The sequence below is a fragment of the Carassius auratus genome, chromosome 18, assembly GCF_003368295.1.
Source record: "Carassius auratus strain Wakin chromosome 18, ASM336829v1, whole genome shotgun sequence".
Lineage (NCBI taxonomy): Eukaryota > Metazoa > Chordata > Actinopteri > Cypriniformes > Cyprinidae > Carassius > Carassius auratus.
Window position 1 is genome coordinate 16,277,919 of NC_039260.1, and position 72,089 is coordinate 16,350,007.

Consider the following 72,089-nt stretch of genomic DNA (forward strand, 5'->3'; position numbering starts at 1 on the left):
CTATGGGGTTCGGGTCAGGAGAGTTGGCAGGCCAATTGAGCACAAACCATTTACCAGTAGTTTTGGCACTGTGAGCAGGTGCCAGGTCATGCTGAAAAACGAAATCTTCCTCTCCATAAAGCTTTTCAGCAGATGGAAGCATGAAGTGCTCCAAAATCTCCTGATAGCTAGCTGCATTGACCCTGCCCTTGATAAAACATAGTGGACCAACACCAGCAGCTTAATTGGCACCCCATGCCATCACTGACTGTGGGTACTTGACATTGGACTTCAGGCATTTTGGCATTTCCTTCTCCCCAGTCTTCCTCCAGACTCTGGCACCATGATTTCCGAATGACATGCAAAATTTGCTTTCATCCGAAAAAAACTACTTTGGACCACTGAGCAACAGTCCAGTGCTGCTTCTCTGTAGCCCAGGTCAGGCGCTTCTGCCGCTGTTTCTGGTTCAAAAGTGGCTTGTCCTGGGGAATGCGGCACCTGTAGCCCTTTTCCTGCACACGCCTGTGCACGGTGGCTCTGGATGTTTCTACTCCAGACTCAGTCCACAATCTTCCTCAGGATCCGGTCACCTCTTCTCGTTGTGCAGCGTTTTTTGCCACACTTTTTCCTTCCCACAGAATTCCCACTGAGGTGCCTTGATACAGCACTCTGGGAACAGCCTATTCGTTCAGAAATTTCTTTCTGTGTCTTACCCTCTCGCTTGAGGGTGTTAATGATGTCCTTCTGGACAGCAGTCAGGTCGGCAGTCTTACCCATGATCGGTTTTGAGTAATGAACCAGGCTGGGAGTTTTTAAAAGCCTCAGGAATCTTTTGCAGGTGTTTAGAGTTAATTAGTTGATTCAGATGATTAGGTTAATAGCTCGTTTAGAGAAACTTTTCATGATATGCAAATTTTTTGAGATAGGAATTTTGGGTTTTCATGAGCTGTATGCCAAAATCATCAGTATTAAACAATAAAAGACCTGAAATATTTCAGTTGGTAGGCAATGAATCTAAAATATATGAAAGTTTAATTTTTATCATTACATTATGGAAAATAATGAACTTTATCACAATATGCTATTTTTTTAGAAGGACCTGTATATCTATTCCCCTGCTTTAACACATGAGTCAGATTTGGTGAACTGTTACTACCATGCTCTACACACAAATCCCTACAATTCTCAGTGCTTACACCATGTGGTCATTTAGAAAGCACTATCATTCAATATTGTTCACTCAAGTCTGCACAGTTTAAACTCAGCTAGCACACAATTACCCATGTGGAAACACTAAGAGTAAAAATGTATCACACACCAGTCAGAACCTTCAATAGATAGATAAAAGAGCTCTCAGTTCGTTCAGTTTTGGAACAATGGATCCAGAGAGACGTGATTGGTGTCCCCGACCTTTTCAGAGAGGTGGAAGAGGATGAGCAAGAGCAGTAATGAGTGGAGGAAGAGGAGAAGGAAGAGGACAAGGATGAGGATAAGGGTCAAGGAGACAAGGATTCTAAAATGAAATTTTTGCCATTGGTAGACCATGTGCTTGTCCATGGTTTGACTATGAGGGAGGCTGGGCAATGAGTCCAGCCAAACTGTAAGTTGCTTCACCGTCCCCTTGATCATAGAAACATTCAGGGAGGAAAACAGGTAGGTGTACCTCAGTGTACTCTACTGTAACTTTTGAAAGCTTTCCTCTGTTACAACACATTCATCAAATTGCCTCAAATGTAGAGAGTTTCTGTCGGAAACTTTAAAGCAAAGGCAAGTCACCAATGATCATCCTGAGTCAAGTCAAGTCACCGTTGATCTTCCTGAACGAAGTCAAGCCACAGTTGATCTTCCTGAACCCAGTCAAATCACCACGGATGTACCAGAGCCTCTTCATGTCTCTGCTGAACTACCAGAGCCTCTTCACATCTCTGCTGAACTACCAGAGCCTCTTCACATCTCTGCAGAACTTCCAGAGCCTCGTCACATCTCCGCCGAACTTCCTGAGTGCTCGTCCTATCCTTTCATGGCCATGGAGACCATCCAGGAACTCTCCGCCTGCCCTGTCATGGTCATGGAGACCATCTATCATTTCATCAGGGCCACGGAGGCCACCCTTAACCTGTTCATGTTCTCTATGTCAGACTTACATAACCAGACTTGCTCTCCTGTGCCATCGATCCCACTGTGGTGGTCCTCTGCACCGCCCTGGTGTGCCTCCTGACTCGACCGCACGGCTGTAGTGGTCGCACGGCTGTAGTGGTCTTCTGCGCCGCCCTGGTGATCTTCTGTCTTGACTGCATGGCTGTGGTGGTCCTCTGCGCTACCCTGGTGGGCTTCTGTCTTGACCGCACGGCTGTGGTGGTCTTCTGCGCCGCCCTGGTGGGCTTCTGTCTTGTCTGCTCGGCTGTGGTGGTTCTCTGCGCCGCCCTGGTGGGCCTCTGTCTCGAACACAAGGTGGTGGTGGTTCTCTGCACCACCCTGGTGGGCGTCAGTCCCATCTGCTCAGGCTGTGGTGGGCTCCAGTTCCACCTGTGCCATGCCGGTGTGCTCCAGTTCCACCTGCTCCACCCTGGGTTCCTGCCCTATCGGCTCTGCCCTGGGCCCCGAACTTTTCGCTCCCTCCTGGCATCTTTGTTTTGTTGTTGTTGTTGTTGTTTGTTTTTTTCACTACGGGTCTCTGTTTCCCTCTATGGACCTGGCCCTCCGTCCCTCCCCTTTATCATCCACCAGTCCACCTCCCTCCTGATCTCTGTGTTCCTTGGTTTGTTCTTGTGTTCGGTGGAGCATCTGGTAGCTGCTCCTTAGAGTGGGGGTAACCTCACAGTATCTGGTCTGTGTTTCCCTGGGTGTCCACTAGTGGTCTCACTTCCCCATAGTCACCCCACTGCAGGCACTACACTACACTGTTAATTGCACTCAGCTGTCTCTACTTTTCACCTATCTGTTTCTATCTGTTTCATGGAGTCCTTGTTTTCCGTCACCCGGCTTTCTCGTGTTCCCTTGTGTTTTTCACGTTTCTTGTTTTATGGACTAGTCTTCTGCTATTGACCTTTTGCCTGTTGGATTTAGATTTTTGGATTACCCAATTAAAACACTGCAATTGAATCCCTCGTTTTGTGTGTGCATTCGTAACACAATTGGTGGTGGCACTCCGCAAATTCATTTTCTGCCAGCAGGACACACTAAGAGCTGGAAAGGTAGAGGTGACGACTGCAAAGTGATGCTGAGCTCACAAATGCTGCCAAATTGGGTTGTTTTCAACCCAGCAGTTTTTAGTTTTTTTTTTTGTTGTTGTTGTTGTTTTTTTTTTTTAGTTTAGAGATTTATTGATCCCTGTGGGGTAATTAATTTAAGCTTACATGGTAACTCACATAAAACACTTGACATATACAATTACAACACATAAAACAAAAGAAGAAGATAGAAAAAAATAAAAAAAATAAAAAATAAAAAATAAAATAAAGTCACCTATGTGTGTTACATAACCGTATTGCTTCAGGCACAAAAGTAAATTTATAGCACTCAGCGGGTGAGTACTATCTCCTAATATTGTGTGTGCCATCATCATTACCTGCTGTTCAAAATAGGAAGTAAGGCTTCTTAAGGGGACACCCATGATTTTAGAGCACGTGCTAACAATACAATGCAACCGATTTTTGTTTTTTATAGACAATGAAGAAAACCAACAAATAAAAGAAAAGGACAAAATACTTTCAACAAATGAATTATAAAAAGACTTAAGAACAACTCTCTGTACATCAAAATAATTGAGTTTTCTCAGCACAAACAATCTTTGATGTGACTTTTTGATGATTACCTCAGAATTCTGATCAAACTTTAACTTGTTGTCAAAAACCGTACCCAGGTACTTATATTGTTCTACTTCTTCTACATGTGTGCCATTAATGACATTAATGTCCTCCTGCTAAAATTAATAATCATCTCTTTAGTTTTTGAGACATTCAGATTTAGTTTCATATTATCTGAATGTGAAAGCAAGGAGAGCAACACAGTATCATCTGCACATTTTAGAAAGTAACTATTAGCTTGCAAACTGTGACAGTCATTTGTATATAATATAAACAAAATAGGAGAGAGCACACACCCTTGTGGGGTACCTGTGGAGATATTTACAACATCTGATAACACCTCATTAATCCTAACCCTTTGTTGTCTGTCTGATAGAAAGTTCATAATCCATAAAACTAATCCATGATTAAAATTAAACTGACTGATAAGTTTTTGCCCCAAAGTTACAGGTTGCAAAAGATTAAATGCAGATTAAAAATCTACAAACAAAAGCCGCGCAAAAGCTCAGCTGTTTTCCAGATGAAGACTAAGAGTATTTATCAAGAACAGTTTTGCATCACCTACGCCTCTTCCAGCACGATATGCAAACTGCATCAGATCTAAAGGTTTAGTTTAGTTTTTTTAGTTATCGGTACAATAATTGAACTTTTCCACAAATCAGGTACCAACCCTTCTATCTAATGACGATTGAAAAAGTAACTGGAGAACTTCACTGAGATGGTCAGCGCAGTATTTCAGTGTTCTACTACATATACCATCTGGACCTGTGGCCTTGTTAAGCGGTGTGGCCTTCAGCTGTCTTGATATATTAGATAAATCAATTTTAAAATTATTAGAAATACTCAAGGTCTTTTTAAAAATGGTTATCTCATCAATGAACGAGGATGTATCCAAATGAGAAAAAAAAGTCATTGAAGTCATTAGATAGAATTAAATCATTGTCAATATTTCCACTTTGAATGTGGATCTTTGGTACTAATGTACTCACTGCAGCCATACTTTTAATTCCTTTCCAGGCAGCTTTAAGATTTCCTTGCATGAACACATCCTCAATCTTATTTTTATAATTATTTTTTTGTGATTTTAATTGCTCTTTTTACTTCCCTATTTATCTGTTTTTTCTCCTCATTGGTCCCCCCCAAAAAATATTATCTTCTTCTCGTTCAATATGCATTTTAACTCCTTCGTGATCCAAGGTTTATTATTAGGATACAGAGTGATCTTTTTCGTAGGTATAACAGAATCAACACAGAAAGTGATATATTTAAAATGGTAACCACCTGATGGTTCAAATCAGAAGATGTATTCAAAAACATATTCCAATCGGTGCAATCTAAACACCCCATTCTTTCATTCTTTCCACATGTGTCCATTCTTTCACATATCGTATTTCTTTCTTCACTTCTTGCTTCACAATGGGAATGTATCCAGAAGTCAGTAAAATCATATTGTGGTCAGCTGAACCAAGAGGAGGTAAAGACAGAGACCGATACGCTCCCGGGATGGGACCGTAACATCTATCCAAGACTTTATCATTGCGAGTAGCGCAGGCAACATATTGATGATAGCCTTTTAGATGTTTGTCCGTAATACAATTGTTAAGATCCCCTAAAACAAATTTGGGAGCATCTGGGGATAAATTATCAAGTTTCTCTAGGGTATTTTTATTTGTTTAAAAGCCACATCAAAGTTGGTGCGTGGGTGAGTATATACCACAATAAAAAACAGCTGAGGGAACTCACGAGGGAGATAAAAAGGACGTACAGATATTGCAATGAGTTCGATATTTGAATTACAAATTTTAAAACGCACCATTGCTGTTTTACACTAGATTTTCTATTTTTTTCTAGATTTTCAGATTTTCGAATAGGTGTTCCAAAACCTTCAATCTTTAAAGTACTATTGTCAACTGAATCATCCAACCAAGTTTCGGTGAATACCATCATGTGACTGTTTCTGTATTCGTGCATAAAACTCACATTGGCTTGTAGTTCATCAAGTTTATAGTGAAGCGAGCGTACATTGCTTAGGAGTATTCCAGGCAACAGGATGAATCTTTGAGCTCTCTTTAGTCTGCTTCGAACTCCAACTCGCTTCCCGCGTTTCCTCCTAGTTTTTTTTATTTTTTTTTCGATTCCTGAGTGTTTGCAGAAGACTGGAGAATTTCTTCGGGAACCTCCCAGGCAGGGTCGACAAAGCCAGCATTAAAACGCAGACCCATCAGGAACTCCCTAGTCAACACTAGCACGCTCTCCACCGAAACTCCGCCATTCACCAAGACGGTTGCATTTCCCCAGTTGATCAGCAGTACCTTACGGAGCACCAACTTCCACAGACTTATAATTTTCTTAGAAAGTGAAAAGAATGTATTAAGAACGATAAAAAAGATTTAAAACAAGACAGAAACCAACGTACACAATTGAGGCACACATGCAGCCCAGCCAGTTGCCACAAGTACAGTGCCCGGATGTCCGTGAGTGTGGGTTTGTCTATATTTACCTACTGCTGGGTTGTATTTAAGCCAGAATTTTTAGAGTGTACAGATGCTGGAATGTGCCCGGATTCCTGCTCACCTGTTTGAACATTCTATAGTCCTGCTGCAGGAGGACTGCAGATGTGGCCAGTGCAATAGACTGCAATGCCTCTAATGTAAGAGGCCTAAAGCTGGGCTCACAATGTGCTATTTTAAAATGTCCTTTAGGATTGTACTTGTCAGACTGTATGGACATAATGATTATGTCACACTGTGGGATCTCAGTTGTCATTAATATCAGTCTATATCAGTCTGACAGTCAAGTGCATAAAAAAAGTGCGCACAAAAAATGTTCAACATTATCAACTCATACATGTTCAGTGACTGCGAGCTCTATTGCATGCAGTGCTGTATATGAATGGTAGCGATACCAGCAAATTTAAGAAGAATTGTGCAAGGAGCTCTACACACCCACATGAAAACAGTGGTGCAACTGGTGTTTATCATATTAAAGGCAAAGTATCATATAAATTCTGTGAGCGGAGGACGGGAGCACCGGAGTAAAAGCGGTTAGCAGAAATCTCTAGCAATAATTCTGATCATTGCTTGTCTTGAAAAACAAAGACAGTTTGGCGTTTGTTGTATGAGAAGTCACATTGCAGGACTATGCTTCAAATCTTCTGTCACTGCCAGAATTTGAGGTAAAATATGATTGCAACAGCACTTAATCGGCTGTCTGTGAACATGTTAAACCAGCGATCAAAGACTACCGATTTTAGCCTAGGAATATAGGAATCTTATAGGATTTTCAAAATGTGTCACAGTCAACCAAACTGTGGCCAGAATTGCACTGTGTGAGCCGGGCTTAGGACAGTGCTATAGGGAGACATGAAGATCATCTTTGCAGTGACAAACCATGTATCCCCCAGACATAAGGATGAGATTAACTGTAGTATTCAAAGCAGTTGGTGGCCAGCCACAGCTCCTAAGTCCTTTAGTTTACTTACTTTTGTTTTTCTTTTATACATTTTGATCCTTTGTTGTTTAAATAAAGTAAAATAAAATAAAATAAAACCTGCATTATTATTATAATAATAATATAATTGTGTGCAGACTTGTGCTGAATTTAGGCCCTGATTCATGGCTTATAATTTAACCTGAGAAATTTTACTACAGATCACAAAATAATGAAGCCGGACTTATTTATTTATTTATGTTTGTTTGTTTGTTTGTTTAGTAAGATTAGTACAGAATTCCCATTTCCTAAAGCCTGACACTATTCTGCATTTCTTTTTAATAAAATTACATTTTCGCCCAGATGGAGGCAGCATTTCATCACAGCCATGTGGCAGGGCCTGACTGAATTCAGCATAAGGCTGCACAATGTAGGTTTCATTATAGAATGTGGGTTTTCAAAGGCAAAGGACACACACACACACACACACACAATGTAGATCCAAATCTGGGCCCAACGCAAAAAGGATTAAACTGAGCAAATCAAAAAAATAATGAGGAAATCATAACTTAACAAACATAACACCCCAAATAAGCCACAAAGAAAACTTACAAAAAGGACTAGTCCATTACAGATACACAGGCAGTAACACAAAACATAATATTTTGACATACAATAGTTGATTGCCTTCGGAAACGTTTTATTTTATTTTATATTTTTTATGCTTGTTGAAAGTCTCTTCACATTCTAATAGCAATCATTAAGGTAAGCGATATAAATGTATTTATATGTATTTATATATTCTGTTGAAGGTGTAAGACTAATAATTGTTTGTTCAATCAAAATCATATCTCCTAACATTATGACAACATGATACGTCAACCTTCATGTAGAATGGTAGTCAAACATCAGCAACCTGGCCTTCCTTTCCTGGCATCATAATACTGTTACTAACTGTACTATAAGGTTTTCTCACTGAGGAATGGCGTATGATGTACTATAGTAATGTTGTCTGTGGTCTTTTGATCTGTGCACATTCATGCGTTGGACGGCAAATTGCAGGGTGAGTGGGATGTATGCTTTCAGTGCTATCAGGCTAAAGTTAGCATTTTCCAAGATGGTGCTGGTGATTAGTACTCAGGGGAGTGTGAGCGTTGATGATTGGCTGGGATTGGGTCTGCCTGGTCCCTGACCCTACCAACACCCCCCCCCCCTCCAGGGTCTACGCCAGCGGGCCTTACTCTCCGGCGTTGTGGGGGTCTGCCTCGAGGTCGTGGAGCGGGTTTCTCTGGATGCTGGGCATGAAATTCTGTGAGCAGACTTGAGTCAAGAATGTCTTGGCGAGGCACCCAAGGCACCCGTCGCTTCTGGTCCGTAATTTTCCCAGTCTATTAAGTACTCCAACCGCCCTCCACAATGCCGGGATTACATGATCTCCTTAACTGTGTTAATGGGTTCCGTGTTGATGGGCGACAATGGGGGTTTGTCGTCAGGGACCGGGTCTAAAGAGGGAACAGAAACAGGTAAGTGATGGGGTTTCAACAGGGAGACGTAAAAGGTAGGATGGATCCGGTACTGAGCTGGAAGTTGGAGTCAGTAGGTGACAGGGTTAATTTGTCGTTCAATTGGGATTGGTCCAATGTACTTCAGGCTTAATTTCTTACTTGGTTCCCATAACCTGATGTCCCAGGTGGACAACCATACCAGTTGGCCAGGCTGGTAGAGAGGGGTTTCTTTAAGGTGGAAATCTGCAAAGTGTTGATAGTGATTGACCGCTTGTTGAAGTTGGCAGTGTGCTTGGTTCCAGACCCGTTCACTCTCACGGAACTAGTCGTTTACAGCCAGAACGTTAGGGGGCTTTCCAGACCATGGAAACAGAGGAGGTTGGTAACCAAGAATGCATTGAAACAGAGTTAAATTAGTTTATGTTTGTCGGAGGAAATTTTGAGCATATTCAGCACAGACTTGGTACCTGTTCCATAGGTTCTGGTTTCGGTGGAAGAAGGTCCTGAAGAAGCGTCTGATGTCCTGGATCTTGCGTTCTGTTTGCCTCGTTTGCCTGAGGATGGTAACCAGAAGCAAGACTGACTGTTACGTTGCGCAGTGCAAGGAAGGACTTCCAGACCCTTGAAATGAATTGAGGTCCCCTGTCGGAAACAATGTCTTCAGGAATGCCAAAATTAAGAAATACATGATTGAACAGAAGTTCTGCAGTCTCAAAGGCTGTGGGTAGGCCTTTCAGTGGAATAAGTTTATATGCCTTGGATAATCTATCTACGGCCACAAGGACACAGGTATTACCATCAGACGCTGAGAGATCGGTGACAAAGTAAACCCCAAAGTGGGACCAGGGGCGCTGAGGAATCGGTAAGGGAAGGAGCTTTGCGGTAGGTAGCTTTCCGGTAGGTAGAGTGCACATCCTTGAATGAACTCCGTGACATCCTCCCACATCCTTGGCCACCAGTACTTTCTTTGAAGAGTTGACAGTCTTTTATTTACTCCTGGATGACCGGTTCCCACAGAGGAATGAGCATCAGAGATGAGGGGCACACGGTAATCCTCCGATAAGTAGATCTTTACCACAGGACACATTGGCTGAATGGTTTTTTGGGCTTGTTCATGGAGTAGTTCATCAAGGTCCCACTGAATTGAGTTAACAAATAGTTTGGTGGGCAAGATGGTTTCTGCTACTTCTGGGATTTCCTCTAAAGTGTGTAGGCGAGATAAGTTGTTGGCTCTTGTGTTCTTGGAACCAGGACATTAGGATATTAGGAAATGGAACCGGATAAAGAATAGCGCCCACCTAGCTTGGCGAGGGTTGAGTCTTTTTGCTTTGTGTAGGTACTGGAGGTTCTTGTGATCCATGAGTACAAGGAAAGGCTGCCGGGCTCCGTCGTACAAGGAAAGGCTGCCGGGCTCCGTCTAACCAGTGCCTCCATTCCTTTAGGGTCAGCTTCACTGCCAGTAACTCTAGATTGCCAATGTCATAGTTTCTTTCGGCAGAGAATAGTTTCTTAGAAAAGAAAGCACAGGGCATTGGTCATTCAGCTTGCTCAGAATATTGAGATAGGATGGCTCCCACCCCTGTAGTGGAGGCGTCCACTTCCACAATGAACTTCTTCTCCGGGTCTGGGTGCTGTAGTAAAGGGACTCTTGTGAAGGTGGTCTTTAGTGCCTGGAAGGCTTGTTCTGCTTTCTAAGTCCACTGGAGTCTTGGGCTTACCTTTTAATAATGATGTTAATGGGGTGGTGATTATACTGTACTGATCAATGAACCGAAGATAGAAGTTTGAGAAGCCCAAGAACCTCTGGAGTTCCTTTACTGACTTGGGTGTAGGCCAGGAAGTGATAGTGATATCCATCTTTACCCCTCTGGCACTGATCTGATATCCTAGGAATTCCATGGAAGTCTGGTGAAAGATACATTTCTCTGCCTTCACAAACAAGGATAATTCTCAGAGTTGCTGGAGTACCTGGGTAATGTGCTGTTGATGTTCCCTTTCATTGTGAGAGTAGATGAGTATGTCGTCGATGTAAACAAAGGTGAACTGGTTTCAAGAACTCTCAAAGGACCTCATCCATGAAGCTCTGAAAAACAGAAGGGGGCGTTAACAAGACCATATGGCATCACCAGGTATTCGCAGTGTTCAGCTGGAGTGATGAAAGCCCTTTTCCATTCGTCTCCCTCTCATATTCTGATCAGATTGTACGTGCTCCTGAGATCTAACTTGGTGAAGATGCGAGCTTCACGGAGTTGTTCCAGGGAGGATGGAATCAAGGGAAGTGGGTAGCTAAATTTCACAGTGATTTTATTTAAGGCCCTGTAATCAATGCAAGGTCATAACCCAACATCTTTCTTGGGGACAAAGAAGAAGCTCGCTGTAGCTGGTGAGGTAGATGGTCTAATGTATCCCTGTATCAAGGTCTCTTCAACATACTCATGCATCGCTGTCTGTTCTGGAATGGACAGGGAGTATATTCTACCCTTAGGAATGGGCTCTCCAGGTATGAGGTCTATAGCACAGTCCCAAGGTCAATGCGGGGGTAGCTTGGCTGCTGTGGTCGGATTAAAAACATCTGAAAAGGAGGCATAGCATGAAGGGACACTGGTGGATACATTTTCCAATGGATTTTCAATAGATGTAGAGTTAATAACCATGGAATCAGGTTTGTCACAAGGAGAATGTACATGATTTACATGGATCAGCCATGGACGTCCTAAGATAATATCAGTCTGACTTTTTTCAAGAACAAATGGGGTGAAAGACTCGTGATGGGTATTTTGTACACTGAGAGTGATGGGTGCAATTTGTGAGGTCATATACCCTTGATGGATCATATCGCATGTCACTGCATAGATGGAGTATTGTTTCTGGGTTCTGATCGTTCGGAGATCGTGGGTTTTGGGGAGTTTTCCTGAGAGTTGCCAGCCGATCCGGAGTCCACGATGGTCGTGGCTGAAATGACGGTATCTCTAATTCTCAGAGTCACACAGATAGTTAATGGGGAGGACACAGAGGGTTTAGGAAAGACTGATCTCAGCATTAGACGTGGGGGACGAGATGGGCAAATGTGTATGAAGTGATTTTCATTCCCACAGTAAAGGCATAATCTATTTTCTCTTCTGTGATTTAGTTCAGCAGGAGTCAGTCTCTTGGTATCCACCTGCATCCATTCTGGCTGTGATTCAGAAATTTTCTCAGAAGCAGGCTGATGGTTAACAGAAGCTGGGGCATGTGTGTCTTGATAACATGATTTGGATCTTGAGTGAACTCGCTGGGCTTGCTGCATTAATTTTTCTAACCCCATATTGTCATTGTGGGTGGCAAGCTGTAGCCGTGGTGCGGGATTCAGCTCTTGCTGGAACACCGTCAGTAAGGCTTTCTTGTTCCATCCGCTGTCTGCGGCCAGGGTTCGAAATTTAAGAGAATACTCAGACACTGATTTCTTTCCTTGAGGTAAATGCAATAATTGTTCACTGACATTTCTTTGAAATGGTTAATTAAATTCTGAAACGATGAAGTGACCGCTGTTTCCTGGAACCATAGTGCTTCTGCCCATCTCAGCGCAGCCCTGGATTACTGCTGAATAATGAATGATATCTTGGACCAATCCATGGGGTACTGGTGTGCATGTTATTCCAGTGCGAGAGAGCATTGTACCAGAAATACATTCCAGTCCTCCTCCTGGCCGGAGAAGGGCGCTGGTTGAGTGATTGTGGGAGCAATGTAAACCAGTGTGGGAGCGGGGTTTGCGGAAGTGCTGTCCTCAGGTTGTGTCGAATTAATCGGTGTTGGTCAAGCCTTCTGTAAGGATAGTACTCGGGAGACAGAGGTAACTGAATTCAACACAAAGTCTTTATTTAGACAAGGGTTCGTGAGAGGTAAGTAAGTGTAATCTTTGGTGCGGGTTCTGTGGAGTTCGTGTCCGTGGAAGCCAGGTGATTTAATTTCTGGGGAAGCCAGGTGAGTTCGTTACGTGTTGAGATGTCAAAGCCACACAATATGTGAATATCAATACTTTTCTCTTCTCTTTGCAGTGGGAGAACAATGATCAAAGAATCACATGGGCACTCAGGAGATATCAAGGTATGTAGGATAATTCAGATCACGGATAGCGCCATGAGCATTCTGGAGACAGGAGAACAAAGACACACACGTTAGCTTCACAAATGTAAGTATACGTTACTGCTGGTGTTGCCGTGAAGACAATGTAAGTTGGAGACAAGATTGTGAGGTCAATTCCTGTTGGAGGCTTGACAGTGAACTGGTGCATGGGAAAGTGTTATGTAGTGTCAGGGTAATGGAGATCAGGTGCTGGTGATTAGTACTCAGGGGAGTGTGAGTGTTAATGATTGGCTTGGACCAGGTCTGCCCGGTCCCTGACACCTTGAGAAACAATTACAGTATGAATCGGGCTTAAGACTTTCCTGAAGTTCATATTGTAGAACATTATATTTGCAGTCAAAACTAACGTCCAGTTGCTTTCAAGAATATACCAATCTGGTCTGTTTATAGCTATATAAAGATTAAATATGTTGATTAAATAATCCCTTCGTGTTCTAATTTCAGAGTTGCTGTGATATTAGAGCCTTGTGTCACATGTGTAATTCAAGTTTTGAGAGTTAAAACACATATTTAGGCATTATAATCACTCAAAGAGTTCATACATTTAAATTAGATCTGATATTGCACTAAAATCCTGTCACTCATGAATCACAAGGTCTGTCTGCAGATCCCTAGTGATTGGCTAAAAGTACAACAACAACGTCCACATCAGCATCAGCATCTCTACACTGCAGTGTGCCTGTGTTTATAATGTTGTGATTACTGGGAACCCGCCCAATCTGGCAACACTGTTTATAGTAACTGACCCCCACTGAGACACAGAACATTAATCCCAAACAGTGCCCAAACTCCATTCTCCTCCAACAGGTAACTTAAAATAACTAAAAAAAAAAAAATGTTAACAGTGAAGAATATTCCACTAAGTGTACACCCAAACTAGTCAAATGTAGTATACAAGAAATGCAAACTGAAAACAAATTGATGGAAACAAAGCAAAGCATTTCATTATGAATGAGCAAATAAAGCCTCATTAAGCACTGAGGCTTTCCCTGTTTGTCCCAGGGAAAGATTTGAGAGTGTCGAAAAACATCTGTTGATATTAGTAAAAGAAAAAAAAAAAGACAAAAAAAGAAAAGAAAGAAAAAGCAGCCAAAAGTCAGTGAAAGAAGCTCCGTCAGTCAAAGCACCCACCCCATAGATAGTTTCATGTTACATGCACAAATAAAATATGAAACAGTCTACACATAATGTACATATATGAATGGCATAAGGCAAATATTTTATTCTCAGGAATAATTTATATTCTTCTTTTTACTTGTATCACTGGTTATTAACAAATTTAACTGAATAAGTCTGATTGAAAACTTACTTGTAAAGTAAGATCTAGGTATTTGTGCATACACAAGTGAATTGCACACAAGATTGGACAAAAACTGAGGCTTCTTTTGTCATATATACGCAAGGCCGAGCGTGATTTCAACAAGTACAACATGTTCCTGGATCAACATCCTTGATGATCCTGCAACAATAGTCCAATCAACCAATCAGAATTGAGATGTAACTTTTAAGAAAATATCTGTTTTAGGCTTACAATCAGGGTTAGGTGCTTTATTAATGTAAATTATATAATACACTTTTATATTAATGGTAAGGTACTTTACAATCAGAATTGATTGGAAAGCAGCTGCAGTTACTTCTGTTTAATGCGGTATTGATTGCAATTGGTTTATGTTTTTAATAAAAAGCAACCTATCTACAATGAACAGAGAGAGAGAGAGAGAGTTAGATACAAAATATGCTGGGGAAGCAATGTAAAAAAGTGCACCAAGCCTCTCATCAGAGGAACTTGAAGATTTGCTGGACCTTGCCACCAGGTCAGATATCACTCCCCTATGGTCCACTTAATAAACTGCACGTTTATGGCCGCGTCTCCCTTTCGCGATAAGTAGCCTACACCTGATCAATCACTGATGAATTGGCGATAGGGATGAGTGCCATCCACCAGGATGTAATCCCCGGCATGGCGCAGAAGGGCGTTGGTGACAGTGTGGACGCACCTCCACACAGAGGTCTTGATTAGGCCGTATCCCTCTCCCACGACCTCGATGAATCTCTCTGTAGCAAAAAAAAAAAAAAAGAAAAAGAAAAAAAAAGAAAGACAGAAAAATAAAAGTAGCGCTGGGCTTCAGGGCTTTAAGCAAAATTCAGCCGCGTTAGCCTGGCAAGCGCAGGTCTGAGAAGGTCCAGCAGCTCCATAATGATCCAGCTGTCTTGGGAGGCGATTATTTTTTTATATAGCCACGTCAGGCAAAATGTCAAAAGGGCTTAAGTTTTGCTGAATAAAAAAATTGACATGGGATAAACGGCTCCGTGTCCGGCTCGGTCTTTGATTCAATACAAGGACACGTTAGATCGCTGCTATAGTTGGTCTCTTACTGGACACCCCCATGCTTACCCATTTATAGATCTTAGCCATTTAGAGCTAAATTGTTTGCCAGATTTTAATTATCAAATAATGTATTATCAATTCACTTTAATTATATTACGAAAAAGCCTAGGCTAATTACCACCACATAAAGTCAACTTCATAAATAGGCCTGTATCCATTGCGAACATAATTTATTATGAGTCTTAAAAATAACATAAAATCATTGTTGAGCCAAAACATTGTCAACATACCATAGTTGGACTTGTACTTCGCTGCGCTGATTTCTAAAGACTGCTTTACAGCAGCGTCTTGAGCTCAAACAATGCTAAGAGAGAGCTTACGAATGTTCCAGACCAACCTTACGAAAGTATGACTTACAGAAGAAATACTTAGCGTACGAACCTGTCCGGAATCATGCCATAAGGTTAAGAGAGAGGTTAAGGAATAGGTTAAGAACTACTTAGCGATAAGAACGTTTTGGGGAACCGGGCCTTGGTCTGTAGTGGCTTCACGAAAAACAGCTATCGGAGACATACTGTATATCATTGATTCATGTTTCAACTTAAGGAGAAACTCAGTTGACCACCCCCCACTGACCATCGACAGCTCAATTGAGAGAGTGAGCAGCACTAAATTCCTGGGGGTGCACAACACAGGATCTCATCTGGATCCTCAATACCATGTCACTCTCCAAGAGGGCACAACAGCGCCTACACTTTTTCCGACGGCTGAAAAGAGCAAGTCTCCCTCCACCCATCCTCACCACATTCTACAGGGGAACCATTGAGAGCATGCTGATCAGATGCATCAATGTCTGGTACAGTAACTGTAGTGCAGGAGAGCACAAGACTCTCCAGCAGACAGTAAACACAGCTGCAAAGATCATCAGTGCCCCATCAAAGCCAACAGCATCATGAAAGACCCCACCCATCCCTCCCACAGTCTCTTCTTGCTCCTACCACCAGGAAGACAGTACTGGAGCATCAGAGTTCAGTCCACCAGGCTCCTCAAAAGCTTTTCCCCCAGGCTGTGAGAGCCCTGAACTAAAATCACCCAGCCCTCCTTTGAAAACCCACACAAACCCCCTACCTCCTGAAACATGGACCATCTCACCTTCTTCGCCCCCCAAACACCCCACAACATAACCACATTGGAGAAAAACTGTCTGAAATGCACTGCTCTCTGCCCCTCCACCCCTATGGCTGCAGTAGATTCATCCTTTCCTTTTGCATCACCTCTGTACTCACTCTAGCTCCACCTCTGATGCTTGTCACCACATCATTACCTAGGTCTCCATTGCCAGAATTCAACAGCTTTTAATCTCCACAAGGGTTTCCATCTGCTCCTTCTCCCCAGTTGCTGTCAGTCATCACTGCATCATCTTGACTCCTCTTCTCCTCGACTCTGCCATGGATGTGTATATATATATATATATATATATATATATATATATATATATATATATATATATATATATATATATATATATTTTTTTTTTTTTTAGAATACAATTTTGATTTGATTTCATTGACATTTTATTGAAGTTTGTAAGCTGCTGATGGAGGAATTATATTTGGATAGTTATTACAACAGCACTGATCCAATTTAAAAACTAATTTACTTTAATTTTAAAATAGTTGTTAAAGCTATTTACTATTATGCTGATGTGCTTTTTCCTATGTTTACATTGTAAAGCACTTTAGGCAACTTAATTATATTTGTACAGTGCTATATAAAGAAAGAAAGAAAGAAAGAAATAATTGTATGCTAAGTCTTCCGAGTTCATATGTAGGCATGCGTCTATTTGTCCTCATTTACAATGAAGTAGTGTGTAGATATTGTAAACTGATCAATCAATCAATCAATCAATTACTGGTATCAGCAGATACTAAACGTTGTATCAAACAAAAATATGTATAAGTCATTACTAGTTTCTATACAGTGTTTAGAGAAACTCCACATTTGCGGGTGTTCCTATAGTATCACCCAGTGACATATCTTGTTCCCTTTTCAGAGAGCCAAGGTTATATAAGCAACAGACACATTTATTGTTAATTTAAGTCATTTTAATATTGCATCATTCATTTGTTCCTGTGTATTCAGGATGGAACAGGAATTAGTGTTACTGGTTTATCTTATAATGCATGATTTAAATATAGCAAACATGTTTTACTACAGTGTTTTTCAAAGGGCCTGTTCATATCATGAAAGAGTTTATTGGTCATTTCAAAACCCATTTTCCCTGCCATATATATATATATATTAGTACAGACCAAAATTTGGACACCCCTTCTCATTCAAAGAGTTTTCTATATTTTCATGACTATGAAAATTATAGATTCACAATGAAGGCATCAAAACTATGAATTAGCACATGTAGAATAATATGGAATTACTGTATATGCATAACAAAAAAGTGTGAAACAACTGAAAATATGTCATATTCTAGGTTCTTCAAAGTAGCCACCTTTTGCTTTGATTACTGCTTTGCACACTCTTGATGAGCTCCAAGAGGTAGTCACCTGAAATGGTCTTCCAACAGTCTTTAAGTGAAGTGAAGTGAAGTGACATTCAGCCAAGTATGGTGACCCATACTCAGAATTTGTGCTCTGCATTTAACCCATCCGAAATGCACACACACAGAGCAGTGAACACACACACACTGTGAGCACACACCCGGAGCAGTGGGCAGCCATTTATGCTGCGGCGCCCAGGGAAAGGAGTTCCCCGAGAGATGCTTAGCACTTGTTGGCCCTTTTGCCTTCTGTCTGCGGTCCAGCTCACCCCTAAACCATCTCGATTTGGTTCAGGTCCGGTGACTTTGGAGGCCAGGTCATCTGGCGCAGCACCCCATCACTCTCCTTCTTGGTCAAATAGCCCCTTGAGTGTGACTCTACAATTTTCATAGTCATGAAAATAAAGAAAACTCTTTGAATGAGAAGGTGTGTCTGTACTGTATATATATATATATATATATATATATATATATATATATATATATATATATTATTCATTAAAAGTAAAAGTAACATCAGGAAACTCAAATCAACTCATCAATTTGAAATTTCAGCATTGGAATTACCTAAAGACAGACAAACAACAACAACTACAATAATGATAATAATAATAATAATAATAATAATAATAATAATAATAATAATAATAATAATTTCCAATGTTAAAAGCCCATGGTCAGTCATTTCCAGCATTTCCAGATGATGCCCTGAATAATATGTTTGGGGCTTCTCCTGACTGATGTGGTTAATGCTGCAGTGCTGGCAGTTTATGGTGTTACTGGCAATAAGCACTGCTTTGTTTTGCTAAGAATGGTTAAATTGAAGAAGCAATTAATCAGTTTTTAGACCCAACCTTCTCCAGTCTGTCTGAGTCTCTGGCCAGGTTGGGGGTGATGCCCCTGAAGCTTCCATAAGACTGCTGTGGTGTCCCACACAGAGCTGGTGGGGTCCCTGTGTCCATAGGGCAGATATAATCTGCTGATTCTTCCACTCTGAGCTTTCTTAGTTGTCGGAAATGAGTGAAACCAAGCTTCTTTGGCTAAAACAGAGAAATTATTAACAATACAGAAATGAGACTTGGAATTTATGTGTAGCATAAAATAGATTATTTTGTATTTTGTCATACCCTGACTTTGGCAGTGGTGGTAAGGGGTGCATGCCCATTGGCATTGTTAAACTCCTGTTTCTCCTGCTGGGCCTGAGGCCCAACCAGTGAGTTAAAGTTAGTGGCGAGGTGGCGTCTGAGGAGGGTTTTCTGTGGAGGGATGTTGAGCAGCATGGCCAAGGTCTCTGACTGAAAGCGAGGCTCCAAGATCTGATATGGAAATACAAACTACTTAAAGGGATATTTCAGCCCCAAAATTCATGATATTTATTGTAACGTTACAGCTTAAATAAAATCAGTTTAAAATGATCAACTTAAAACAGATAAACAATTTAAAATAGATATAATACCATACATAAAATATTGCTACTACAGGTGCATCTCAATAAATTTGAATGTTGTGGAAAAGTTAATTTATTTCAGTAATGCGACTCAAATTGTGAAACTCATGTATTAAATAAATTCAGTGCACACAGACTGAAGTAGTTTAAGTCTTTGGTTTTTTTAATTGTGATGTTTTGTCCACACATTTAACAAAATCCCGTCAATTCACTCAATTCATCTCAACAAATTACAATATGGTGACATGCCAATCAGCTAATCAACTCAAAACACCTTCAAAATGGTCTCTCAGTCTGGTTCACTAGGCTACACAATCATGGGGAAGACTGCTGATCTGACAGTTGTCCAGAAGACAAGCATTGACACCCTTCACAAGGAGGGTAAGCCACAAACATTCATTGCAAACAAAGCTGGCCATTCACAGAGTGCTGTATCCAAGCATGTTAACAGAAAGTTGAGTGGAAGGGAAAGGTATGGAAGAAAAAGATGCACATCCAACCAAGAGAACCACAGTCATATGAGGATTGTCATGCAAAATTGATCCAAGAATTTGAGTGAACTTCACAAAGGAATTGACTGAGGCTGGGGTCAAGGAATCAAGAACCACCGAACACAGACATGTCAAGGAATTTGCTGAACCACAGACAACGTCAGAGGTATCTTACCTGGTCTAAGGAGAATAAGAACTGGACTGTTGCCCAGTGGTCCAAAGTTCTCTTTTCAGATGAGAGCAAGTTTTGCATTTCATTTGGAAACCAAGGTCCAAGAGTCTGGAGGAAGGGAGGAGCTCATAGCCCAAGTTGCTTGAAGTCCAGTGTTAAGTTTCCATAGTTTATGACAATTTGGAGTGCAAAAGTCACTGCACCCATTTACCAAGAGATTTTGGAGCACTTCATGCTTCCTTCTGCTGAGCAGCCTTTTGAAGATGCTGATTTCTTTTTCCAGCAGGATTTGGCACCTGCCCTCACTGCCAAAAGCACCAAAACCTGGTTAAATGACCATGGTGATGGTGTGCTTGACTGGCCAGCAAACTCACCAGACCTAAACCCCACAGAAAATCTTTGGTGTATTTTAAAGAGGAAAATAAGAAACAAGAGACCAAAAAATTGCAGATGAGCTGAAGCCCATGGTCAAAGAAACCGGGCTTCCATACCACCTCAGCAGTGCCACAAACTGATCACCTCCATCCCACGCTGAATTGAGGCAGTAATTAAAGGAAAAGGAGCCCCTAACAAGTATTGAGTACATGTACAGTAAATTAACATACTTTCCAGAAGGCCAACAATTTCCTATTTGTATTTTTTATTTTTATGGGTCTTATGAAGTATTCTAATTTGTTGAGATGATGGGTTTTTGCTAAATGTAAGCTAAAATCATAATTAAAATAACCAAATTCGTATACTACTTTAGTCTGTGTGCATTTAACTTACACAAGTTTCACAATTTGAGATTAATTACTGAAATAAATTACATTTTCCATGACCTTCCAATTTATTGAGACTCACCTGTATTTGGGACTGAAATAAGCATCCTAAAAAAAAAAAAAAAAAAAAAAAAAAACATTTGTAAATATCATAAAGGAGTCGAGGAGCAGCCTTTTGGCAGAAAATTAGCCAATCAAAAGTGTTTTCATCCTATGAGTAATACTGTGTATTTGTCTTCAGCTCTGTCCTGCAGTAATGTGCCTGCATGTGTTTCTGGGTCTAGAAATGGAGCAGACCACGCAAATCCACCAACTGTAGTTCTAAACTATGTGCATTTGCTTTCAGACCTCTCAGTAATGCACAGACAAATGTTATCAGAAACAATCCTGTGCCGGGGCACACAAACCCTAAGCATTACAAGAGTGCTAATATACTGTAATTTTCCATCAGCCTTGAGATTTCTCAGTGTGTCATTTCGATTGTCTGTGTTAGCATGTTCAAAAAAAAAAAAAAAAAAACTGTGTCTGTTGTCTGTGCATTAGTAACAATGATTTTTCAGTGACTTTTCTGTAGGTTACAAAATTAAAGTTGAAGGTGACTGTGTTACAGCAACACTATGCAACAATTGCTCACTGTTCCCCCGTAAGGTTCATATGCACAATTGTCTCTTACCAGTGTCATAATTGCTATATAAGCTTCCCCGTAGGGCAGTGCAATACATGTGAATTTGTTGACTAAGCTAACGGAACCTGTCATGTAACCATAATGTCTATAATATCCTATACATTGGACATTGTCATATGTTTATAAGGCTGTAAAGTAACATAGCCTCTATATTTAAATAACCGCTCGGATGTGAAATAGACTGGGGAATTAGTGGATCTTGGGTGTCAAAACAGCCATTGTCCAAAAACTATTAACTATTTAGCTTCATCTGGCAAAACCGTCTTTGTTTCTTTGCTGGCTCTGCCATGGCGTTGGTTTTGAAATTTGCATATTAGATTATGTTTTGGCTTATAGTTAGCTGTTGGCTAACTCCATTCAGGCTACAAGTAAAGCTGGTCACACAATTCCACTGGCAAGGAAATTGGCGGGGCTGTGTCTATCGACCCGAACAAGAAAATTACATAGTGTGCTTGTAGCCGGTAGAAGGCTGCTCAGGTACAGTAGCAACGGCATTAGAATTTGCCTATTTAAAAGTTATTCTACCATTAAATATTTTTAGATATATTATTTTAAGGTTGAAAAACTGAACAGTGTTGGTTTAATAAGCAAGTCATTAAATCATCTGGCTAACTGATTCATTCATTAACACAGATTCATTCCAAAAAACAGAACCAATTAACTATAAAATTTGGAGCAACAAAACAAACTACCTCAACCCTCTGGGGTTTTTCATTTAGGAGTCACACTCAAGACCTTTGTCCTGTCAATGTAATATATATTTATGTAATATTTTTCCTTGAATATTGAATTTTGAGAAAATTTTATGGTAATAATTAATATTTATGCAATAAGTATGATCTATTTTTCCCCATTGAAAATAATTAAAAAATATATTTATTTACATATAATTTTCATTTCATTTAATTATTATTATTAATGCTGTATTGCAGGTTAAAATAGAGACCAGGCTTTTAAAATCCCTTTTTTTAAGTCAGATTGGTGCCACCTGGTGGGAGTAGTGAGCAATAATTTCATGCAATACCATATTTAACCACTAGATTGATGTACAGCTCTCTATAGAAAGGCTTGTGAATTCCCTAGTTGTTTTTGCACATAATTTCTCCTTTTTTTAGGTTGTTGATTTGAATATATATTTTGTGATTCTCAAAGACTACTTTTGTTATTTTTTTTTTGTTTGGTTGGTTGGTTTAAATTGAATAAAAATGCAATTCATTCATCATAAAAAAAAAGTAGTGGCCTAATGGTTAGAGGGTTGGACTCCCAATCGAAGGGTTGCGGGTTCTAGTCTCGGGACGGACGGAATTGTGGGTGGGGGGAGTGCATGTACAGTTCTCTCTCCACCTTCAATACCACGACTTAGGTGCCCTTGAGCAAGGCATCGAACCCCCAACTGCTCCCTGGGCGCCGCAGCATAAATGGCTGCCCACTGCTCCGGGTGTGTGCTCACAGTGTGTGTGTGTGTGTGTTCACTGTTCTGTGTGTGTGCATTTCGGATGGGTTAAATGCAGAGCACAAATTCTGAGTATGCACTGTTAAAAATATTCCGTAAAATATACAGTAAAAAACCGGCAGCTGTGGTTGCCAGAATTATACCGTAAAAAATACGGTAAAACCGTTTATTGGTTTAACGGTTTTATACCGTAAAAAATATAGTTACGCTGTTGTAGGCTTAACGGCTTTACTTTATATTTACAAACTTATTAAAGTTCTGAAGTCTGTTTTATACCTTTGTATTACACTGGTAACCACCAAAAGCAGTTGGTGATGAGAAAGTCATGTGGTGAAACAAAGCCCATCACAAGCAGCTTTTAAATTATAAGATACATAGAAGGTGCACGGTGTCATTCACACAAGCACTAAACACCATCATGGTGAGACTCATTAAACTGAAATATGCAATAAACATTAATTTAACAACATTTTATGTAACATACAAACCTAATAAACATAACAGATGAGAAAAAAATTAAGAAGAAACATAGTTATTTCAAAGAAAAAACATCAAATTCAAACAAAATTTGAAATGCAACGCAGATAATTCTGGGAACGTAAGTTTATGGTTTTTCCCTGTAAAGTTTACAGGAAATTACCGTTAACCAGTAAACAGGTTTGTACTGTAGCATTTTCACAGTTCTTTACCTTTAAAATCATTTTTTACAGTGTGGGTCACCATACTTGGCTGAATGTCACTTCACTATTATCACTATTATCACTATTAAATTACAAACCTTTTACATTAAACATTTTAATTAAATCAGTTTTTTGTATTCAAAAGGCAACATCAATTATGAACAAAAAACTAAAATAACAGAAAAAGTATAATCATTATAAAACAGTTAATGGAGAATAGAAAAAAAAAAATAAGTAAGTGTTTTAAATATCATCCTAACTATATATACATATTATCTGCATATTTAAATACTAACTGTAATTAGTGTTTGTTGCACGTCACAGATCACAACTGAGTGTCTCTTGCAAATTGCATGATTGCACTTTGTGCAAATGATGCTCGTTTTCACATGCCTCTGCAAGCACCTTTGGCATCTTTTTATTTTGGCTGTGTGTGCGTGTGTGTGAGAGAGAAAGAGAAAGAGAGTGTGTGTGAGTGTTCAAGAGAAAGACACATTTCTCAATGTTCTCTGTTACAGTCTTACCAGCAGTGGTGTCAAAAGTACTGGCATTCATTACTCAAGTAGAAGTATAGATACTAGGGTTTAAAAAGACTTTTGTAGAAGTTCAAGTATCAACTCAAGCTTTTTACTCAAGTAAAAGTGTAAAAGTACTGGTTTAAAAAACTACTTAAAGTATAAAAGTAAAAGTAATGTAAGGGGAAAAAAATGCCATTAAGAACAAAAGCTTAGGCCGCACCACAGGGGCCTATTGTGTACTACCCCACCGCCTCAAAAAACATTTTTCTAAAGGCCATAGGCCATAATGACTATAATGTTCATGTTGAAAAATTTGGGATGCACTAGGCTTCCTGTTTCAGCCGCATATATAAAAATACAAAAATGGTGTGCACATCCCAAACATCCAATTAGGACACAGGTGCAAGACAACTAAATGATATAGACAAATAAAGAAGTGAAGTCTGAACACTGAAAACTACTGCTCCAGAGGAATTTAATTAAGCAACGTTTCGACCTTCAGGTCTTCCTCAGCCGCATATATGCCCATTTAAAATGAACGCACTTTAGTACAATGCAAATACATTAAAGGACTAGAGATATGATGACTAGTTGCCAATAAGTATTGTTATAGTGCAAAAAGTCAAACTTCAGAGGCTTGTCATCAATAACTTTTAATGGAATGTTTATGTACATCCATGATTAGCTGCAGGAATCTGTGAGGGCAATGGACAAGAACATTGGTGCAGGCTTAGTAACAATTACACTTGTATGGTGGTCTATTTACAGTTAACATTATAGTGCTGTCAAAATGAATGATTAATCCAAGTGATTGATCAAAAACTAAAACTGAAAAAGAAATCATAATCCTGATACTTTCTTGATTGATAGCTTCTTGTATTTGGTACATACGTCTGCTATGTCCAGTGTTCGGGGGGTAACGAGTTACAAAGTTGGTATAGCCTACTTATCACAACATTGTCAATCGCATCGTCAATCGAAAACGCTAATTTATTAAAACATCTCGCTACCGAACTACCTACAGTAGCTTAATTTGTGGAGGACGAAGAAAAAGCACTCATTTGGTAAATGAGCCAGTGAGAAATAATAACTTTTAAATAGGGTCCAGTGCCTTTTCGATACTTTTAAAATGGTACCGGCTCCTAAACGGTGCCTGAACCGATACTTTAAAAAAAAGAAACACAAAAAAACTATGGATAACTTTAAAGAACATTACAAATATTTAAAATAAATCCATAGCTTGTTGTGCAAGTTGTGCTTCCCTTAATCTAAGGCTAATAAATGTATTTCACAATCTGGGTCATTATTTAATACAAAAGCACACATAATGTTTCTACTGTATCTCTGTCACTCACTCTGATATAAAAGTTAACATGAGTGCTGTCTGTCACTGTTTTAAATCAGTTCTGTGAATTACTGTATGGTCATTCTTTATAAAGTAGCAACAATGTCGTTTTTAAAATACAGTACTGTGCAAAAGTCTTATGGAAAAATTAGTATTTTCTCCCCAAAAAGGGTTTTAAGCCAGTTATTTATATCTTTTGCTGTAGTGTGTCAGTAGGAAATACCAGTTGGTCATTAATTTTAGTAATAATCTAGTGCGATTCTGAATGCACAAGCAGTCTGACAACGGGAAAATTAATGTTTGGAAATGTAAACTGATATTTTATACTGACATACTACAGCAAAATATATAAATAACTGTCCGAACACCATTCTTTTAAGTGAAAATACTAAAGTGTCTAAGACTTTTGCACAGTAGTGTATGTATAAAGTACGTATGATTAAATTAAGTATATTTTAGTAAGTGTAATTAAAGTATGTGTTCGTTCATATGTGTTAAGGGCTAGATTTTCGCTGGAGGAAACGGCTGTGGTGTGATGAGCGAAAACTTTACAGATGAGAAACCGACTGCTACCTCGTGACTTTTTGTAAACTGTATTTATGACAAAGAACTGCACAGATATGGATATTCTAACAATCTATCGATAAACACATACCTTGTGTCCTCTGTTTGTTTAAGTGCGCATGCGCTGCTCCGTTCGCGGTCTGCGCCTCTGCGGATTGAAGAGCGCGCTGAAAGACGGGAGGAGACCGGTCTGACGCTGGTTTCATGTGAAATTTAAGCGGACTGACTCTGAGGCGATCGGATACCGGTTCCATACCCAACCCTACTTTTAAGAAATATATATTTTGATAAACGAACCCAAAACTGTCCTGGCTGGACTGTGATGTGATTTGTGTCACGTGCAGGTGCGATGGATCGCGTAAAGACCAATAGGGTGTCGGAATGGTATCTGTTTATACTTCTCATCCAACCACAATCAAATTCACTCCATCCGGATGGCGCGATTTATCTGGATAGGTTTTTTTTTTTTTTTTTAATGATGACAAGCCGGAATGAAAACAAGCCGAAATGAAATAGCAGTAACGAAGCTATTTTTAAAATGTAAGGAGTAGAAAGTACAGATACTTGCCTGAAAATGTAAGGAGTAGAAGTAAAAAGTCTGCTGAAAAATAATCACTCAAGTAAAGTATAGATACCCCAAATTTCTACTTAAGTACAGTAACGAAGTATTTGTACTTCGTTACTTGACACCTCTGCTTACCAGCCTCACAGCTCTCTCTCTCTCTCTCTCTCTCTCTCTGTGTGTTTGTGTGTTTACATGTGTTCAAGAGAGAGACGGTGTGTGGCTTTTGCATTTTGGACCCAATGTCTCCCCTTTATTTGATCCATTGATTTCATTTCACATATTCTCAATTTTCTCTGTTACAGTGTCAGATTACTCTATGTGTGTGTGTGTGTGTGTGTGTGTGTGTGTGTGCATGCACACACGGTTGTGTATTCAACAGAGAAACACAGTGTGAAACTTTTGCATTTTGGACCCAATGTCTCCCCATTTTTTTATTTGTGGAACACATTTGTGTGTGTGTGCGTGTGTGTGTGTGTGTGTGTGTGTGTGTGCTTATGTTTATGTGTGTCACTCAGTTTTCTGTGGCAAAAAAAAAAAAAAAAAGTGTATTTTATTAGTAAATTTGAAATTCCACTGAATGTACTAATTATTCTGCAGTTACTTCTGGCAGCAAAGATAACTAAATATAATTAATTGTAATTATGTAAATACATTTCCCTTTTGAGCTAATTCACTACATAGCCCAGTTCTAAATGTTGTTAATTTTAATAGGACAAGTATCTGAGTGCTAAATAATGTGACCCCTCAGTTTTTGACCAATAAATGCCTATAAAAAAGTGGTAGCCATCAATATAGAGACTGCAGTGTATTAGAAATGGTTTCACTTGCTGGATTGGACAATCCTGCCATCTCCATGACATCTATAGTATATTTAATGTATGGGAATATTTAAACCTCATTAGCTTTAGTACTTTAATAACCAGTGAAAGCTAACTCACAATTAGGCCTCCATGAACACCGCTGCCTCTAAGGTTTGGAGCATATTCAGCCAAATCCACTGACCTCAACCACTCCATCACACAATGGTTGGACCATTGCACTACCTCGGATGGAGATGTCTTATTCTGAAAAAAAAAAAAAAATCCCAAGTTTTGTCCTTTGTGGCAATGTATCCTATATAATTCTGAAGTTGAAATGGTGAGTTTTTAATCTGCTATTTGTCTTACTTCATCCCCTGGCCTGCGTCTCAGGCAGTTTGGGTTAAACTTATTAACGTGGAGAACATGGATGGCACATTTAATGCTCAGATGATGAAGCTGACTGGTGACTTTCAAGAACAAGAGATCATTCTGTGAGAAAAGAACATCAGTTTTTAAAGGGTAAAATATGTGAATATATTGTTACTCAGTATTTTTAACACAGGGATAGAGGCAACTTCTGGTCTCACCACTGTTAGGTGCTGTAGCATGCGACCATCCACCTTGCTTTCATAGAACTGATCTTTGTATTGTGGTAAACCAATGTCGTCAAGCCAACCTACAGATGAAAAGTAGGGTTTTCGCAAAGCAAGCAGTTGTATTTCCTTCAAATCTATCTAATTTCATTATTAGTATTACATACGTGTAACCCAGATGTGATCCAGTTCTGAAGATTTCTCCCTCGTCTTGTTACTAAAAGTTCTGAGAGCCAATTGTAGTTTTTTTCTGTGCAGAGAATGTTTAATACAAATCTCCTGTTGAAAACAGCACATAAGAGTCATGGAAACTGTACTTTAAACAATAATAAAACATAATATAAAAAATAAATGAATAAACCATGGTTAATCATGTTACATCATGCAGAGTACATTCTTATTAATATAACCCATAGTGACAGGCCAACATAGACGGCAACATAAACAAAATATGAAATTATATAAACAAAAAATAAACCTTCTCAAGCTCCTGCGGAGTGGCAGAGAGAAGGGTTTCTCCGCTGTCCACCCACTGACGTGCCAAACTGACATACTGCCCCAAACCAATGTCCTCCAGCCAACCACACACTTGTTCTGTCGTCCACTTAGAGAAAGGTATGTGTGCACTAATGATGACAACATAATAACATCATCAGAGTAATAACAGTTATTTAGCCTTATTGTCCTTTCAATGTCTATTGCACCTCTGTCCCGTTCTGTTTATGAAGGAAACTTTACCGGGATGAGCACCCAGAATCAGGAGTCTGTGTTAGCCGAGGCCCAGCAGTGGCCCTGAACCCTCCTCTCTTGAAGTGAGTGGGCTCAATGTCATCTGAGAGCACACCTGTCCTCTTCATCCTCAAAACAAACACATCCTGTCAGATGCTTGTTTTTCATTAGGAAGATGCAAGTAACTGTGGAATTTTCACAATTTAATGTTGCAATTAAACCTGGTAATAATCAACTCACTTTCCCCAAAGTTTGTGTATGCTGCTATTTTTTACATTTTCTTGTAAAACAGGAGACTGCTGGCCAGAGTCAACTCCAGAAGACACTGAAGAAATGTCAGAATTTGTTCTGTCCTTAATTTTCTCTGTAATTCCTTTGGGGGACAAAATAAATGAATGAATGAATAAATAAATAAATAAATAAATAAATAAATAAATAAATAATAAATTAAAAATTAAAAATTAAAAATTAAAAATTAAAAATTAAATTAAATTTATGCATTTAGCAGACGCTTTTATCCAAAGAGACTTACAGTGCATTCAGGCTATCAATTTTTACATATCATGATATATAATAATAATAAAGTTATTACTTATTGCTTAATGGCAAGTACCATAAACCAGCAACAGAATGATACAAAATATTTTCAAGGAAATAAAAAAATAAAAAAAAAGTAAGGCATTATTATGAGGAAGTTCAACATGTGCAAATGTTCATTATTCAATTTTACTTAATGTATGTATAATAAGAACGCTAGCAGCCAAGTGCATTATGAGTAATTGTTTAGAATTGATTTATGTGTTATTTAAGGAAGATGGTTGTGTTTTTGATACAACGTTATGTGTGTTTATGTTTAAATAAGTTTGGATGGGTTTGGCTCATTTACTGCCCTGTTATGTAAAAGTGTGGCTGTCACCGTCATAGAAAGAGATATGTAGGGGAGGAACTTGTGATATGGCATTGCCTGTGTAAGTTGCTATTCTGTGTTCAGAATAAAAAGAGAACATCAGACAGTACTGTCTCCTGCTGGCCTGTTTTGTCTGTGCCTCTGCTCACAGAGACACTCAGGTTTGTGCAGTGTATTGGACATGAGTGCGTGATCTCCAGGAACTCACTGCCACTTTCAAATGCCGCTTCCGGCAGAGAACCTCCGCAGAGTCAAGTCAAGTCAAGTTAAGTCACCTTTATTTATATAGTGCTTTAAACAAAATACATTGCGTCAAAGCAACTGAACATTCATTAGGAAAACAGTGTGTCAGTAATGCAAAATGACAGTTAAAGACAGTTCATCACTGTATTTAGTGATGCCAACTCTGTTAAGTTTGAATAGTGTCTATGCATTCATTTGCAAGCAAGTCAATGATATCACTGTAAATGAAGTGGCCTAAGCAACTAAGCAAGCCAGAGGCGACAGTGGCAAGGAACCAAAACTCCATCGGTGTCAGAATGGAGAAAAAAACCTTGGGAGAAACCAGGCTCAGTTGGGGGGCCAGTTCTCCTCTGACCAGACGAAACCAGCAGTTCCCTTTCAAGGGAACTTCGAACTGCATCCTCTAGGGGCTGCTATGGGGAACACCTCGTTGTGACCCGTGTCTGCAGCATACATTGAAAAAACACCAACTTGTTGGCTGGCGACAGCCTCTGACGTCACTATCGGCTCGACTATAGACAAGCACCGGGAGAACACGTCATTCATCTTCTTCGTCTTCACTGACTGTTCTGATTGAAGTGTACATCTGAAAGAACCGGTAAGACCGATCTTTCTCTGTTTATCAAGGCGACAACTAGCAAGCGTTTAGACAATGTGTGCATCCATGTCGGCGTTATTTGACAATGTGTGCATCCATGTCGGCGTTATTTGACACAATCTTTGCGTCATATGTTTGGGTGAAGAGCACGCGCGCGATGTCTTTGAGGAGGCAATATGCGTGCATCGTGAACATTTTTTCAATGGAAAAAGCTCCACTCTCATGCGTCTCTCTTCTGAAAGAAAAAGGAAAAAAAAAAGGCAGCCATCTGCTTCCCGTGGTTCAAGACCTGTCGCTGCTGAGGCACGGAGGAGAATGAGCTTGTGAGAATACAGGTGATCTGTCTGAATGGTTTAAAGAGGGACTTTACCTTTCACGCTCATGATGGCGGCAGACTAGAGAGAGCCTCGGGAGGATGATGTTATATCTTTAAACTTTCTGATACTGAGGTTAGTGCTCTGCTGGGTTTGGACCCAGGAAAACCAGGAAATATTTGAGGATGGTGAAGACGCTGAGGCTGAGCCTTCTCAGTTCTTCTGCCCTGCATATGTAGAGCTGTTGGAGGTTAATGAGTGAAAATTATCTTTTTGACCATAGTCCTCCAACATCCTGTCTTAATCTCCCTCGTTGCCATTTAGGCCCCTTCAGAAAATAATATCGCTTAAAGCTGCAGTAGGGAACTTTTGTAAAAATATATTTTTTACATATTTGTTAAACCTGTCATTATGTCTTGACAGTAGAATATGAGACAGATAATCTGTGAAAAAAAATCAAGCTCCTCTGGCTCCTTCCAGTGGTCCTATTGCCATTTGCAGAAAGCCATCCGCTCCTGGTAAAAAAAACAACCACTCAGAGCTGCGGTCCGTAACTTTGTTTGTGTCCAAAATGTAGAAAAATGAACATAATAAGCAAGTACACCATGAATCCATTTTCCAAACCGTGTTTTTAGCTTGTCCTGAATCACTAGGGTATACCTATAATAAGTGTTTATATTCTGACTATTTTAGATTGCTTCGGGGGTACCACGGCGGAGTAACCCAGTACCTTTGTGATTCTTCATAGACATAAACAGCGAGAAGTAGCTTCGGCTACAATGTTCTTCCGCAAGACGTGAGCAGTTCTGTTTATTAACCACTAGAGCATCAAAAGTTCCCTACTGCAGCTTTAAATGACAAGGCATACACAGTAGCAGGTCAGGCTGTGGCTTTATTACACACAATGCTGGTGCTTCAAGCATATCAGACGCAGGGGCCTTTTTTCTGATCAGGTAGCTGAGCTGCGCCGCACCACGGATCTCTCTCCATGCTACCAAGCAGGCTGCATCCGCCATGGGCGGGACTATGGCGGCCATGGTGGCAGTGGAGAGACATCTGTGGATGAACCTGGCAGACATCGGAAGGAAAGAAAAGGCTTTTTTCTCGATGCTCAGGTTTCGCCTTCGAAAATTGTCGGTATTTCCGTTGAGACGGCAAACTGAGAAGTTCAGGGAGACAAAGGCGCACTCTGCTGCTTTCAGATCCTTCCTTCGTTCCATGAAGGTCCAGGTCTGAGCCCGAACAACATAGGGGTCCTGGCCTGTCTTGATCCGAGGATCAAAGACGGGCACAGAAGGCTAGTGTCGCAACTTGCGGTCCTCCCCCACCTGCGGGCAGGGGTTAGAGGAATCGTGGGCAACGAGGAGGTAAGCAGAACCTAAAGGGTGTGATCTAGATGAGGCAGCGTTCTCGTCCGAATCAGAGTGATACCAAGGTATCTACGCATTCCCTTTAGGGATGTTTAACCCTCTGGAGTCTAAGAGGTTATCAGGAAAAAAATAGCCTCAAAACGCATATACTGAAAAACTGTGGACCGAGAGTGCATGGAGAGGAGATCCACCCCATGCAATGTAGATGAGAGTAAGCTGAAAAGGGATTTTCGAGAATGCAAAGCAGAGAAAAACTGTTTATCTTTACCGACCTGCCCCCTTTCCTCCCTCCTCTATTGGTGAACTCTGTCCCTCCCTTTCCTGAGTTTTGCCCAGAGAAAGTTACTGCCCCATGTCTAGCCCTGAGAAAGTCCCTGTTCTCTTGTTAAGGCCAAAGAAGCTTCCTGTCCCCACGTCCAGCCCTGAGAGGGCTCCTTATCCCAAGTTAAGCCTGGAGGCTCACAAATAACCACCCATCCTCATCTTCAGCCTCCTCTACTGCTGTTGTCTGGCAAACCTTCTGGTCACCTTCAGCCCATCAATATGGTGCGATCTCCACTTGAACTTGAACTCTCCGCCATGGCCCATCAGTCCACTGGCTCCACCAGGCTTTCTCATCCCTCAGGCTTCGCCTTACTCAGTTGTCAATCATCTATCGCCTTGGGACTCCACTCCTCCAGCTGTGCCTTGTCCCCCCGGCCTTGTCCGGTTCCTCCAATGCTTATGCTCCTCCTCAGTCCTCTGTTGCTGTAGCTCCACCATGGCCTTTTGGTTCCCCGCCTCTGCTTCGGTCGCCATCTGCTCTGCCTCTGCCCTCCGGATCCTCACCATCGCCCTGGGTCACTGGCTCTCTGTCTCTGCCTTGGGATCCTCCACCACCTGCTCCACCACAGTTGGTTGGCCCCCTGAATTCATCAGCCCTTCCTCCTCCATGGCTTCTCCCTCCAATGGCTTCACAGACAGTCGTCCTTATGGCTGTGGCCTGAGTACTGGCACCACATGCTCCAAGTCCCTCCTGTTTCCTCCTTGGCTCCTCCTTCCAATGTCACCTCCCCAGACTTTTCTGCAACCATCCTCTCGGGGGTCTGTCCTCCTCCAGAGCATACTCCCAGTTCCCACCATCCTTCCCTCTGTTGGTTCTGCAACAAAAATACACGCCTTCCGGGAGGGTGGTGAAATGTCAAAATGTCAGTATTGGACTGTCTTTAAGTTTTGCTCCCTGTGAGTTTCTACCTCATGTTCCCTTGTTTGGTCATTCCTGTTTTACTCTCCATGACCCAGTTTCTCCCTCATGTGCCCTTGTTTGTTGTTTGGTGGTTCCTGTCCCTGTCCTCGTTGTCTCTTGATTAGTCATTCTGTTCACCTCTGTTCCTCCCAATTCCCTTGTTATCCTGTGTATTTAAGCCCCAGTCTGTTCAGTCTGAGTTTGTTGGGTCTACCAGTTGTGTACATGTGTCTTCCTTCCCTTCCAAGTTTGCATTTACACTGTGTGTTGAATTTAATAAATAACAGTTTTGTTTATCCATGGCTCCATTGTTCCTTCTGGCAGCATATCTTGACAGCATGTATGTATGCATGCATTTACAAGTTAGAAGAGTGATTCTAATCCCATGTTAACATGTGATAATGTTTAACTGTTATGGTTATAATTCTGAAATAGTGTAATAATTGAATAATTAATTTCAGTTCTGCATGCTTGACGGCTATGGCTTTAATCTAAAGTTCATTTTTCCATTCTTTGTATTTTATTTTATTTTTTCTAACTAAGAGGATTTAATTTATTTTCTGCTGTTATCAGTTACGGAAAAATATAGGAGTGGTGTATTGCTAAAAATAAACTGGAATATTCCTATAAATACACACAGTGTCTTTTTAAAATTACAAAACAGTGAAAAAAGGAGTAAAGGAGGGAATGATTTGATTGTGGCATTCAGCCCTATTACACAGTTTTATGTATGAGTTACACGTGTTAAATTTACATGCAATTACCAAAGACAAAAGATTTGCTGTGCAGAGTTTTTTTTTTTTTTTTTTTTTTTTTTGTCTTCAGTACTATTAGCTCATTGTTAGAGATTTAAATTAAATGAAAGCAGCTGTGCTAATGGAGACTAACAGAGCAGGTTTTCATAGGCCTGCCTACAGTCGCCATGCTTATCAAAGCATGTTTGGGCATCTGGCAATGATTTGCCTCCCTTCAGTCAAGCTTCAGCTACAGGGTGGGTCCTGAACAGGTGGGGCCCACATGATAGATCTGGTTTTTGATGGAGACCCTTTCATAAGAGTACATAAAAGGCACAGGGTTTTAGGAACGGTCAAAGTGGTTTTACTCCAAAAAAAAATATTTCACCAGAGATGGGTGGGTATGTCCAGAGAGATCAAACACACACATAAGCAGGAAATCAAGATACTTGTTCAAATAATATAAATACATATATCTCTGCTATTTGCATTTGGACTATGACTGATTTTTATTATTATTATTGTTATTATTATTTTTAGAATGGTAAATAATTAATTTTAAAGTTAATTAATTTGAAGTTAATAAATTATTTCAGAATTATAGTACGTGCTCTTATAAAAGTTGCATACAAAGTCAAAATGGTTAGTCACTTCTCATGTCATTCAGATGGACTTTTCTAATTCAGATCTTGGCTAGAACAATCTCCAATATGGACTATGCCAATAGTCAAATTATGCAAGATTACCTGCTCTCAGAAAATAACCTCTATCTTCAAAAGGTAAATACTAAATTATTATAATAGGTTTAAAAGAATCAGCAGTGTCTTCACAATATGAGAAAGGTACTATGAAAGGATCTCATACTAAGGATGACGTCTTCATTCTTGTTCTCTGGTGTCCTCTGTTCCGATGCGTCACTCACTTCACTCTCTCCCTTCTCTGTTGGGTGTGTTGGACGTTTGTTATCAGCTGGCTGAGTCTATAAAAATGGGTGAGAAGTGAAGTGTAGGTAATAATGGCTGCTGCAGAGATGTTTAATCTTCAAAAGCCTCCTATTGTAGCATCAACATTAAACCACTCATAATAAAAATATGGCCATGATTTCAGTTATACTGACTTATTTAGTATTATTTCAACTAGACGATTAAGAGTAAAATATTATGACTTTAATAAATGAAGACAATGATGTATATACCTCCTCTGAAAGAACAAGCTGCCAGTTTACCATTCACAGTCTAAAAAAGATGAACCTGAACCACTGAACCACTAGAAAGAACCACTAGAAAGAACCTTGGCATGTCAATATAATTTTTGGATTTTAATAGCTCAGTGTAAACCACACACACAACCATAAATAAATTATTCTCTATCAACATCTATCAGAGTTAAACAAATTAGACTGGTTGTTTGGTCAAACCTTTTGTGCTGGGCTGCCTTCAAAGTCTCCCATACCGATGGACCTGAGAAAAAAATAGCATTAATTTTTTATATGTGAAATGTATTCTACTGTTTGAAATTAGTAGAATGCAATGTGCAAACACTGTTACCTAGGATTTGCATCTTTCTGAGAAGAAACTGATGAAAACAGCAGAGGAGATGAGCTACTAAAGGTCAGCTTTATCAAAGACAAAACATAATAAATTCAGAAATGGTTCAGGAAATGTAAGTGTCAGCAGCCACTCATAATTATGAACCTACACACACACACACACACACACACACCTCAGCATGAGCTTTATGTGTTAAAGTCTTCATCTTTACAGTCCCGTTCTGATTACCATCTTCACTGCTTATTTGTGCTGATTTGTCTTCTGGGTCTGAGGAAGGCATAATTTACATATCATTAAGCTATACTCTAGTTAAAATACATTATTTCATAATAAGTATAGTTAATCCATATTAAAATATTTACTGACATATCACTCAAGACTTACTGATTAAGAAATTTTCCAACTTTATTCCGACTTTAATGTCACTATTGATGAAGATTTTATAAAAATTTAACAAATCAGTCTTTAATGAATTAAATGTAAAGTGTACATGAAGTATACTTGCAAACGTTCCACTTTAGCACAATCAAATATACTTCAGTATATCTTTAGTTGGACTTAGTTGGACTTAGTTAGTCCACACAAATCAAGTGCATTGATTAAAGTACAAAATTAGTAGTTTCGATCTAGTAGTCTTTCCCCCAGTATAACAGGCAAGGCTTAAGCTAGTCCCAGACTAAAATTGAAAAGTCTCAGCTGAAAATATCTTGGTCTGACATATCTTAAAATATGTCAGTGTCATTTTTCTGTGTCAGGATGCACACCTGTAAAGTTTTCTTCTAAGACATTTTTGTAAAACTTGCTTTAATATTTTAATTTAACTAAGGCCTATTTCTGGCTTAAGACGTTTGAGAAACCTGGTCATTAGTTATACCAGTTTAGTAAAATAAAAGTACAATTGCAGGGTATTTTTATTAAGTACAAAAATTATGAAAATATATTTGTAGTATACTTGGCATACAATAAATGTATTTCAAATACAGTACATTTTAGTATATTTATTTTTCACTAGGGTAGCAGTCTGGATTTCAATATTTAAAAACCTGAGCATAACTCCAAAAAAGTGTTGGCAAAATAATCATTTGGTTTTGTTTAATTTCATTGACATTTCCAAGAAACGATGCACTCTTCATTTAATTATTTCTACCCGATCAGCAAACGTTAATCATTTGACTTTGAATAAAAATGAGATTGTTAGGAAAAAAAAATGCAGTTATGCACATTTTTTAATGTATGATCATAGTGCCCTTTTTGTATTATAAATATATAATGGCAAATATCTATAAAATGGTTTTGATGAGTATATAACTTTTGACTTTCTGATAAAACAGGTAAAAAATATTTTAAGAATTTACCTTGAACTAAATTCATGATATAATTCATTTGTCTGAACTTGCTGAGGAGGAGAGTGAGTTCTTCTATTTGACGATCCTGAAGAAAAAAAAAAAACACAAGACAGTCTCTGCCACAGGTACTGTAAGTCTAAGTTTTTGGAACATGTATGGGGAAACTGGTTCTGGCTTCAATTCCACTGACATTCTACACACTTAAGTCCATAAACACAGGGCAGTGTGAGGAACAAAGGTTCCAGTGTGCTCAAAATTACTCTTGCTCACCCTGTGAACATGGTGAGGAGAGAGCTGAAACAGGGAGCTATAATTTGGAATTTCCAGGTTTATTTATTTATTCAGTCAGTCATATCGTTACGGTCACTAATAATAAATAAATAAATAAAACTGGAAATTCCAAATTCCATATTTTTTTTTCTTATATTTCAAGTTACAAAAAAAAAAAAAAAAAAAAAAAATCCTACCTTTTCATCATTTGCTTCAATAAGTGTTTCCATTCCTGTCTTCAGCCTTTGTAGCTCCTGATCTGTTGACAGACAAACAAACAAACAAACAAACAAAGAAAAAAGATAGAAAGAAATGAACAATTTGCACAAACTATATATTCAAGATCTCCAAGATTGTTTACAGTGTCTAGTAACTACAGTCTAGAATTAAATAGACCTCACAAATGTTTAGGATTTACTACCCTGAATATAATTAAAGTACAGAGACATGGAAAATAGGAATTTCACTGATCTTACTTTTCCAAGGAAAGCCAAGTGGAGCAATAAATGGTTATGACTTAATTTTAGAGTCACCAGTTCACAAGACACTTACAGAGGCGTGGCAGTTTATGTGGTCACATAAAACAATGAAACATGTGAGAACTTAAACAATCAAATGCAGAAATGGGTTTTATGTATGCAGATGAATTTTGCATTAATCTTTCTAGAATTGTATGTGAAGTTATATAATATAATAATATAAACAAGCTTACGTTTGGTGTTGAGTCTCCTTCTGTATATCCCCTCTAATTTTAAATGAATGGTAGTAAGGAAGAAAAAAAAAGTTAGCTACCACACCACACAGCATACACATATGGCAATTATTAAAAACTGCTGCCAACATTAGTGATTGATGGATATGTATTTTCCAAAGGCTAATGCTAAAATCTAAAGAGCAAGGGAGCTAATGACCAGGGTAATGCAGATACAATTTAAAAGCTAAGTGCACAATTTCATTGTCACTATTGTAACAGCACAAAAGGGAATTACAAGAATAATGACAATGTGCTGCTGAAATTAATGTGCCGTCAGTGTATGCACTATGTTTGATGAATAACTTACTTCTTGGCCATTAATAAAGTATGTTCTATAAAGTCTGCAACATCAGCCATACTTTTCAGAACCTCGCTCGGAAGCAGCAAGTCGCTTAGGTATGTTTTACCTACTGTTTTATGAATAGTGCATTTTTGGACATTCTACTCATACTGCTATTCATACATAGTACTGTATGTAATTAACAACATCTCGATGCAAAAACTGCATGCAAAACTAAATGCATATGTAATTCATACATTCCCTGAACTCTCTGGGAGACAAACAAATTAGTCGAACAAACAACTGATTTAAAAACAGCAGAACTACAACTACAGTCATGGGACAAATGATCTTAAATTGAGAAATGCCAGCCTATCACTAATTAACATGCATTAACATGCAGAACTAATTAGACACAGCTGTGAAAAATACAAATGGCTAAATTGCCTTTAACACTAGTATTGACTGCATCAGGGCAGACATTTAGATGGATTTTGAGAGAGAAAGCAGCACCTCTTTCTGCGCTGTCTACAGACACTGGAGCTCTGGAGAGCAGCTGAGCCTGTAGACTCTCTATCTCAGAGTTCTTACAGCTCAACAGCTGCTGTAAACTCATGATCTCTTCCTGAGAGAATAGAAACACATTATGATATAGCCAAAAATGTACAAATTAATTAATTAAAATGATTTGCATTAATAACAAGCCATAGTACACATACATGTTTAAAAGAGTATTAAATACATGTAATTATAAATAAAATAAAGCATTATAAAGAGCAGAAAAATTGCTACATTGACCACAGTTCACAACATGAGCTACATTGGAATATGTGAAAAACAACTTTGGGACAAAATGTGTTCCTTTGTGATTCACAATCACAGTTGTGTTGCAGTACCTGTGTCACCTTGAGTTTCTGCTCGTACTGCATCTTCTCCTGTTCCAGCTCGTCAACTCGATGCTTGAGCATATTGAGCTCCTGAAGCAGGTTCTGTGTAATAATACACACACCGATAATGAATAATGTTATATGGGAATAAATAATGTCCCCATATTAAAAAGAAATCTGCAAAATGATAGATATTGTGTACATTCCTGCAATACATCATGGATTACCATGGTCAATTTAGGCAGGGCTGTCCAATCCTGTTCTTGGAGATATACCTACCAGCACATGTATGTTCAGGTCTGTTTGGGTATTGTTCTAGATTTCCTTGTTCCTGTGTTTGACCCAATATTTTTTGTTTAAATTTTCCCACCACTGGTAAATTTATTTTATTTAAGATAACTGTAGTTCACAGATGTTTCTGCTTACCCTGATTAGTTATCTGTATATTTAAGTCCTGTGTTCAATTCAGTTGAGTTGTTTTAGTGTTCTATTTTGTTGTCCAGTTTCATGCATCCTGAGTTTTGTTTAATACATTTTAATATTATAGCAAATAGATCCTGCGTCAACTACTACTTTCACATACAGCTGTGATACTAGCAGATTTTAGGTCTGCGTTCCAGTTCACTTTTGTAATCCCTTCACTTGCTTTCTTCCCTTCATCTCGTTTACTTTGATATATAATAATAATAATAATTCTTTACATATATATAGCGCTTTTCTAGACTCTCAAAGCGCTTACATAGTCAGGGGGTATCTCCTCATCCACCACCAGTGTGCAGCATCCACCTGGATGATGCGACGGCAGCCATAGTGCGCCAGAATGCCCACCACACACCAGCTTACTGGTGGAGAGGAGACAGAGTGATGAAGCCAATCAGCAGATATGGGGATTGTTGGGAGGCCATGATGGTCAGAGGCCAACGGGCGAATTTGTTATTGATTACAGTGCATGACTGCCGACTACTGGCGGAACCCTTGGAATGGGCTGAATTGGAACCTCCTAAGCCTATGATAACTTAGAATATGCTATGGGGTTGGTTTATTGTTTACATTTTTCCCCTTATGAATTACTTTGGTGCAGCATTCTATATGTATATAGGTATGCTTTGACTCTTATAAATGTACAAAAATAAAAATAAAATAATTTATATATAATAGATTTGTTTAGGGTGGGAATAATATCTGCAATGGCCCATAGCCATGTTGCATTGTGGTCTATAGAGAGGCCTGAAGTGCGCATATGAAGCAGATTTGCCATATGTCCATGTAAAAACTCCCCTCGTCCACAAGACAAAGTGGATCGCACTTCAAAATGGTGGCGGGGATTCCGCCACAGGGTAAGTGCTTAGGGAAGTTTGTGAGTGAGTGTCTAAAAGTGAATTGGAAGCCTAGGTCCAACCCTACACCAACACACCGGTCTTAATCAGATGGTTCAGGTGTATTTAATTAAAGTAGAGTAGGAGCAGAATTTGCAGGAGTGTGGATCTCCATGAACAGGACTGGGCACCCTTCTGTTAAACTGTTAAACAATAGAAAGGGTTATATGTATAACCCAGAAAAGAGACATATAATAGGTTCTGGAAGTAAAAGTCACATTCAAATCTTCATTAAATAAATAAATAAATAAACAAATAAACTTAATTGCAAGACCTTCCCAGAACTTCTTACACGGTATGCTACAATATACCAATATGCAGTAAAGCTTGTATGCAATAGTACACTTTATATTAATATAAAGTATATATTCATTTAAAATTAGTAGTTTAATAGCCAAATTATAGCTGTACAATTGCATTAACCAAAATTCTACAAAGAGCTTGCTCAATTAGAAAATAAACTTTTAAGATGACAATGGGAAATGCATCTAGATGTCAGGCTATCTAGATGATGTTAGCTAGTGACTGTATATATGATAAGGGATTTTGTAGTGCTAGAACATAAAACGCATCAATAAGTTGCCTGAAAAGTAAATGCATTTAAAAAAACAAGAGGACTAATTCCATTACACAGTTTATACTTGATCACAGTAAGGTGTTTGCAAAAAAAAAAAAAAAAAAAATAACAAAATAGCTGAAAAACAGTTCATTTACATTTTTTTTGTACAAAATATTGAAATAGTTAAACATTATTTTAAAATAAAAAAAAATAATAATAATTCCAGAACCAAAGCTTAGTAAATGTGGGTGGTCATTGAGGAGCTCTATTAGAAATCATTCTAAAAAAAGATTATTGATCAATAACAATGAATAATTATAGAATGATGACATCCATTTTATACAAAACAATTTTAACTCTTACACTTTATTTTGATTGCCCATGTCGTCAGAATTTACAAAATATAAGTAACTTTGCAATTACATGTCCACTAACTCTCTTTAGAGTATTAGACTATTAGGTTAAGGTTAGGGTTAGTAGAATAAGTTGATATGTGAGCCTGGACCACAAAACCAGTCTTAAGGCATTGGAGTATATTTGTAGCAATAGCCAACAATTAATTTTATTGGTCAAAATTATAGATTTTTCATTTATGCCAAAAATCAATAGGATCAATAAGTAAAGATCATGATCCATGAAGATATTTTGTAAATGTACTGTCCTAACAAACCACACATTAGCAGAAAGCTTACTTATTCAGATTTCAGATGATGTATAAATCTCAATTTTGGAAAATGTACCCTTAAGTCTGGTCTTGTGGTACAGTCACTTACATACTTGCAAAGTTAATTACAGTTAGCATAATGCTTGGTGAGGGACCATCAAAAACATTTGTTAGCAAATAATTAGCAGACTGTCTGCTAATACCCTTTTTGACTGGTAGTTGACATGAAGTTGCAAAGTTACTTATAGTCAGAGGAATATCTAAAATGGACTGTCTAAATAAAGTGTTACCAAACTTGGACACCAATTCAAAAACACAAACATGTTTTATTTTATTTTATTATTATTTTTTTTTTTTTTGCAAATTACAGACTATGCCTTTAAACCTGTCAGATCAAAGTGTTGCCTGCAATTTTTATTCTACAGTTCTACAGTGTTTAAATGTGTCCAGGTCTCAGACCCACCGCTGGCTTTGACTCAGTCAGAGAGGCATGTGCTGGCTCACTGCCACAACTTTCCCCTGGGACCATCTCGGCTGGTTTCTCTTGGATCTTACTAGAGATCTCCTGCCGAATCCTACACATCTGCTCCTGAAGCTCGCTAATCAGATTCACTACACTCTGTCAGAAAGGAATAGCAATAGGGAAGAACGGATAAAAGAAGGTAAGATAAAGTGGAAAGAATGGATTATGGGACGCAGACATGCAGTGATTTCCTCCTGTCTGTGTTCTTTGGGTTGCTCCAATAATTAGATTATTAAATCACATTTCTCCTTTGTGATTTCTAACCTCTGATATATCCTTTCCTCTTGTGATTTTTTCTTCCCAACCATTATCAGTCATGCATGGTAACATAATGTAATATGTATAATAGTTATCAGTCAGTGTCATTACACATAAACACAGTTTAGTACCACAAAAAAGCAACAGATTCATAGTTTAAATATAAGCGTTACATATTTTGCCGAATTGAACTTTTACATAAAGTCACTGGAAGTTGTTTCTCTGGACTGATTGTCTGCATAAGGTGTCAATTTATTACATCATCCAATTATGTACATTATGGGTACAAATTAGTGATTGGAAAGGTTAACCTGCATGTTTTTGTGTTAGATTAACTCTTCAAACAATCGAAGAAACTCAAACATACCAGTTTGAAAGAATATAAAAATGTTACATAAATGTTTCGAAATGTCCCATTAAAAACCAAAATGAACACTTTAGTTTAGGGACTAATTCTCACTATTAACTAGTTGCTTAATAGCATGCAGCATACTAGCATACTGGCTGCTTAATAGTATTTATAAAGCACATACTGTATTAATGCCTTATTCTGCATTACCATATTTTCGCTCCATTAATCATACTCTAACCTGAACTTAACAACTACCTTGCTAACTATTAATTAGAAACAAATTAAGAGTTTATTGAGGCAAAGGTCATAGTTCTGTAGTTACTTAAGAGTGAAAACCTGTGCTATGTCATTTTATACACTATAAATGTAGTATTTTTAGTTAGTTAGTTAGTTTGTTTGTTTTAACAAGGTGAGTACTCAATAACAAAAACTAAAAGTTATGCATAATCTTGAGAGCATGCTATTTCTTACAAATTAGTGTTTCTTTCATTCTGCTTTTCCAGGACATTCTGTTGGTTTAATACAATGGAACATATCAAGATAATTCGTAAACATCACTCAACAGCTCATTTAATTGCCTTTTAAACAAACCGCAATGAGAAAACATGCTGTCTGATCCTATCAGCCTGGGCTTTCTGAAATATTATTTTACACAAGTAAATATCTCAATGACCTATTTCACACAAGCCAAGGTCTCAAATATAAGAGCTTTTGTTAAAGAGCCAAGTAACTAAATTAGTTTTCCAGGATATACTGTATGGGTAATCATGATTTGAACTCAAACCAGTTTCCAATGTGGTGTTTGAAATAACTTTATCGTCTGGGTACTGATCTTTAAAAACATATCAAGTTAACTCACAATTTAATGCATAAAGCTGTCATTAGCTAAGGAACTTGGCTTTCCTGTGTGAACCATAAAGGCTCAACCTATAATAACTACTTAAATTTTAGTATGTCAGCCACCAAATGTTGTGACAAAAATAACTGTAACTTTCAAAAGCAAAGACAGCCATGAAGTTTATAAAAAATAAAAATAAAAATCTAAAAATATATATAAATAATAATAATAATAATAATAATAATAATAATAATAATAATAATAATAATAATAATAATCTGTCAAACACAAACTCCAGTAGCATTTTTTACAGCAAAGGAGCCTGTGTTCTAATAAAAGTAAAAAAAAAAAAAAAACATGCACTGTGTCCAGCACGTGGATGAAAGAACTTTCATGTGAGATGCCATGTGACACCAACAGCATGGTAAACTAGATGGCAAACTGGCCTATCTATAGCAGGTAGAAAGACAGGACCTTGTGAGGGAGGGTAGAGAGAGTGAGAGAGAGAGGGGGAGAATGGAATGCCACTGGAATGCTCACGGGTGGATTGGTGCCATTCTTTAACTGTGTGAAGCCCAGCAGTTGTTAGACATCACGCTGAGGTCATTCTTAACACTCTATCCCTGCTAAAAACACTCTGGCTGTTTGTCATTTAGACTAGACTGCTCAAGACCATTAAACTGAAATTTGTTCTGTTTGTATTGCATGAGGCCTGTAATGGTTAAATGAAAGGTTCGCAGCCACACAAACACACACAGCGTATGCCAGCACATCGTAATGTCAGAGGAAAGGTATGTTTTAGATCAACCAGTTCTGTCCCACAGTAGTTACTCTGAACATAGTAATTACATGAAAATAGAACACTGCAAATTAAAAGACACAAATTATTTGATGTAAGTCATAACAGCAGCTTTGAATAATAATAATAATAATAATAATAATAATAATAATAATAATAATAATAATAATAATAATAATAATAACAACAATAATAATAATAATAATAATAATAATAATAATAATGAACCACATAATAGTTTACAAGACTTTAAGAGGCAATACTTTGTTTACAAAACATATATATTTTTTTTTATTTTTTTATTTTTTTGCCACATTTGAGATTATTGGTCAAAAACTGAGCGTACCTAGTTCACTAACAATTTTTGTTTTGTTTTGTTGTTGTTGTTGTCCTTATTGTTTATGCATGTGAACTTAGGTTACATAATTTAATTTCAACAATTTTGAATACATATCAGTGCCACCATGCTCCAGATCTGTGGTAAAAGTGTATTTGTGCAATTCACAAAGTTCTACGATATATATATATATATATAACTTTTATATATATATATATATATATATATATATATATATATATATACATAGTCTAACTTATATATATATATATATATATATATATATATATATATATATATATATATATATATATATATATATATATATATATACATAGTCTAACTTATATATATATATATATATATATATATATATATATATATATATATATATATATATATATATATATATATATATATATATATATAGGTTGTAGCCTAAATAAGTTAGACTATGTTCTTCAATCTGCATCTCTTAATCAACTTTGGGTGCAATCAGAATCTGTTGAGTTTTATCTTAGATGTTCTAAGAGTTTTACCTCAGCTTTATGTTTCTCTTCCATCGTCCCCAGCTTCAGTTTTAGACAGGACACTTCCTCCATCAACCCCAGCTTCTGTGATTCTAGAGAACTCCTGTTCAGAAGCTCCTATGAGAGTCCACACACAAATGTAAACACGCACACAACAAATGAAGGAAACTAAGGGACTGCACTCTTAAGGAGGCACAAAGTCCGTTCAAAATCTCTGTACTTTGCTGTCCCACAATGGCTAAATATACACAGGTTATGATGGCTATATTTACCCACTTCTCTCGCAGGGACTGACACATGAGAGAGAGCATGAGACAGATCTTGAAATTTGTTATTGTGGTGGGAAGAGTGTATTACATATAATTATAGTAAACAGAATAGGTGTTGAAAAAAAAAAACACAGAATCAAAGATAAAACTAAATAATAATGTAAAAATTCATAAATAAATAAAGCAATGTAGTCTGAGAAATGCAGCTTATCATCAATCACAACTTGCAGGTTTGTAGTTGTTTTTGTTTTTGAGTTATGGTTGATTAGCCTGACTGGATGGTGAAATTTTGATAAAGTGATAGGTTTGTTGAAACCACAATCAGTTCTGTCTTAGCAAGGATGAGTTGAAGGTGATGGTCTATCATCCAACAAGAGATGTCTGTTAGACAAGCAGAGATGCGATCAGCTATTGTCAGATCATCAGGATGGAGTTGAGTGTCATCAGTGTGACCAGATTAAGTGTGTTTAAGACTTGTACGCCTATGTAGGCTATTTATACCTATTCCCTTCCTATGGAGGAGGTTTGTTGCGGGCTAGCCTCCTTTGCTTGGTTCACCACGCAGGTGCTGTGGGGCGTGGTTGGAATTAAGAAGGAGATAAAAGTAGCGTGCGGGGTTGATGAGTTTTTGTTGGCCTGGTTATTGCATTTTAACCATACCATTTGTGATAATAAACTGATATTTTCTTGTATACCAGTCCTTTTCTCACTTTCTTTGAATCCTTTAAGATACCTGTGAAGGGAACTAGGTAATGTTAATAAAGTATAGTTTCATAATGTTACATCAGCATAGCAGTGATATGAAAACCCATGTTTCTGAATGAAGTGATGCCATGTAGATGGAAAAGAGAAGTAGTCCAAGAACTGAGCCCTGAGTCACCCGGTAGCTAGATGTTGCGACTTGGATACCTTACCTCTCAAAGAAAATAAATTCTTAAATTTCACACTACAGAAGCCCCCCCAAAAAAACACTTCAAAATGTCAGTAGCTTGTGCTGAAGAGCTTTACGTGAGCTCCAAGTATTTCCAAGACAGCATATGGAAAATATTAGTCCCATGTCACTGGAATAGGATTTGCCTTTGAAGGCCTAAACCTCAGTGACCACAGACACATGCCCTGAAAAGCTTCCCATCTGAAGACTGGAGATTTAATCAACCAAAGAGCTTTCAAAGCAAAGGCAAGTTAAATAGAAATATGCAATTAGTTTTTGAGGAAAATTAGATTTACCAGCAGTGGAATGTGAATTTTGTCCTTGAAAAATGGAATGATAAGTACAGGTGTCTTACCATGTCTTGGAAGATTTTATCTTCATAAATGGTCCTAATTTTTCTAGCAGGTCTACTATAACATCAAAGCTTCAAGACCACTTCACTTTCTTTCACTTAGTTTCATACACCACTTTTTATTTTATTTTTTAATGGACACATCCTTGTCTGGAATACAACCACTACTTCAATATTTGAGTTGTCAAGGTAATGTGATGACCGATCACCTGGAAAACCAACAAAGAATTGCCACACAGATGCCAAAGTTACTTTTCAAGTGCATCAGGTGGAGTTTTTTTTTTGTTTTGTTTTTTGTTGATGTGAGCTGTTTCCATAGAGTATAGCTATTAGATTCATTTAAAATAATAGCCGTTTAAAGTCTTAAACCAGAGGAACCCGATTTTTTTATTTTCTGAATCACAAATGTACAAATCTCTACAGTATTCAGATCTATAGTGACAAGTGACAAGTCAACTATGAAACCTACTCCCTTCAGAAACCCAAACTCTTTAATGCATTACAGCTCATTTACACACCCATTGAGCATATTAAAAATCCTGGCCTTTCCCAATCAGTGTGAAGCAATGTATGCTGGATAAAAAGCAGATGACAAATTATGTAATTTTGTAAATATTTTAGTGCTCTTTAAATTTTGCGCAACACATATCAGCATAGGTTGCTTTTTGAATCTGAAACACAGTCTAATCTATACTTTGCAAAGAAGATGGATTTACAATAACTCTGCAGTGTTTGAATAAATTCTAAAACAAATATGAAAATGAAAATAATTTCAAGGTTTTTTTTTTTTTTTTTTTTTTTTAGAAACATTACTATTACCTGTTGAAGCATCTCCTCAGTGGAGTTGAGCTTGTGCTGATATTCCCCAAGAGAATTCTCCAGGTCTCTGATCTTCTCTCCCTGAGCCTCCACTTGATCTGTCAACACACTCACCTGAGGAACAGGTTTAAATTAAGTTTAATTTGAGGTACACCATCTTTGTCCATTGTCCTTCTAAATGTGCTCACTGGTCTGAGAGTAAATTATAAACTACTGACAGTCTAATCACACTTATTATTATATTCTGAATTAGACTAAATGTACATATACTAGTGTTGTCAAACAATTAATGTTAACAATCGTGATTAAATGCATCCAATATATATATATATATATATATATATATATATATATATATATATATATATATATATATATATATATATATATATTCATTTTTTTTTTACATAAGAATATAAATATACAAATGTAAATATTTTCTAAATATATACTGTATGTGTGTCTGTGTGTGTGTGTGTGTGTGTATTTATATATACATGATAAATATACACAGTACATATACATACGTTATGTACACAAAAACTTTTATTTTGGATGTAGTTAATCACGATTAATCATTTGACAGCACTAACATACACATAATCATTAAGTTATTCAGAGTTTCAAACAAATTAAAGGAATATTCTCATCAATTCATCAAGTCGATCAGGAAGCACCCACGTGTACTTACTGTCAAAAAGCCAACAAGCCAGAACAGGACTAATCCGTAAAGCCCTGTCTGTTCCCGTGAAACACCACAATTGTACTGGTTTGGCTAGAAACACTTTATGGTTTTCTTCAATTATTTTAAGCTATAACTGAAAGGTTTTCACAAAAGTTCCTCATAAAACAGACATTTATTAAACTATTGTTACATTTTGTTTGCTGTCAATGTTATTCCTTTTCAAACATAACTACATGAATATCATAAAACACTGATGTTTAAACTATTTAATGAACAAATTGTTTTACCTGTAACACAAGAGACTCTTTATCTCCTTCTAGACGAGACAGTCGCTCCTGGTAGCTCTCACCATTGCCTGAGCCTTGCACATTGACCTGTGGTTCAAAGGTAGTTAGAGTTATGTTTACAATCAACAGAGAAGAAAATGAAACACTATAAATCATGAAACATAACACAGTAACCAGCTGATGATAGTTTCTCAATAGCCTGTATGATTCTATTTCTATTGAATATGTCACAGCTCTTTGGCAAACTTTTACTATACCCAGCCAAAGTAGGGTTTTAGAGAGGAATTTCTTAAGAGGTTTATTTTGATAATAAGGTTTTAGTACACAATCTCCATGCATTAAAGCTCAAGGACTCTGTGGAATATGTCAGTGATGTAAAAAATATTGAATTTACAAACAAGATTTGCATCTGAATACCTGCTCTATAAAACAATGTTAGAGTCTGAGAAAACTTAATTGTTTTGATGTTTAATCAAATGTTGTACACGTTCACAGGCATATACAAATGTTTTTAACACAATGTGTGTGTGCATTTTGTGGGTATAAAGACGAAGCAGCATTTTATATATATATATATCAAACTCTTGGTCTTAGACTTTGAAATGCTTTTCCCCAGCCTTTAATGCAGCCAATTCCAACTGTTGCTTGTTTTGGGGAGTTTCTGTCTTTAGTCTCCTCTTCAGCTGGTGAAATTAATGTTCAATCAGATTTAAATCTGGAGATTGATTTGGGCAATCTCAGACTTAACATTTCTTTGTTCTGATAAAGTCCTCGACTGTACTAGCAGTGTGTTTTGGGTCATTGTCCTGATCCAATATGAAGTGCTTTCTAATGAGTTTGGTGGAATTTTCTTGAATATTGGCAGCCGAGATGATTTTGTACCCTTGCAAATTCATTCTGCTACTGCCATCATACATTAAGTCATCATTAAAATTAAGAGGTCCTGTTCTAGAGACAGCCATGCATGTCCATGCCATGACACCACCTCCACCAAGTTTTACAGATGAATCATCTTTAGTTCCCTTTTTTCTTCACACTTTTGCTTTCCAATCACTTAGACAAAGGTTTAATCTTTGTCTCATTGGTCCACCAACTCAAAGTTTCAAAACTCTACTGGCTCACATTTGTGAAGAATCTTGCCTTTCTATTTTTGGTGCTAATCAGAGGTTTGCATCTTGTGTAGCCTCTGTAATTCTGTGTCATATTCTCCTGCGGACTGCAGATTGACACAGCATCACTTCAGCTTTCTGGAGGTTGTTGATGATTTTACAGACATGTATTTTAGGGTTCATTTTCACAGTTTTTATGATTTGTCTGTCATCAAATACTGTTGTTTTTCTCAGATGATCAGGTCATCGTTGGTTGCTGATGTCACCGGAAGTTTCCAAACTCCTAATTTCTCCATACCCTTTGTTTTTCCTATAGTCCTAATTGACTTCCTCTTTTCTTTTAGCATTCAAACTGATAATACACACGGTTCAAATGGTTCGAATGCTTCTGAATATTTCCGAATCAAATCTGAGCTTTTTTTTTTTTTTCACGAATGGCACGTGTGAGTGCTAGAGATTCGTCAGACTTCATTGCACAGAATTTGCACTGTGAGCTATGTGGACATATCTTGACAGTGTGTGCTTCCACACACTGTGTTTTACTTTAGATATGATTTTTTGGCTTGCTTCCACTGAGCGGTAAGGTTTGGTACAGTACAGTACGGTACGCGATTATTTATTTTTCCACTGTCAGAAGTTGTGAATGGTACCATAAAAGCTAACCATACCATACCACTTTTTGATACCCTTCCTTTGGGGTACCGCACAACAAAAGGTACCAGAAGGGTGGAGCTAAACTCACTGCAGAACGTTGATTGGTTGACTAGAATCATCACTTTTGCGTGATACAAGGGGATAAAGCTTCTCCTTCACTATTTCTGCTTTGCTGTCCATGAATGTTGGGCTTATTTACATTAGAGTGCACAAACAAAAACTATATCCATGTAATTTATAACTGTATATTTTCAGACATACAAAAGCAGTGTCTCAATTTGCGTTCTTGTCTGTTCTTGTGGACTTGTGAAACATCATTGCCCAAACATGCATACTTTTCTAAATATAACTGTTATTGAATTTAAATATGTCATGAAATGTAATTTTAAGAGTTTTTCAGGTGAGAATACAATTGTTTAAAACTCAAATCTGCTGTATATTTATAAAGATAGCACCTATTTGAAAAATTGCTCTGCTGATTTTGGAGCTCCAGGCGATTACCAGGCACTCAGTGATTATGTATCCGCCAAGAGCAGCCTTAGCAAGGCTAGTCCTTCTGACATTTGCTGCTGGCTCTAATGTCTCTGTAGTGATTAAACATGAGATACAATTAATTTTGGGTTGGCTTTATTAAAAAGACATTCTAGGTCTCATGAATCTATTATTTGTTCCTGGTCATATCGTTTTGCCTGAGCTCAAAGTTATCTTTATGTTTATATATTTGATTTGAACTTTACAATAGTACAGCGCTGCAGAATATTTTATACTGAACTGTTTGCTTTTGTCTTTATTTCCTCTTATATAAGGCCACTTATACTTTGTACTATACTTTTATAATGGCAATTTTTGTTCATTAAAAATTTCATTTAACAAAAAGAGGCAAAGTAATGCTTATTGTTGATGTTTATCATTGATCACTACTTCCCGGCATACACTACACATACCAAGTAAGGGTACTACTGGCAGTGGAAATACAACAAGCCTGATCAGGGTTACCCGAAAAGAAACGTATCTTGCATCTTAGACTTTCATATGAAATCAATGTAAATACAGTCAGTTATGTTTTCAGAGCAGGACAGCACATCTGATATATTTAAATAGATTTTTGCATTAATGTAAATGCAGCCTGTTAAAGCTGCTACTGTCTATGATCTCATTAATAATAATCAAATGGCAATAATACTGAAAAAAAAGAAAAAAGAAAAGAAAAGACATGCAGTAATATGGAATACTGAGAATGTGACGCATCGTGATACTGAGTTGATAATGATAATCATAACTGAACTGAATCATGAAAACAAGTGAATATTTACACCCCTACTTTTTAAGATGGCAGTACTGACATACAGAGATTTCAACTAAAAACTAAAAGCATAGAAACTGCAATTTTGTTAAAATTTAAAGTTGTTAAGATGTATTTGCGATGAAGAAGAATTAATTAAAAAGCTGTTTACATAAAGGTGGCACAAGTTTTATTTATATTGAACCTGGAAGTCCACATCCCTGCATAATTTACCTTTATTCCTTATAATTCTAGCCTGTCTGCAATGTCCTGGTTATCCTTAAAAGCCTCTTGGGTTACAAATGTAACCTTGGTTCCCTAAAAATGGGAACGAGACACTGCATCTTTCCATGACAACCCTACAAGTGCGTCCAAGAGTATAAGATGGTGCATGAATGTACATCATCAATTTATTTATCTAAAAAAAACATTGCTGGCAGGCCTGAAGCATGGCATTCCCTCCTCGTGGGCCAACTGCTAGACACCACCTATCGGGAATACTGGCCCAGAGAGAACTTTTTTCAAACATTTCATCTAAAAAAAACTGTGCCCATATGGAACCACAGTGGATCTACAGGTTTACTGCCTAAACACAATGGGGAAACCACATTCACCAGGTCATTGTATGCAAGAATGGAAAAGCTCACTTGCAAACATCCATGCCTTATTTGGCCATATCCATCTCGATATTGCCAGCAAGAGATGCCTCTCCGGGATTCTCAAATGGGAGACAGAACCAAAGAGAGACATACCTCTCTCGATTTCCTCTGTCAACTTGACCTGCAGCCCCTACAAGATGATACTATGCAGTCATATGCTATGTCTCGGCCATAAAGGGTCCAAAGCCAGAAACAAATGCTAACTTCAAATGGGAGCTTCTTCATCAGCTCTCTCAATTATTGAACATGAATGCTATCTCATCAAAGCAAATAACAGGTGTCAGATATCTATGACATGGAGAACACACTTCCTATAATGGTTGGTTGAGAGTTCCACAATAATCATACACTGCTACGTAACAAAATACAAAAAAGCTGATGGCATACTTTACAGGCTATAGGGCTGGGCAAAATACAAAATAAAAATATTCACAAAATAATGTTCAATATCAATCAGTATCAGTAATTATTGAAAAATTATAATAACCTTTTTTAAACAAAGACCAGTATGTGTATATACAAAGACCAGTATGTGTATAAAAGAGCTAGAAACCTTGGAGTTGTAATATATAAATATAATAAGCTGAATTTCTCCGGTCCTGCAGATTGGCTTTATATAAGGCCCTTTCTTTCAGAACATACAACACAACTCCTTGTTCAAGCTCTTGTTCTCTACAATTAATCCGTAATACAGCTGGAAGATGAATATTTAATTAGCCGAAAAAACACACGTCACACATCTTTTCATCAATTTGCACTGGCTACCAGTTTTTTTCCTAAAAAAACCCCACTAGGTCTGCACCCCTTTACCTAAATTCATGACTTCGGAATTATTTACACGTTTGAAGCTTGCGTTCTGTAAGTGAACAATGCATTATTGTGCCACTTTAAAGAAGCACAAAATCAAACTTACTAAACTCACTTAGACTAAACTTAAACTAAAAACACATATTTTCCATCTTAATTTGTCCCTCTAACTCTAGCAATTTCTATTGTATTGTAATTATACTTTATCTGTTTATCTTTATATATATATATATATATATATATATATATATATATATATATATATATATATATATATATATATATATTTTTTTTTTTTTTTTTTTTTTTTTTATATCTACTTGTTTTTCTTTGTGTGTGTTAGTCTGTGTGTATATTTGCTTCTATTGTCCTCATTTGTAAGTTGTTCTGGATAAAAGTGTCTGCTAAATGACTAAATGTAAATGTTAATATGAGACACAGTGGAATGGAATAATGCTGCATTCATGCTACTGTATCTTGCAATTACCGTAATTCCGAAATGACGTGACGTTTTACTCAGTGCTGCCCATGTTCTCAGACTCAGAGGTAGCACCTAAGTAGTACCTAAATTAATATGGCGGCAGTAAGGTGGTACAGCTGTATCTGGTCCAACTCTCAAAATATTCCGATCTTACAATTTGTAATTACGAGTTCAGGAGCACTTGATGGCTTTGGTGTTGATAGTGTTTCCATAGAAAACAATAATTCTGCTCCGAGTAGAATCTCACGTCATCTCAGAATTAAGGATGGCATGGCATGAACACAGCATAATTCCCCCACAATTGATTGAGATTTTTTTTCTAAAAGTTGAATCTGTTTTAACTTTATATGGCTATCTTTACATCTCCTGTGCGAGATACGGATGCAAAAGTCATATTTGTCAGTCTCAAAAATGCACAGAACATGTTCTATGTGAATGGCTTGGTTTCCATTTAAACCTAACCAAACTTTTTGAATGAAAAATGCAGCAGTGGCGCATCTCATAGGTTCAACTTGATAGGCTAACAAAAACAATAAAATGCAACAATGATATTTATATAATTACCTCGTCTTGTGCTTCACTGATAGGTCTTCCTTTTTTATTCACAATCTCAACGCAGGCATGCACAACACTCATTTGAATATGTTTGTGTCTTGTAATGTCACATCTTTTTGGTGGTCTGCTTGTCGCTCAAAGCACGCACCTATATCAAGCACTATACCAAATATTTTGTTTATCCTTATCGATGGAGGTGTACCATCCATAAATACGATAACTTTTTATCACCCATCCTTAGCAGGTTACCACTTATACTCTTGTTGTGTTTATACGCAAGCTTCAGAAACCAGCCATGATTAGGGCATTCTCCTTATAGTGTCTCATTAGATTTAGTGAAGAAGTTCCCATTTCAAAGGGAACCATGTTAAATGAACTTCTGTCTACGAAACAATTGACTACAACTGATATCACACTATCACATGTGCTGTTAAACAGAATATACACATCTGTAACTACATGAGACATTTTATATATTTGTAAATTTCATGGCATCTTACCATACAACAGATGCTTTAGGATAACCCCACAGAATGCTGCAGAGCATCTTATGAAAAGCAGGTTGCGTACTTAAAAAAAAATAAAGTAATCAATTTGTCCTCATACAGAATATGGCACTCATAAGGCAGCAAAAACCTTTAATGCCATTAACACATATTGAATATCACCTGCATTTCACAATAGGTATTATTGAACAGATTCACCAAGAATTAACTGCACCCACAGATTCAGTTGACTACCACAATGTGGTATAATTTAATAGGACTGTGAACTTGTACACTACACATCTGGATACACAATAGGTATACTAAATTTATTGTGTATACTAAATTTATATCTAATAGAAGTACTTCTGCCATAACCAACAATTAAATAGACCATGAAAATGCTTTTGCATGTACCTTTTTGCATCTCACATGGTGCTTAACCCATTAATCCTACAAAACATCCACTCATGAAAAAATTATTAAGTTGTTTTTTTTAAGTATTTCAAATGCAATATTAAGCATTTAGATGAACATGAATGGCAAAAAAAAAAAAAAGCCCAGTGAAAAAGAAAAGGTCATGCTTACCTTCTTAAGCCATGCAAAATGTTTGTAAAAATCAACGTCCCATTCCATTTTGCAGGGCCATTATAGTATCCTTAAGTCTCATAGCATTATAACTTTCTCAGATATGCCTCTTTCTTTCTTTTCACCCTTCATGTAAAAGCTGTAGGTTCTTTCTCTTCTTCTTTGTCTTTACTCTAAGTTTAGCCTTTGGTTTAGGTTCCTAAGCATCTGGTTTGGAGAAGCGGTCTGTAATATCAGGCTTCACTCCTGCCAGCTGCCCTCGGCTTCTTTTTACTTTTTCCCTCCTCCCTTTTCTCCTTTACTCTCATCCTCCGCGTTTTTTTTTTTTTTTTTCATTTGCCAAACGATTTTTTCTTCTTGTTTCAAAACTTTTACCTCCTCCTCAGACTCAACACTCATACATGTTGCCAGATTGTGGGCATGGAAGAGGATCCTTCACTGACAATGGAAGGTGACAATATTTCATTTGAACATGCCTCTGATTTTTAGATTGAAGCAGATTCTTTTTAGGATATAATCTAATAAAGACCAAAACAAAAACAAACAATCTGACATGAGTGCATATTCAAAACAGAATAACTGTCAGTAGTTAAAACTGGCTTTCTCTCTCTCTCTCTCTCTCTCTCTCTCTCTCTCTCTCTCTGAAAAGCAAGTATGTTAACTTATCATGTTTCTTAAACATCTGGTTGAAAATATGCTTTAGTACTATCTATTATTTTCATATGACACCTTTTAAGCTCAACTGTGGTTTTGCTTTTTCATTTTTTTCTTCTACACACTGGTGAAATAAACCTTACTCAAAGTGATCCAGGCTAAAACAACAACTCATCACTGGCATATTCTAGACTGAAGAACCTCAAATGAAGGAATGTTAAGTGATGCAAATAGCAAAGCATGTCAGTGGTGTCATTCTAATTATCAGAATGGTGCTCGGCCAAATAAATTATCCACCTTCAAAAAAATAAAAATAAAAAATGGGCAATTTTGGCCTTTTGTAAACTTTATGGGTATTTATTTTGGTCTCATTTGCTTCCAGCTATGTTTAGCTGTACAAATCTACTTGTTTTGTTGCGTGAAACTGGAAATTGGTGTGTCTTACTATATTATTTTAGTGTATTATCTTAATTATGAACACACTGGTTTGTTATCAAAACAGATTTGCCGTTTACAGCATGTTGTTATTTTTCTGGTCATTTCTCTATAGCGGACGTTGAACTGGAAGTCTTGCCAATAGGCTTACATTCCACATTGTTCCACAGAACAAACGGTAACACTTTATTTTGATAGTCCACTTTAGACATTCTACTAGCAGTAAGTAACTTTGCAACTACATGTCAACTAGTAGTTAGTAGAGTATTAGTAGACTGTCTGCTTAATATCTTCTAACACTTTCTTTGTCAACTTATTGTCAACTTTTACTAAGCCTAAACCAGTTATGACAGTTATGCTCTGTAAATAGCAAAATGTCACTTTGGCAAGGACTAAGTGTTTAAAATAAAATAAAATAAAAAGTTCTCACTGAAATCTCTGATCTCCTGTCAAGCCACAGCAGCAGAGAGTGAGCTGTGGCAGAGGGCATCTGTCTCCGCAGGGTGTCCTTGTCCTCTGCACATATCTGTCCTTCCAGAGAAAATTTCAGCTCCTCAGCCAACTGGAGAACCCTGAGATGAGCAGGACACACTGGAAAGGTATGTATTGCTAGAGAATTAACATCGTCTGCAGACACCACAGCCTTAGACCCTACAGGACAAAGACAAAAAGAGGTACTGTGTCCGGAGCTATTTTTTATGTTTATTAAAAGAGCACACAATTCTAAATAAATCTCCTGTGAAAACTTGTATCATCAAGGCTGACAAAAGAACACAACTCTGCAGCCAACAAAATGGCGTTTTCCCCGTTTGCCACATTGAGTTCTGGGAAACTTCTTTGTTTATCCGCCTATTTACACTGATTCGCAAGTTGTTCAGTCGTGCATGTGCAAAATCCTATAGGTTCTGTATTGGAATTACTCTAGTAGTTCACCTGTTTCAGTCAATGCAGTTTGAGCCGGAAAGATAATTGATTAGTTAATCTCATGATTCTTTGGGTTTTTTGAGTCGTTCCTTCATCAAGTGCCAGCAGGAGCTTTGACCATAGACATGTTAGGGAAGTAACATGTAAGATTTTAAATATATTTGATAAAATAAACTAAATGACTCAAAAAAAGATTTGTTCATTTTGAGTCTGAACTAGACTCAAAGGTCAGAGTAAAATGATCCAAACTTGATGACCCATCACTACATATTTGTAGGATAGTGCTGCCTTCCCACTTGATTTTAGGGCAGTATTTGATTGTTTGTCATGTCTGTGAAAAATGTCACCAGTGTACGTCATTCATGCAGCATCAAAAATTGCAACAGTAACTCTATCCGGAAATGCTGAATCCCTGACAATTTAGCGTCTGCAAAATGACTTAATGTAAATGTAAACATAAATGTACAGTTTTCTAAAGAGAGGAAAACGTATTACATTTAAACATGTGGTTTTAATATTCTGGCTCATCTTGTCTTTTAGCATCACTGCCTTAGTACATTAAACCAGCATTTTAAAATACTTCAAAAATTGATTTAACGTCATTTGTTGAAATAAATTTAAAAAGTACAGTGAATTTGTGACTGTTCACTGAATGTGACCCAAAATCTCTGATTCTCCTCTGTGGCCATGGAAAGATTAATATTTAAAATGACAACAATTATACTTTGTCATTTAAATGTTTACAACCAAAAAAATATGTATCCACTTTTGTCAGCTTGTTGAACACACACTTTTATTTGGATAATCTACAATATGATGGCTGAAGCAACAGTGAGCATCCAGCAGGTGACACTGTTTTCATGCTAATCAGGTAAGCATTGTAAACCAAATTCTACAAAACCTAAGAGAGAGAGAGAAAAATATATATATATATATTAGTGTGATAAAATAACTTATATTCCATGCAAACAATACAGTTAAGAATGAATGACTGTTTAACGTAAAGGCAAAAACAAAACAAAAGATAAGCAATTATCCTTATAGAGAATGAGATCTTCCCAAAATGCAATGCGAGGTGACAACATTGTGACGTAACTCGTCATTAACTCTAGAACTGTTTAAGACTCTACTCCAAAAGTAGGATCTGATCTAAATTAGTTCCCCCAAATGGAGTATCTATAACTAAATATGTTCCTAGTCCTACGGTGTGAGTATGACATAAATAGTTCTATGAACTATGAAAAGCTTAATCCGGTGCTATGGATCAAGTGGAGATAATTAATTGAGAATATACAGGTGCACGCAAGCATTATCTTGTCCAAATACCCACACTTTGCAGTCTTGGCCACTTGGCAGCGTGTGCATGCGACAGGAAGTAAGTGCTTAAGACTGTCCCATGTCTTAAAAATGGGAAAGCACAATCTCAAGGTGGTAGATGGCCAACTACTGACCAAGGAGGAGCCGGAGGGAGGAGCTAGAGTCCAGGACTTGAAGACTGGAAGCAGAGACAGGAGATCCTCACTCCAAGGCGGAGCTGGAGACTGGAAGTCCCGAGGTGGATCAGAGCACCCAGATGGTGCTGACCAAGGGTGTGGTGAAGGACTGACAAGCACCAGTGGAGATGGAGCTGAGGAACTGGCTGGTTTAAGAGGAGATGGGAGAAGGATGCTGGGAGGGAACGCAGAAAGACTTGAGCTGGGTGGAACCAGCGGGGAGACAGGAGATTCAGGGCTAGATGAAACCAGTGTTAACACCAGAGATTCATGGCTGGATGAAACCAGTGGAGAGACAGGAGATTCAGGGCTGGGCGGAACCAACAGAGATGCAGGAGATTCTGGGCTGGGCGAAACCAGAGGAGACACAGGAGAACTGGGAACTACATCGCCAAACTAGTCTTTTAAATCCATGTGAAAAATGTCCATTAGTTCCCCCATATCAAACCAGATGCAGCTCACCCTCATTTGCAGGAGTGTGGGTGGGGCTTTTCTTCCTAGCCCTCCATCTCCACCAGTATTCCCACAATGCACAGTGTAGCCAGGTCTTTAATCACAGCAGGATCGGGCTCTGCAACGAGCTCAGCAGCAGGCTGTGGAATTAGTTCCATGCAGCAGGATGATGGCTGGCTGGTCTCTGATTTGGGAGTGTGGTTGGAGATATCCTCCTCAGCAGGGCAGATGGTTAATGGAGATCCATTATTCTCCTACACCAACTCCATGAAAGTGGCAAAATCCTACTTGGGACCGTTCGCTAGCAGGCGTGCCTTACATCGCTCGCTTAGACTGGTGATGTAGAATACATAGAATGAGTGTTCTGGGAAGTGTGTAAGGCACGGCAGATCTAAATAGTCCCTGGTATGGTCCTTCAGCGGATGGTCCTGCTGCTCCAGGCAAAGGAGCTAGGAATGGCTCTGATATCCATTCCGGGAGTGAAAAAAAAAAAAAAAAAAAAAAAAAAAACAGAAAAAGAAAGAAATATTCTGCAGATTGTTAATCAGCTAATCAGCTCTGCTATTCTGTCATGAGTGTTGGTGTGCAAAACAAATGTACAACGAAGTAGTATAAACAAAGCATTATTCCAGTTATTTAACACAATCCAAATTATAGCAGGCAAAGGAATCTAAGGGACCACAGACTAAAGTATTAGAAACTTAATTTGGAAGCTAATTGAATAAAAATCCATGAAAAAAAAAAAAAAAAAAAAAAAAAAAAAAAAAAAAACAAGGCTGGAGAATGGAAACACAGAAAACTTAACCAAAACAGATCACACATGTGACGGTGTAACGATCGGGGACACAGGATACGAGAGATCCAAAAGCAGTCAAAAGGTCATAACCAGAAACTTCCATCCAAAAACAAAACAAACAGGAAACAGGAAACAAGAAACAAGAAAGTAGAACCACAAAGGAATGCGAGGAAACTAGCTGACAGAAAGTAAAGACTCCATCAAACAAACAGAAATTGTCCGGTTTAAATAGGCAGGGTAATGACTATGAAGTGAACACCTGAGTGTAATTAACCAGAGTGCAATTACTGTGATGAAGGGACAAGGCCTTGTGGGAATTGTAGTGCCTGCGATGAGGTGCCTATAGGGAAGTGAGACCACTAGTGGAGACCCAGGGAAACAACAAGGAGACCAGTAGGGAGGTGGATCAGCGGAGGGCCGGGGGAGGGACAGAGGGCCAGGTAATAGAGGGTAACAGAGACAGGTAGTGGAAAAAAACTAAAACAACAACAAGGAAACCAGTAGGGAGGAGGACCGACGGAGGACAAGGGGGAGGGACGGAAGGACAGGTCCACAGAAGGAAACAGATAGAAAAATATAAATAAATAAACAAAACACAAGACCAGGAAGGAACAGAAAGTTCGGGGCCCAGGGCCGAGCCGACAGGGCAAGTATCCTGGGTGGATCAGGTGGAACTGGAACCATGCGGTTGAGACAGAAGCCCACCAGGGCGGCGCAGAAGACAAGTCAACAGTGACTTGACCCTACTCTGGAGTGTCAACGGTGACCTGACCCGACTCTGGAGTGTCAACGGTGACCTGACCTGACTCTGGAGTGTCAACGGTGACCTGACCCGACTCTGGAGTGTCAACGGTGACCTGACCCGACTCTGGAGTGTCAACGGTGACCTGACCCGACTCTGGAGTGTCAACGGTGACCTGACCCGACTCTGGAGTGTCAATGGTGACCTGACCCGACTCTGGAGTGTCAACGGTGACCTGACCCGACTCTGGAGTGTCAACGGTGACCTGACCCGACTCTGGAGTGTCAATGGTGACCTGACCCGACCCTGGAGTGTCAACGGTGACCTGACCCGACTCTGGGGTGTCAACGGTGACCTGACCCGACTCTGGGGTGTCAACGGTGACCTGACCTGACTCTGGAGTGTCAACGGTGACCTGACCTGACTCTGGAGTGTCAATGGTGACCTGACCCGACCCTGGAGTGTCAACGGGAACCTGACCCGACTCTGGAGTGTCAACGGTGACCTGACCTGACTCTGGAGTGTCAATGGTGACCTGACCCGACCCTGGAGTGTCAACGGGAACCTGACCCGACTCTGGGGTGTCAACGGTGACCTGACCCGACTCTGGGGTGTCAACGGTGACCTGACCTGACTCTGGAGTGTCAATGGTGACCTGACCCGACCCTGGAGTGTCAACGGGAACCTGACCCGACTCTGGGGTGTCAACGGTGACCTGACCCGACTCTGGGGTGTCAATGGTGACCTGACTCGACTCTGGAGGGTCAACTGTGGCTGTCATCTTGTGTAGAGGCACTGGAAAGGCGGCCATCGTGTGCTATGGCTCTGGGCCGGTGGCCCTCTTGTGCAGTGGCGCTGGGCTGGCGGCCACCTTGCGCAGTGGCGCTAGGCTGGCGGCCATCTTGCGCTGTGGCGCTGGGCTGGCAACCACCTTGTGCTGCAGTGCTGGGCTGGTGGCCATGTCGTGCAGTGGGGCTGACGGTCCTCTTTTCTGTAGATGCCGGTCTAGAGTTGGCCATCCCACCGGGAGAGACAGGTGTGGTTGGGGTATCCCACGGAGACCGATGTAGGTACAAAATGAACCCCCAAAAATCAAAGGCGTCCAGCTGATCAATTTCCCTTTCTGGCAAAGGGTTATCCAGACCGGTGTTGAAAAGGTCTTTCAGGGCCGCATCATTATATTCTATTCGACCCACCAGGCTCCAGAACACTTTTGCCTCTCCACCCACCTCATTCCCCTTTTGACGGAGGGGGGTTAATTTGAGAAATTTCACCCTCTGCTCCTCCACACTGGCTGGGGAATGGACAGAAAGTCCCACACCGCTGGATCTAGACATGATGGAGTCTTTCTGTAACGATTGGGAACATAGGAGACGAGAGATCCAAAAGCAGTGTGATTTTTATTGGGTAGTCCAAAATCAAAATCCAAAAACAGGCAAAAGGTCATAACCAGAAACATCCATCCAGAAAACAAAACAAACAGGAAACAGGAAACAAGAACCACAAAGGAATGCGAGGAAACTAGCTGGCAGAAAGTAAAGACTCCATCAAACAAACAGAAATCGGCCGATTTAAATAGGCAGGGTAATGACTATGAAGTGAAGTCACCTGAGTGCAATTAACTGGAGTGCAATTACTGTGATGAAAGGAAAATGCCTTGTGGGAATTGTAGTGCCTGCGGTGAGGTGCCTATGGGGAAGTGAGTCCACTAGTGGAGACCCAGGGAAACACAGACCAGACACAGACTTTATTATTAATCCACAAATAAAAGAATACAGAAAATGCAACTTAAATAATCAAATGAATAGTAAAAATAGGCTACAACCAACTGTATTTAATGAACTGTGCCCAAAATGTAATGACCTTATATATATATATATATTTTTTTTTTTTTTTTTCTGCAGAGAGACACACGGTCAGACGACAAAGCTATGTCTATGTCCATCCATGGATCCTGGCAGTTAGGCGACCTTTTGTACACAAAGCCTTATGAAGTGGCTCAATCTTTCTGGTAGAAAACATTGTTTCTGTTACAAACTATGGGACAGGAAAGAGTTGTACCTGCATATATACTTTCAGGTTTGGAAGTATCTGCTATTGATGGTAGCATCTTCTAACAGCTTCCACAAACACTCACACAGAAACAAGTGCCTGTAAGTTCTGAGAATATGGTATCTAAAGCAATTTTGTCCAAGTGGTCTTACTTGGCAAAGGTTAAAGTTACCCGTATAATGGCTAATGTTGAGTTGTTGATTGGAAACAATGCTCCCAAGTTGATGGAGCCTTGGGAAGTCATAAACGGTCATGGGGATGGGCCCTTATGCTATAATAATTGCATTAGGTTGGGTATTCAATGGTCCTTTGAATGCAGGCAGCCTTGAGGATGAAGACTGTTCTGCAGTGGTTAACATGATTTCTGTGTGTAGACTGGAGGAGATGTTGCTTAAACAATTACAAATTTGACTTCAATGAGCGAGCTGTAGAAGTGTAAGGATTGTCAAGAGAGGACATTAGATTGTTGGAGATTGCTGAGAGTTGTCAAGCTTGAGGACAAACATTATACTTTGAAGTTGCCATTTAAAAGGGAAAATGTGTATCTTCCTAACTTCTCTTTGGCAAAACAGCAGATACTTGGGTTGATGAAAAGATTTCAGAGAGATGAGCAGTTTTATCAGGAGTATGTAGCATTCGTCAAAGAAATGATAGAAAAGGATATGCAGAGCAATTGCCCACTCAGCAGCTGAAAGGAGACAGCGTCAAGGTGTGGTATATTCCTCACCATGGTGTACGTCATCCCAGGTAGAGGAGCCTGCAGGTGGTTTTTCATTGTGGTGCAGCATTCAAAGGAACATCATTAAATCAAGTCCTTCTGCAAGGTCCCAATTTTAGAAGTACATTGCTTGGTATTCTCCTAAGGTTTAGGCTGGAGTCTGTAGCTGTTATGGGAGACATACAGGCAATGTTTCATCAGGTTAGGGTTGCAGAAGAGGACCGGGATTTCCTCCTTTTTTCTTTTTTTTTTTTTTTTTTTGTGGTGGCAGAACGGAAATTTTACTAAATAATTTTCAGTGTTTCCCATAACTGTCCATCTTTGTGATAAGACTGCTACACAATAATGTAATCGATTAAAAATAATGTTATGTCTTGTCTTGTCAGGTTCCTGTTCTCTTTACTCTGTCTCCCTCTTCTGGTCTTTTTGGTTACCTTCACTTTCCCTTTCTCGTTTCCCAGCTGTTAATCATCTTCTCTCACTACCTCGTTTGCACTCTGCTTACCTCTTCCCTCTTTTCCTCTGATTATTCCTCTATTTCTTCTTCTGCTTTTTCGTAGGAAGCATACTACCACTCTGTCAGTGCGAGTCCAGTCCTGTCCTGTCCACTCCTGTCTTGGTTGTGACCTGCCTGTTTACCCATCCTGCTCTGTTTATCGCTTTCTCAATTATATCTGTCCAGTTGCCTGATGCAGAGAGAGTTCCATCCCTCACGGTCAGCCCGTACTCCGCGTCCCCTCTGAGAGACCAGCGGCCAGTCGCCGCTTTATCTGCTGCCCCAGACTGCTGCCAAAGAGACCTTATTCAAGCCCAGCTGTTTTTTTTTGTTTTTGTTTTTTATCACCCGCTCTGCGGGTTGTTCATTTGCCTTTTGTCCCAGAAGATCTTTTTGAGTCTTCATTAAAGTCTATATTTTCTGGGTCCTCACTCACCTACTTAACAAATAACCTCCAATCTGGAGACATTGAAGAGTTTTGGAAACATTGCCTGACAAGAAAGGGCTGGTACGCTCTGTTCGCTTACAAATAAAGTCAAGTGTTATTGATAGGCCTGTAGCACCTTATAGCACCCGACTGTTTGAACCTGGATGGAATTCGGGAGATTGCATGAACTTAAACTGTCATTTACGAAACCGTTTTAGTCACAATTGATTTATTAGGTTATTTGAAGTCATGTTTTGGACTAGGGCTGAATCGTTTCCTCGAGTAACTCGAGTATCTTGATTACAAAATATGATCGAGGCAAATTCCTCTGCCTCAAAGCCTCTTTTAATTTATTTTAAATCTCACGTCAGGTTCTTTCGTGTAAGGACATATTAGCTCCAAATTGATTTTGTTTATACATCATCAACGGTTCGTCCACCGTACTTAAAATTCAATATATCCTTAAAATTCTGTTTAAGTTTACTTCATGAACAAGATAATACAAACAGAAAGATAATTTATACGCTACAGGCTAGGTAGCACAGGATTTGGGCAAAGTTTAATCTTAAAATACACCACACAAGACAATACTTTATAAATGAAACAATAATTTATTGAGCTATTCTATAGATTATATGGATCTAAAACTAATGAACACACACACACACACAAACATACATACACATACACACACAGTTGCAACAGATTTATGAGATGAGTTAATTAGCAAATCTGTATCAATTTCACAGGCGTATCAAGAATCAAAAAAGCAGAGCCCTAGTTTATCTTTACGACTTAATAATGACCTTGCACCATTTCAGCAATAGATAGAGGTTTATTTGCCTTTACTTGTGGTTGTGCTGCTGGCCGCGGTGTCATTTCGTCTCGTTTGCTCGCGTTGAGCTGAAAGGGGAATCCCGGCTGGGATTCACGGTTGTGTTAATGATGTCTGGGGATGCCCTTTGCCTTGATTGGTTGGTTGACTGCCCGGCGATTTTGAGAGATTCAACAGCTCTTGCCTTGACGGTGGACAAAGTTTCTTCTCTCGTTTGCGCAGCGTGAGCTTTGGAGATTCTGTCACGGAAAGTTGAAGTTCTTTATGACTTGCAAGCACGCTGATGGGTGGAAGCTGGGGTTCACAGAGGGTAAGCAAGCGAGCAAGCATGGTTTTGCTGTCACAAAGTTTCAACGGAGTGGTTATGAGTTCTAGATGGCAAGAACGCTAGCAGCGTGTAGGTAGTTCAAGCCATGGCCAAGACGGAAGAGCAGCATAGTGCAGTGCAACGCATTTAAGTGACACAATAAATGACACAACCCTCGACAAGAGACAACGCGCTTGGAGACTAAACTAGAGACTAGCCTAGAGACTAGTTCAAGCATTGGGGTTTTATCGAAGCAGATTTGGTCCATCCCACAATGCGATCTTCCAATGGGATGCTGTTGCAGAGCTTAGACACGCCCCATAACGTTTCTCGATTAAACATCATGTGACATTGTCATGTGGGATGGATCTTTGGGTTAATACCTTATAAAGTGTCATGATATGCACACAATACAGAATCTGGAAATTTAATTTGCTCCAAGTTTAGGTAAATAATGTGAGCTTTCATTCAGTACTAAACTTTCCATATCTTACACACATTTAATAGCACTATCTGTTAAATGTCACGATCGGGACACAGGAAAACACAGAGAGAGATCCAAGTGCAGGTATGTCTTTTATGGGGGGAATCCAAATCGTTATCCAGTCCAGGAAGGGGTCAAAACCAGAGTAGCAATCCAAACATAAACGAACACAAAACAATCAGGCAAGGACAGGAATAGAAGTAGCGTGAAAACTACAAGGACTCTGTGACACATACTAAAACAGACAGGGTATAAATAGACAGGGAAATGACAATGCTAATGGGGAATTGACTGATTGCAATGATAAATGACCAGTGACAGCTGAGTGCAATGATGCTCCAAGATGCTCCAAGACGAGACTGATAAAACAAGAGACCAGGAGGAGCAAGTCTGGTTGGGCAAGTCTGAAACAGAGAACGTGAACAAGTTAAGGGTAGCCTCCATGGCCACGACAGGATCAGCGCTCAGAGAGTTTGGCTGAGACGTGACTAAGCTCAGGAAGTTCCACAGAGGCGAGGAGAGACTCTGGTAGTTCAGCCGAGAAGAGGAGAGGCTCTAGTAGTTCAGCAGAGACGTGGAGAGGCTTTGGTAGTTCAGCAGAGACGTGGAGAGGCTCTGGTAGTTCAGCGGAGACGTGGAGAGGCTCTAGTAGTTCCACAGAGAAGTGACGAGACTCTGGTAATCCCCATGGTGTTTATACTGGATTCCAGAAGATCAATGCTGACTTGACTCTGCTCATGAAGATCATTGGTTACTTGCATTTGTTCATGAAGATCAATGGTGACTTGCATTTGTTCATGAAGATCAATGGTGACTTGCCTTTGCCCATGAAGATAGTCGGTGACTTGACCTTGCCCATGAAGAACACTGGTGACTTGCCTTTGTGCATGAATTTCACCGGTGACTTGGCTTGATGGTGACTAGCCCTGACTCTGGAAGGTCAATGGTGACTAGCCCTGACTCTGGAAGGTCAACGGTGACTAGCCCTGAATCTGTAGGGTCAACGGTGACTAACCCTGACTCTGGAGGGTCCACGAGCACCTGACTCGACTGTGGAAAGTCAACGAGGACCTGACTCGACTCTGGAAAGCCCACTGTAGCTGCAATCCTCTGCAGTGGCTCTGAACAGTCTATTTAAATAAGAATCCTGCATGTTCTGCGTGTCTCTGTTAATAAATGGAGCAGAAGCGTTTCTTCATTCATTAACACACACTGAAGCGCGTGTGATGCTCACAGTGATTTCAGTGTCTGTTGTCTCACTAAATAAGGACGTGAACACATGAACTGCTCTGACAGTCACTTCATGAGCATTTGACCATTTGATTTGAGTAAAACAAGCGTCACATCACATACTCAGAACTGTAAAGGTACGTCAACCCTTCAAAATAAAAGTCCGCTTTACCGTCCAAGTCAAGTATTTGCCAGACATGTATTAATATTGTTCAGCAGAATGTACATAGCCTACTACAAAAAAAAATAAAAAAATAAAAAAAAAAATTAAAAAATCAAACATTATTTTATTTTAGGTTTAATCACACACATTTTTATAGTAAATCCCCTTTGTTTACCAAAACGTTAAGTTTGCTTAGTTGTCAATAATTAAAAGATAAATTAAATTAATGTTTTATGTGTTTAATGTTTAATGTGTATCTCAGAAAATGCTTTATTTAAAACCCCAACTGAATGGCACTTAAATGCACTTAATTAATCTGTCAACTTTATTGTCATTGTTTACAGTACAAGTACAGACAGAGAAACAATGGGTAATAATTAAATGTTTATTATTTATTAAATGTTTACTGTGCATTATTATATATATTATTTATTTTATTTTTTATTTTTTCAGGAGTCTTATTTTCTCTTGCATAATTAATATTGCACTTTAATTAAGCAAAAACAAATTTTATCCAATAACCCGATTAATCGATGGAATCTTTGGTAGAATACTTGATTACAAAAATATTCGATAGCTACAGCCCTATTTTGGACTTTAATTACTGCTTTTCTTAGCGACTTATGAAACAGAAAAATGTGTTCAATACTTATTTTACATATACTATGTGTGTGTGTGTGTGTGTGTGTGTGTGTATTTTAATGTTTAGGCTAATGCTCTATTTAACATATTTTATAGTGATATGTTCATTCAATACATTTAAATAAGTAAACAAATACGGTAAAATACATTTGACACAGGTATAAACCATTTACTTCAATTCCGAAATCAACTACTTTGAACTTAGTGTAAAATTAAAAGATACAATTGTGTGTAAAACTAGTATGACCTTGTGATTTATGTATTTCTGCTTTTAGCTAAAGCCATCTAGGGGTTATGTATGATGGTCCAAAAGTTTGATAAATAGAACAGTCCTAAATGTAGCACTCTGTATGTAAAATACCTTTTCCCAGGGGCTACAAGAACAAATGGACAAAGTAGACCATATTAACACACATTGTTTGACCAATACTATAAAAACCATACAAAACAGGAACATATGCAACACTTGTAGACATTTACTAAAGCAGTAAAATTAATCTTATAGAATTATGGACCTTACCAGCTATGATGTCATCCATCTGCTCTAAGGCGGCCTCCAACATAAAACTAATATCTGTTGTCATTCTGACAAATTATCTGATTTTCTTTTTCTACTTTTACACTGTGAGATACACAGACAAATACATGCATCCACCCTCACAAAAAAAAAAAAAAAATATTCCCCTCTGCGTCAGTTCAGAAAAACAGCAGATCTTAATGTGAATGTTCCTTTTATATTCACTATGGATGTGGCTCATGGCTTTAAAGTCTTTCATTATGTGGCCATCAGTCAATATGCTGTGGGTCCTTCTGACCAATGAAGATTCTGCAGGGGTGTGGCACCTCTGAAGTATGTTTGCACATAAAGTATTTTGTTCCAAACCTTCAGTATGCAGAGGTTAGTCAGGGACTCAAACCTTAAAAATGATCACGGCTATAAATTAATGATGTGTAAAGTAATGAAACTTTGACTTTCACCTTACACAGCAATCAGGAATTAAAACTATTTTATGTAGAACATTTTTGAAGTTTTTAGAACAACTTCCCTGGGAATCATATAATTTCACTGTAAGTGTATACGATTTGTGTGATCTATTGCATTGTCTGGTTGCTTAGAAAAGCATTAGCACAACTCTCCTCAACAATCTGATGTATCATCCATGTCTGTAGCTTAAATGGTAGGAGCAGATTTAGGGGTTTGTTCAAATACCCAATCCTAACACTTTGAAATGAAACATCCCATCAAATGTAAACCTTTGCAGCAACAGGTTTTCAGTTTGGTCTTTTATTGTTCTTTGCAATATTCAAAGTTGATTTACTATGCATAATAGCATGTTTATTTGTTAGGAAGCTTGTTTATTTGTTATGAATGTGGAACAGCAAGAGACTGCAATGTCAACATTAACTCAACCTAAGGTAATTACTCTGGTAAATAAATAAACTAGCTTTTTTGAGACTGTGTCTGCAAATCACCACTGTACAAGCCTGACACACCTGACATTTATACTTCCTTAAATGATCACCATATCCAGTCTAACACACAAAAACAAACTCAAAAGAACTATGCTATGGTAATGCTCCATTCTCTTGGATGCCACAGTATGGCCACAAGTAGTAATTTTCCATAATACCATGTAAGTAAAACGCAACGCTATTTTTGAGACAATAGAAAATGTTTTGCACAAGTTAGTGCACTCTCAGTGCTGGGTTGTGGCAGGAAGGGCATAAAACATATGAAACGCAAGCCAAAGGTGGGAGAGAGAGGGAGAATGAGAAAGAGAAAGAGAGAGCTGAGTTTACTCTTATTCTCTTTAGAATAGATAGATTGAAACAAGCAAACACAGCTTACTCAAATAATAGGTTCCAAACTGAGGAGAACATGACATTTCTATTATTATGTATGCACCTTCATGTTGTTCCAAACCTACATTACTTTTTCTTTTGTGTATAACAACAAAGGTTTTGAACAACATTAAGTTGCATACATACATTTTTTGAAGAAAATGTACTGAATTGCACAAAATTGCTGTTTTGTATGATGTGGTACAAATTACCATGGCTCACAGTTTATATGTTTCATAGACAATTATTTTATTTTATTAATTTATTATTATTGATTATGATCAGAAAATGTCCAGATATCAGTTTTTGATCAAGTGTCTGAGCATTAAACACGCTGAGGTTGCATTCTCTTGGGCGCTGGCATATGGCACCTCGCTGACAGATATTTGTAGAGCTGGGGGCTGGGCGACCCCTAACACGTTCACTAGATTCTATAGCCTTCGTGTGGAGCCAGTATCCTCCTGTGTTCTCTCTTCAAATGGGTAGAAGCACTGAGTGGCCCCGGCTTCATGTCAGCTTGCTTCAACTGCTCCAGAGAGTCCATACAGTAGACCCTGTTGAGCTCCTTCATCCCTTCGGCAACCAGATGTGGCAGAGCGTCCGGCACCAGACCCTCACTCGATGAATCTGTGAGCAGGGCCATAGAAAGGGTCAGTGGGGCACCGGTGCCGGTTGTACCAGTGGGCCCTGTTTGAAAGTGTTTCATTTGTATGTTCATTCTGATTTTTTTTTTAAGTGTTTAAATGTAAAATAGCACTGTAGTTAAATATACAGTCAAACCAAAATTTATTCAGACACCTTCAACATTTATCACATTATCAGTTTATTTGCTATAGTTTCGAAAATGGTAATGGATGGTAAATGGTAAAAGATTAATGGATTACAACAAAACAAAACTTCAGACAACTGTCAACACTTTGTTGACCAATTACCAAGCAATGATTAATTTTGTTCAGTCTATGGTGTGAAAAGGTTGCATTAGCAATTCTGAAAAAAAAAAATAAAACAAATAAAACAACAACAACAACATGCAAGCAAAACATGAGAGGTCAAAGTGTCTGGATAAATTTTGGTCCCAAATATATTTATTTTATTTATCAATTTCACTAGTAGTAAACTGTATGATTTTTTTTTTGTTTTTTTGGGGGGTGGGGTAATAGTATGTCACAGTTCACGTTATGTTGTGACATTTGCCAAGTATGGTAACTCATACTCAGAGTTGTTGCTCTGCATTTAACCCATCCAAGTGCACACACGCAGCAGTGAGAAGTGAACAATTTAATTCAATTTAATTTTAATTTGTTCTTTTTTCTTTCATTGGATTAACTTTACAACAGCTAGAAGCTAAATTAGGCGCGGCCACTTTAAGAGACAACATGCATCCAATATAATACAAATACTGTTTGATGTACTGTAAACTGTTTACTTTCAATTAAGACATAACTAAAAGTTTTTTCGAACATACTATCCAAGATGGGTATTTTCACATATTTGTTATGTATTTGTCAGTACAATAGCAAAAACAGACAAATTCGGTGTTCAAGTGTTTTGAGACACCTCTCTCTGCGTGAGCCCTGAACACCAGAACACCACTGTACTGAAGTGGGCTCTTACACAACCTTTTCTGTTTTTTTAAACTGCGATTTGTTTTTATTCGTTCAGGTGCAGGAGGAACTTAAAGGAGAACTTTGCAAAGGAGAGCTTGGTTCAGTGTTGCTGTCTGTGAGACGTGGCTCTCACTCCGCGTGCGCACCGAGCTACTCATCTTTTCCGCGTCTTGTGTTTGAATGGTGTATTAAACTCTTTTGAATGGCTAAATTGGCAAGGCTTAATAACACGTGAAAATTATATGCTTTCGTGACGACACGCAGCAGTGTTCTGTCAACTGTCCTGAGCGTGTTTGTAGGCTGGCCTCAGCCAGATGGTTGAGATCGCTGGGGGGCCCCCGTCGTCCGAGGGCCCCTATAATTGTCACCACCTTTCACCCCACTAGCAACGGCCCTGTCCACGAGAACCGGTAGTGGGCTGGGTTATATATTTAGAGACCTAAGTGGATCCCATATGTGTAAAGTCCACTGTATAGTAGGGCTGCACGATATTGGGAAAAATTGACATTGCAATATTTTATTTTTCTGCAATATTTATTTATCTATTTATTGTCGCACCTGAGAGTGGAGGCGTCATCCCTATCA

The 72,089-nt window shown here is 38.6% G+C and overlaps 1 protein-coding gene across 6 annotated transcripts; it reads right to left on the minus strand.

Annotated features, from left to right (window-relative positions):
• Positions 1-18,285: 18,285 nt before the first annotated feature.
• On the minus strand, positions 18,286-55,460 carry LOC113118545 (liprin-beta-2). 6 transcript variants are annotated; one of them, XM_026287796.1, is made up of 23 exons: positions 55,205-55,460; positions 48,585-48,671; positions 47,613-47,726; positions 45,251-45,358; positions 42,068-42,223; positions 39,015-39,107; positions 38,632-38,743; positions 37,797-37,829; positions 37,282-37,343; positions 36,824-36,899; positions 35,641-35,735; positions 35,466-35,533; positions 35,336-35,378; positions 34,783-34,897; positions 28,768-28,900; positions 28,537-28,656; positions 28,277-28,424; positions 27,966-28,077; positions 27,793-27,881; positions 27,572-27,694; positions 27,344-27,469; positions 18,852-19,040; positions 18,286-18,764 (listed from the first exon to the last, which is right to left on the minus strand). In XM_026287796.1, exons 1-23 carry the CDS (start codon positions 55,250-55,252, stop codon positions 18,561-18,563), a joined length of 2,454 nt encoding a protein of 817 aa, XP_026143581.1. In that variant the 5' UTR covers positions 55,253-55,460; the 3' UTR covers positions 18,286-18,560. The 6 variants fall into 6 exon arrangements, with proteins under 6 accessions (XP_026143581.1, XP_026143582.1, XP_026143583.1 ...); XM_026287797.1 differs by lacking the exons at positions 42,068-42,223; positions 55,205-55,460 and having other exon boundaries at positions 48,585-48,755; XM_026287798.1 differs by lacking the exons at positions 47,613-47,726; positions 48,585-48,671; positions 55,205-55,460 and adding an exon at positions 45,514-47,222 and having other exon boundaries at positions 18,287-18,764.
• Positions 55,461-72,089: the final 16,629 nt, after the last annotated feature.

What these genes read in the sequence shown, in the direction of transcription:
- LOC113118545 (XM_026287796.1), bottom strand. Translation starts at nt 55,252, where the DNA reads ATGGAATGGGACGTTGATTTTTACAAACATTTTGCATGGCTTAAGAAG. An exon ending in TGACTGAGTCAAAGCCAGCG is followed by an intron (nt 39,108 to 42,067) that starts GTGGGTCTGAGA and finishes ATTATTACACAG; the next exon opens with AACCTGCTTCAGGAGCTCAA. An exon ending in TTGAAGCAAATGATGAAAAG is followed by an intron (nt 36,900 to 37,281) that starts GTAGGATTTTTT and finishes TTTTTTCTTCAG; the next exon opens with GATCGTCAAATAGAAGAACT.